Source organism: Arvicanthis niloticus, chromosome 1 (genome assembly GCF_011762505.2).
Source record: "Arvicanthis niloticus isolate mArvNil1 chromosome 1, mArvNil1.pat.X, whole genome shotgun sequence".
NCBI lineage: Eukaryota > Metazoa > Chordata > Mammalia > Rodentia > Muridae > Arvicanthis > Arvicanthis niloticus.
Genome location: NC_047658.1, coordinates 14,588,781 through 14,649,728, shown reverse-complemented (window position 1 = coordinate 14,649,728; position 60,948 = coordinate 14,588,781). Strand labels below are relative to the sequence as shown.

At 44.7% G+C, this 60,948-nt stretch overlaps 2 protein-coding genes and 1 long non-coding RNA gene across 3 annotated transcripts; 2 read left to right on the top strand and 1 right to left on the bottom strand.

Moving 5' to 3' along the window:
• Positions 1-2,996: 2,996 nt before the first annotated feature.
• On the top strand, positions 2,997-8,954 carry LOC117698219 (uncharacterized protein C2orf78 homolog). Its single transcript, XM_034489687.1, has 3 exons — positions 2,997-3,144; positions 4,784-5,524; positions 6,734-8,954. The coding sequence occupies exons 1-3, from the start codon at positions 3,138-3,140 to the stop codon at positions 8,530-8,532; spliced, it is 2,547 nt and encodes an 848-aa protein (XP_034345578.1). The 5' UTR covers positions 2,997-3,137; the 3' UTR covers positions 8,533-8,954.
• Positions 8,955-19,064: 10,110 nt separating this feature from the next.
• On the bottom strand, positions 19,065-23,836 carry LOC143441999 (uncharacterized). The gene is made up of 2 exons (XR_013109850.1): positions 23,748-23,836; positions 19,065-19,524 (listed from the first exon to the last, which is right to left on the bottom strand). It is a non-coding gene; the product is annotated as an uncharacterized LOC143441999 (long non-coding RNA).
• A 5-nt stretch (positions 23,837-23,841) lies between these two features.
• Pop4 (POP4 ribonuclease P/MRP subunit) lies at positions 23,842-32,534 on the top strand. The gene is made up of 7 exons (XM_034491076.2): positions 23,842-24,082; positions 26,407-26,459; positions 27,745-27,971; positions 29,102-29,179; positions 29,329-29,390; positions 30,869-30,970; positions 32,044-32,534. Exons 1-7 carry the CDS (start codon positions 24,076-24,078, stop codon positions 32,178-32,180), a joined length of 666 nt encoding a protein of 221 aa, XP_034346967.1. The 5' UTR covers positions 23,842-24,075; the 3' UTR covers positions 32,181-32,534.
• Positions 32,535-60,948: the final 28,414 nt, after the last annotated feature.

Below are 60,948 nucleotides of genomic sequence, written 5' to 3'. Positions count from 1 at the left end.
GAAGATAAACCAGAAGGAAGGCCTAAGTGAGGATGCTGGAAACACACTTAGACAAGAGGTGTCGAACTGGGTAGGAGAGGTAAGGAGGATGGAACCGGTGTGGGCTTCGGGGTCCAAAACTGACCATATACTTGGTCACAAAGCAAGCCTCACCAGATATAAGATATTTGAAACAACTCCTTGCATCTTATAAGATCACCCACTGATTAAAACAGCTTCAACAATAGAGGAGACAGAGAACCTACGAACTCTTGAAAACCAAATAATTGGCTACTCAATGACCACTGGGCCAGGAAGAAATAAAGAAAAAACTTTAAAGACTTTCTAATATTCAATGAAAATGAAAGCACAACATACCCAAATGTAGTGGAAACAATGAAAGTGCTGATAAGAGGAAAGAACATACTGTGAGTGCATTCATAAAGCTAGAGACACCGGTAGCCAGAAAGGACTCAAAAAAGAAAGAGAACTTCAGACCAATTTCCCTTATAAACATTGATGCAAAAATACTCAATAAACTCTTGTAAACCAAATCAAATAACACATCAAAAGCATAATTCCACCATGGTCAAGTAGACTTCATCTCAGGGATGCAGGATGGTTCAACATACAAAAATCTATCAACATAATCCACCATATGAACAAAGTGGTGGTACAAAACAGATTCAATCATCTCAGTAGATGCTTTAAAAAAAAAGCCTTTGACTTACGGATCTTTTCCTTATCAGTAACCATGTTCAACTTAGGAATGAGAGAGTTGCTTCATCTTAGCCTATTTTCTTTGGAATTGTTTGGTTGTTGTTTCTTAGAGGCGGATACTAATGACAGGGGGACTTGGGGCAAGACAGAGTAGAGGGAGGGGAAACTAACATCAGGATATATTCTATGAGAACATAATCTATTTTCAATGATAGAAAAAGTAAATAAATGAATTGAAAAATACTAATACACAGAAATTATGGGATTACAAAATAAATACAAATAACAGTTTATTTCTTCTTCTTCTTCTTCTTCTTCTTCTTCTTCTTCTTCTTCTTCTTCTTCTTCTTCTTCCTTCTCTCTCTCTCTCTCTCTCTCTCTCTCTCTCTCTCTCTTCCTCTCCTTCTCCCTCTCTCATTGCAGACTGACCCACCTCTTAGTCCTGGTGATGGTCTACTTATCTTGGGTCTACAGTGCTGCACTAAGACAATGTTGGTTTCTGAAACATCCACAACTAGGAGCCTTGGTAAATGTGTCTCATTATCTGACAAGTGACGTGTCAAGAAGGAATCTCATTTTGGGTGCTATGTAAAAAAAAAAAAATTCTTCCAGCAGAGATTTGTCCAGAACTACACAACATTGCACTGCCTGCATGGAGGGACATTTCTGTGAAGCAGACATGCAACTACAAGCTACAGCACTAGCTCAGTGTGAAAGCTCCACAGTGATTGTTGTAATACCTCGTTTGATTACCAGAGGACAGCTTAAGTGGCTCTAGTGTCATTTTTAATAAAGACTTCTAGATACAGTCACATGAGTTAGTGCTTTAAGGTATGCTTAGAATACAGTTGGCATATGAATGAGTACTAGACCCATGCCATGATCCATGCCATGATCTGTGAACCTACCGGGAAGTCACAGAAATTGGAGGTATAACACACACACAGAAAAGACACAAGATTTACATGTATGTCTACAAACTGCCAAAAAACATTCAGGTTTGTGAAGATACACTGAGAAGGTGAAAAGATTGGTTTTTTATTCACCAATAAACAAAAGTACCTACATTGCTTTTTACGTGTAACCCAACACCCTGTACCAATTAAGGACTTCTTTCTTTTTCTACTTCTTTCTTTCTCCTCTCTTTCTCTACTTAGGCGGGTCTCAGACACAAGCGTGGCAGAGAATGGGAGAATCTCAGAATTCTACAGAGGCTGTTGCAAGAAGGAAGAAGCTATAGGAACTGCCACACTCCTTTCAGTTGGGGACAAAGAGAGAAGGTAGCCAGACTGGGTAGCTCACAACCATGACACTAAAAACAGGGAGGAAAAGACAACAAGAATGTCCATGAGTCTGAGGACAGACGTGATGCCCAGTGAGATCCAGAGCTACATGAGAACATGAGCTACAGAGGAAAGCCTATCTCAGGTAAATGAAAGAAGAAGAGAGAAAAATACCCAGAAATAGCAGAATATGGGCAAAAGAAGAGTAAGAAAGTCTGAATAAGGAAACATATGCAACCAGCCTGGTTCCTCTGCTCATTGCTTATAAGAGCAGAACCCACTCTATAGGCATCTGCCTGATGAAATAAAGACCACTGCTTCTGGAAGTTCAATGGTATCACCCATACTTTCATACTAATGGAAGAATTCAGGGTCAAGTTGGTCCAAGAATCAAAGTCTACCGAAGAGAGAAGGGAGATGTGAGGTCAATCTGGGTCAGAATAGCTGAGAAAGGGACTCCTGGAGAAGAAACTGAAAGAAGAGTCTTAGCATTCATAATCTCCACAACCCTTCCCTCCAACACCGTCAAAATGGAGCTTCTTCCTTTGGTCATAGACAGATACTGACAGCTTACAACTCAGATCAACTGAAATGGTTTCTCAACTAAGTTGCCCCCAACCTATATGTCCCTCTCCTTCCTGCTGAAGGGTGCTGTTTGAGTATACAATGGGCACTGAAGGGATACAATCTTTTAGAATGCTATATATCATATGCACATTATAAACACCTTCATCAATGAACCTTATCAAAAGCACAGCCATGATCTCAGGGGCTAAAAGTCATGGCATGAGCTACTGCCATGCTAAGATTAACTCTTTGATCAGCACACAACTCAGGCTTCATGGATGAAGCTGGTCTTCTGGCATCTTCTCTACCCAATCCTGTCTTGGAGCTCAGAATCTGACCTTCCAATTGGCTACTGCTTGACTTATGACATCATTCTCCTTCCCAGCCTACCAGCACCTGGTAGAATCCTGGGGTTTCCGTGGAGCTGCCTGTAAACAAATTTAGATCATCACAGGTGACCTGTGACCAGTGACCAGTGGGCTCTGTCTGATACTGGACACACTCGCTGGTTTGGTCAGCAGATTAGACAAAGACAAGCATTTTCCCTGATTGGTTCTTGTGTGGATTACTGTTACTCTCCTCTCTACCATGTCAAGTAAGTCATTTCCTGAGCCTTATTTAAGCAACTTCACTGTTGAAATTTGTCTGGACACAGGTTCCCTGTCATAAATAGAGGGCACTACCCCACTCTGAACCCTGACTCTTACAAAACTTTAAAACATTGGTTCTGATCACAACTTTCCTGATTTTTAATGTACATTTAAAATCCATACAGGACTAGGGATACCATGGGTACAGATATCTCAAATTGAATGTCACATTTAGCTTTGGTTCTTACTAAGAATATGACTCTGGACAGACAGTTTACTCTCGAGAGCTTCTTCATCCATCTCAGGAGGATTAGAGTGTCACTATGCTCTGGGCTATGAACTGTTGCATCTTAAGAGGCAGGTGGATGTAGGAGAGACTGAGAGAGGACTTGACTCTGAGGAGGTGATTACTGTTGAAATATTGAGGCTGTTAGATGAAAGACAGACCCACAGGAACTGGGAAGAGGAAAAAAAATCCGAAGTATAAAGACGAGGGGATAGAAAACAGAGATGAAAGAAGCCAGAGTATACAGATGATCCTAAAGGAGCAGAAGGAGAGTTTGGGATGGAATGCTGCAAAGGCACGAATTTAAATCAAAGGGCTCAAGGAACTGTCATTTCCTGAGCCTTATTTAGGCAACTTCACTGTTGAAATTTGTCTGGATACAGGTTCCCTGTCATTAATAGAGGGCACTACCCCACTCTGAACCCCAACTCTTACATTATGTCACACCCCTCTTGTGCAGAGTTCCTCCATCCTTGTATACACTGGCTATGTTGGATATTATCAAGGCTCCCACTCTGTCAGCATCACAGTGAACGGAACAAAGGAAGAAACAATCTTATTCATGGAGAAACCTTCTAATAAGTCAAATCCTAATAAATCAGGCCTAAATGTGTGCAAGCTCCATGAAAATTTATCACTAGGTAGTATTTATAAAGTGATATACACATAGTATTTAAAACTTATACTTAAATCCTAAGAAGTCATCAGTTATAAAAGGAGTGGGAGGGGCACAGGAGGAGTTAGAAGGGGGAAAGAAGTAATTAGCTAAATACAGTATTCATATATGAAATCCTGTATGCATCATTATTTAAAAGAAAAAAATTATAGAATTTAGACAATCCTGGTGGGGCTGGGACTCACTTTAAGACAGCAGTACTCCAGAGGCAGCCCGTCTCTGTGATTCCAAGGCCAGCCTGATATAGTAGAGAGAACCTGTCTCTCTACATAGAGTGAGATCTGCACAGGACAGGGCAAAACAAGAGGCTTAAGCTGTTTATGGCTCTCTTACCTCTAAATATGTCTGCTCTAGGACAGAGTAATGAGGTAGTATCAGAGAAGGTATGGGAGCAAGACAAACCAAGGCAAAGAAGGGCTGCCTAGATGCCTAGATTGGAGCAAAAGTTGAATGAGATCAATTAGGAATTCCATGCCCACAGAGGTCAAACAGGTAGCTCATCAAATTAGTGTCATCCTGAATAGTACCAAGAATCAATTTGAACACATGTAATTGGGATGTGAGAGAGAACTTCAGTCTTAGACAATCCCAGCCAGTACAAACTGGAGATAACACTGTTTCCCACAGGATCCTAGAAGCCAACAACCTCACCATTTTCCCACTGTCTTCTTCCTCCCTACAGAAAATTTCCAAAGTTCACCTTTTTGGGGGACAGAAAGTACTCTTCAGCCCTCTCTGCCTGTGCGTAGCAACTCCACACACTCAGGAAGGGTGTGCAACATCTCCAGGGTTTCCACCCCAGCTGTGAGTTTAGCATGGCTCCTGCCACCAACCACCAGCACTTCTCTCCAGCTGATCACAGGCAGAGCCTACCTTAACCCCCATGCTGGCACAACCATGCTGGTGGAGCTGACTGGCCAGAGCCAGAACTCCACCTCTGCACTCTTCTATCCAGGTGTTCTCAAGTGGGGTCTCACAGAAAGCAAAGACAGGGGAGATGCACTCCAGGGATTCAACATGACCACTATTGACCAGGACGCTGCACTCTCCTCCCTGGCTGTGACAGCTCAATGTGATAAAATTTTAGATCCCAATACCATAACCCCTATATATCCAACACTTTTAACCAGCTTTGTCCAGGTCACACCACCGCAGGTGACAAATCAAGGATACAGCCTGGCACCTTCCTACCAGGATAGCAGCCAGGTGTACTACTACAACCACAACAGCCTGGACCATCTGATCCCCAGAGAACTGCAGCCCTACATCTCTGTGTCCTACCCTGTGAGTGAGAAGTCTGTCCCTCAACCAGAGGTGGTGATGGTGGAAAAGGAGATTCAGCCAAGGAATCTCCAAATACCAATCTCCACCTCTGACTTCTGTTCTGCATCTGCTCAAAATATGCCAGACACCAGTCTTCCAGGTGAGTACAGACTCAGGAGGGAAAGGCACAAAATCAACTGTCCAAGGACACTCAGCTCTACCTTTCAGTACTGGACACTCCACACAGCCAGAGGTTATGAGTCTTTACAGGTTAGAGCTCTGGTTTTTATCCCCATCTTCAGACTGAATAACGAGAGAGAACGCAAGGCCACAGTGAGTGGTATCCATCCTGCATTCTGTGGTGTCCAGGAGCACACCACACTCACACATGTAACAACACAGTTACTCAGTTCCATGCACCAATACACTGTAACTGGCTCTTCCTGAACTACTGCTCTGGGGCATAGAGGACAATGAGGACTTTTTGTTTTGGTAAATGGGATTTTCTGTCAGTTGGAATCTCTCTCCAGAGCAATGCAGCTCAGAAGCTGTCCTGGAGGAAGAATTCCTCCCAGATCCCAGCACCTGTCCTGGCATTTTCTTACACTTCAAATTATGGAGAGAATAGGATGCAGACCATGGACCACTGCTAAGGTAGCCAAAGCTACTTTTCTTTTTCTTTTTTTCTTTTGATGTAGTACTTCAGAGGTGACCCACTGCCAACAATATAAGGTCGTGTAATCTTTTTTTCTAATTCAGAGTCATATCCAAGCCCAAATATTTCATTTTTTTATATCATTTTGCATATTGCTTATAGGAAGTCTGTGAAACATAAAGCTGGAGGAAGGCCTCAGTTGTTCAAATACTTGTCTCGAAGGAGGGCCCAACTGGGTTTGGATATTTAAACCCACATAAATAAAAACCTAGGCTTTTGGGGACTTGAGTAATGCTTTAAACTGAAAGAAGTTGGCAGAGTCAGGTGATTTCTTGAAAAGTATGGCCCAGACAACCTGCCTAATAGCAAAGCCCCAAGGATGAGAATCACTGTATCATGGGAAAGGGGAAGACAAGTGAAAAACATATATCAAAAAAAAAAAAAATTGTAACCTAACCATAGATTCTAAGCCTCCAAGTACCATACAAACCCAAAGGAACACAAAAGTATTTGAGAAAACATGATATGGCATGGTCAGCAAAAACAGAACAGTCACCACCTGTTTGCCAAAAGAGTTGCTGTCTTTTATGTTCAAGTGCAGCTCATAGGGACAGCCTACCATCCTGTCCTGCAGGGCCTGAGTGCTGTGAAAGGGGGGTGGGGGTGGGAGGAGCCTCTCTCACCAGCACTGACTTCTTCCTTGACTCTTTCCAGTGGTGGACACGGAGACATCCCTAGGATTGCTACCTTCAAACCAGACATTCTGTCTGCTACAGAGTCCAGAACTCTGCAATATTTCCACCAAGGTTTTCCAGAAGAGGACACCACCTGTCAATGGGGACAGGTTATTAACAGCCCCCGTGCACAGTTCTTCGGAATCTCTGGCCTTGCCTCCAGCTCCAAGCTTGGCACAAAGAGCGAATGAAAACATGAATAGGGTCAGAGCTGAGCTGTCGATGCCTCGGGATGCCTATGAGGGCACTAAAGAAAACCCATCTCTCCTTCCTTCAGTGCACCCTGACTGCACTGATACAAGACTAAGACCGAAGTCTGCTTCTGGCAATGCCAGCTTGGGAGGCATCAGCAAGGGTCTGGAAGAGCGAGAGGAGCTGGAGAATGATATTGAATCCAGCATCAACTTTGAAGACATCAGTACACTGGAGGCAGATAAACGCTTCCCTCAACTCTTCAAAACCCTCAAGGACATAGACCAGGACCCTCCCCTTCAGAACTGGAGAGTCACGAGCAGCCCCTCTGAAAAGGTGAAGAAGAATGACCTAAAAGCCTCTGACTTGCTCGATGGAGCTCCTCAGGCCAAAATCCAGCACCAGGACCGGGTGGAGGGAGAGGGGGCTGTGGGCAGTACAGAGGACAATGACAGGGCTACTAACAACATCTCAAAGCATCTGGAGGGCAAAGCTCCCAAACAGGCACCCAGCAGGCACAGCAGGGTTAGAAAACAGAGGCAGGAAAGACCAGAGAACAACTCTAAGAAAACAAAGGAGCTTAAGCAGTCAAGGAACAGAGTCAGAGGAGAAGAGAAGCCCACCATCCCCAAGACCAAGAGGAAGAGGAATCCACCTGAGCTCAGTCAAAACAACTTCAAGAAGCCTCGAACCAAACTTCGCTTGCAAATGCTGGAGTCTGTGCAGGTCTTTCACCCACTAGGGAGGAAGAGTGAGAAGAAAACTGGTATCTCTTCCTTCAGGGGTCTGCGAACCTTTACCAGCAACAAAGATGTAGGCCCAGGCCCAGCCACCCCAACACTGCTGGATATGCCACGTGAGGGACAGGGCCCTGACAGAAGCCCGAAGAGAGCAGAGACCAGTGCTCACCAGGAGTGTACATCTCCATACAAATACGAACTGCCCCCAGCTGGGAAGGTCAGGTTAGCACCTCTGCCTTTCCCAATCCTGGACCAGCCTCTAGAAGGCTCCAGATCTGCTTCTAGAAAGCCTCTTCCCCTGGCTTCACAGAGGCCTACTGCAGCTCACCCTGTGCAGCCTCACTCCCACTCAGCTCAACCTACCACACTCAGGCCAACTCAACCAGCTCCTGTCAGCACATCTTTGGTGGCTTCTGCCAAGCCAGCTCCTCCAGGTACCTCCAGAGCCACACAACATAATGTAGATAACACCATCCAGTCTAGTGCTGCACTCCAGTTGGCCACCTCGAGGCCCACACCGTACAGAGCATCATCTCATACTTCATTCCAGAGAGAGAATGTTTCTGCTGCCAGGAACAAGGTGCCATCACCGCCCAAACCTCAAACTCAACATCATCTGCAAGACTTCAGCCACCAACCAATTCCATGGAGGAAAGTCGACCTTCTGGGACCAGTTATCTCACAGCCCATCACAAAAGAGCAGAGGCCAGAGAGGGAAGCCATGAAGAGGCAGGCTCAACAGGGGCGTGAGAATGCTGCCAAGAACACCTCTTCTGGGAAACTGCAGCTTTTCCTTCAGAGGGAGAAGGATATGGAAATTTCTCAACATTGTGGCTATGCAATGTAAGAGCTGGCCAGATCTTTGTAACATAGTGCTTTTTATGTACACAATGAGAGGTACAGACACAGATACAGATATATACATAGGACTTCAAAGGTCATATAAGTGTGTAGATATATAAGTAAATATGTGACTATGTAGTTGAATATGTAGATGTTTGTGTTTATATAAATGAACAGACAATTTCTATAATACTTGTAAATATTTGAAGCCAGTAAAATTAACTGGAGTAATTTGTCAGTTCTTTAATCCATAGTACATACCGAGGCCTTTGTTGTTATTCTCATAACTTTGATATTGTTAATTTTGATTGACAAAATAATATATGTTATATTACTACACCATATGATATAAAATTCTGGTAATATATATTTATTATTAAAGCAATTCGTCATAGCTCTGGTGGTAATAAAGTTATTCTCCTTGGCTTTTATTGTCACTGTACTAGTCACTGAATATGGGATGTTTCCTATAGATTTTCCTGCCAACTTAACACACTCCAGCTCTTCCCAGAGTTCTTTCCATTTCAAACCTCTCACTCCAGCCCTTAGTTATAATTTGTATAGGACAGAGCTCTTCCTGCTGCATGAAATGAAAAACAGGCCTTCATGTACACATGTATACACAATGTAGAGCTCACATATGAGAGAAACGTCTCAGGATGACGAACTTTGAGATGGGCTTAGTTAAGTTAGTATGTCTGTCTCAGGTTGGATCCATTTCAGAAAACATCCATTTAATATTTCTTCTGCATGTATGTCTCCTCTGTAAACATTCTGGAACAACACGTGTACAGTGCCCACATAAGCCACATAGGCATGTGGGTCTAGAATTGAGGAAGGTTGAAAGGCACCATGAGACTGGTAGGAACTCAGCCTGGGGACTGCAAGAACGGCAAGTGTTCTCTGTAGAGCCATCTCACCTGGCCCAGGATGAATGCAGGTCCTATAAAAACATAGCTTCATTTTCTTTATGGCTTAAAAACGCTTTCCTCTCTATGTCCATCACATTTTCCTCACTCATGACAATGCTGTTGGATACCAAGCTTGGTGACACTGCTGTAATCAACACTGATGGCAAGGGTCTTTCTAACATGTCCAGTTTTGGGAATGGTTTGCTCCATGTGGTAGGCCAGTTTTTGGCTTTAGGATGTCCCATTATTGGGACATCCAAACAGGCAGAAACATGTCCCACCCCACCAGCAGTGCACAGAATTCCTTCCTGTGCACTCCCACAGAGGTGTTTGCCAATCCTTCTCTGACCGTGGATGGCATCTCCTGAAGTTTCACTGCTCATTGCTCTGACTCTGCCTGAATCCACACGCTTTTATGCAGTCATGCTCTGTATTAAAACTTTGAGGATTGTCTTTTTATTTGCCCTTTACAAACTGGGTTGCCGGTTTTTCAAATGACTTTTTTTTTGTTTAATTGCAAATAATCTACATATTAATCTTCTGTCTGCAGTAATAATAGCAAAGACTTGCTCTTGTTCTCTAAGCCATACCCTCAAGCGATTGTTCCCTTTGCTGGGAAGGACCCCACTCTGGCTTGCCTGAAAAATCCCTGAGTCTTGCAAGGACTGATTTATTCATGGTCCATTTCTGGGTAATAGGCTGCCCTCTCACCAAAACAACAGCCGCTGAATTTTAGCAGCCTGAGCAATTGCAACTCTCTCCATCAGCAAAGAACACCATGTGGAAGGAGGTGTCCACCAAATAGGCAGGCTGTAGCAGTTACAGCAGCACTAATATCTACACTAATATGGGCACAACAATAAGTGTTTAGAAGAGAACTGGAGACGCCCATTCCTTTCATTCCATGCAGTTTGCTCTATGACATCCAAGTTTGTGATATCCATTCCCCAACAGGACTGCCTTGTCTGGCCTAATTTGGCAGAGACTTGATGCACCAGGATGGGGGGAACCCAGGAGGACCACACCCTCTCAGAGGAGACATGGATTATTAATTTAAATTTAAAAATTACATGATCAGAACAAATCAATAGAATTGGTACAGACATGAAAGCCCCATATCATTCCCAGGGTTCTTGTTGAATTAACTTCTTTCATAAGACTATCATGAACATAGGCCTATGTATCTCTGGAAAGTAGGCACTGTAGACCATCTACAATGCACTCTTCTATCAGTATCTCTATCTTCTGTTATTTTTCCAGTCTACGGGACTAATGGAAACTCCAAACATGAAGAATGGAAAACAAGAAAATACCTTGCAAACCATGTTACTTTGAATACTACTGAGATAACAACAAATGGACCACTTACTAGTGCAGGAAAAAGAACAATGCACATGTGCTCTTATCAATATAGCAAAGACTAGAGTCGTGAGCAAGGAGGGAACCTCAATCGTTGCCTCCCTGAGATTAGCCTTTGCCACTATGTAGGAAACAATCCTTACTAATAATTGCTAGAGAAGGGCCCAGTCTACTCTAAGCAGTAATAGTCATAGGCTGGTGGACATGGACTACATAAGAATGTTAGTTGAGCAGGGTATGGTAAGTATGCTCCTCAACAATATTCCTCTGTGGTCTCTGTTTCAGTTCTTGCTTTAAAGTTCTGCCATGGTGGTTTTCTTGGGCTTCCCTAAACAATGAGATATAAAGTATAAGATGAGAGATGGCATGCTGTACTCTCAGCTCCATCATCCAGCTCACCAATCTGCCTGCCTTCCTGAGATGTGCTAGGCCCCAGGAATATCCTCGTTAGACCACTCAATGCCAATCCCCTGCCTTCCAGGCACCCCTGGGGCACAGCCAGCAACAGTGAACTTCAATCTCTTCCCTTGAGTTCCCTCATCAGGTTCAAGGCTCTGCCCAACAGAACAGGCCTGCAGGGCCCCAGGAACATTCAGGTCTACCTGGGGCACAGCCAGCAGAGGAGAGCAATGTGCCACTCCCTGAGCTATATTATCAAGTCCATGGCTCTGCCTACATCCCCAAGGAGTCTTGCCAGCAACATCTTGCCAACACAAGGAATAACCATATGGCTAATGTAAAAACACAATCAAATAGAGCCGGTATAGAATGGTACCACCAGAGCCTACCTATCTTACTACAGAAAGCCCTGGATATTTCAACACAGAAGAAGCACAAGAAAATGATCTTAAATCTAATATTAGAGAGGTGTTCTGAACATCTATGACCTAAATGCAAGGGCAACCACATACATATACAAAACATTAGTAAAACTTAAAAAGCCCATCATACTCTACATATTAATGTTCAGAGACTTCAATACTCCACTCTCACCAATCAACAGGTCATCATTAAAAACTGAAATTGAACAGAAAAATAATGAAACTAACACAAGTTATGAATCAAATGGACCTAGCATATTTACATAACATTTTACAAGAACACAAAAGAATATTCCTTCTCATCACCTCATGGAACATTCTCCAAAACTGACCATATATTCAGTCACAAAGCAAAACTCAACAGATATAAGAAAATTCAAATACTCAGTTGTATCCTTATTTATCCATATTTATCATACTCCACAAAACACAAGTCCAAATGGATTAAATGACTCAATGTACAACCAGATACACTCAGTCTAATGAATCAGAGAGTGGAGAATGCCCTGGAACTCATTAGTGTGAGAGACAGTTTCCTAAACGGGGCACTAATGGCTCAGGCACTAAGATCAACAATTAATAAATGGGACTTCATGAAACAGAAGCTTCTGTAAGTAAAGGGACACCCTCATAGGACAAAATGAAGGCTTAGAGATTAGGGAAATATCTTCACCAACCCTATAGCTGACAGAGGGCTAATATCCAAAATATATAAAGAATTCAAGAAGTTAGACACCAATAATCCAAATAACCCAATTAAAAAGTGGGGTGCAGAGTTAAATAGAATTCTCACCAGAAGAGTCTTTAATGACTGAGAAACTCTTAAAGAAATGTTTGGCATCCTTACTTATCAGGTAAATATAAATCAAAGCAACTCTGACGTTCTACCTTACACCCATCAGAATGGCTAAAACCAAACACTCAAGTGACAGCACATGCTGGTGAGGATGTAGAGCAAGAGGAACACTCCTATTTTGCTGATGAATGTGAAAATCTGTACAACCACTCTGGAAATTAATTTGGTGGTTTCTCAGAAAAATGGAAATAGTTCTACCTCAAGACCCAGCTATACCACTTGTGGGCATATACCCAAAAGATGCTCCACCATGCCACAAGGATACTTTCTCATCTATGTTCATAGCAGTTTTATTCATAGTGACCAGTAACTGGAAACAACCTAGCTGTCCCTCAAACAAAGATTAGATAAAGAAAACGTGGTTCATTTACACAATGGAATACTACTCAACAATTAAAACAACAGCATCACAGACCTTGCTAGCAAATGGATGGAAGTAGAAGATATCATCCTGAGTGAGATAACTCAGTCCCCAAAGGACATGTATGGTAAATACTCACTTATAAGTAGATATTACCCATAAAGTACAAGATAACCATGCTACAACTCACAGAACCAAAGAAGCCAAACAACAAGGGTGGTCCAAGGGAGGATAATTGAATCTTTCTTAGAAGTGGAAATAAAATAGATATCAGAGGTGAGTGGAAGGAGGGAACTGGGTGGGAGAGGGGATGGAGAGGATGATGGGGCTTGGGGCATCATGTGTAGGGAGAACAAGTAAGAGATAACAGAATTTGAAAGTATGCTGGGGTGGGGGTGGCCATCTCTATGATGTGCCAGAGACATGGGAAGGGGATAGGCCACAGGGTGCCCATGGGGTTGACTCTGGCCAGACAGGACTCCAAGTGGAGAGATAAAGACAGCAATCCACCCATAAAAACTTTGACCCAAAATGTGTCCTGCATACAAGGTGTTCAGGGACAAAGATAGAGCAAAAAAGAAAAGAATGACCAACCAATGACTGTCCCAACTTGAGACCCATCCCAAGGGCAAGAACCCATCCCTGACACAATGATACTCTGTTATGCAGAGTATCCTAGCATAACTGTCCTCTGAGAGGCTCTATCCAGGAGCCAATGGAAACAGATGCAGAGACCACAGCCAAACATTAGATAGAGCCCAGGGAATCTTGTGGAAGAGTTGGGTGAAAGATTGAAGGACCAGAAGAGGATAGGAACTCCACAGGAAGACCAACAGAATCAACTAACCTGGACCCTTGTGGGTTCCCAGAGACTGAACCACCAACCAAAAAGTGAGCATGGACTGGACCTAGCCCCACCCCACACATAAGTAGCAGATAAGCAACGTGTTCTTTATGCCTCTCCCACAACAATTGGAGCAGAGGCTCTCTCTGAATCTGTTGACTGCCTGTGGATCCCATTTCTCTAACTGGACCACCTTGTCTGGCCTTAGTGAGCAAAGACTTGCTTAGTCCTGCAGTGACTTGACATGCCAGGGGTAGGGTGTGATACCCAGGGCAGTCCTCCTCTGAGGAGAAGTGGAGCTTAAAGAAAAGAAGACCCCATTCCTGCCTCACCATCACCTCTTTCTAGTTTTTTTCTCTCTCTTTTTAAGTTAAACCAAAGTGGAGGAATGTTAGCATTTCCACTAGGCACTGCCCAACAATTACCAAGCAACAGCCTGTACAAGCCTGGCCCACACATAAAAGGTCTCCTCTTCCTCTTCCTCTTCCTCTTCCTCTTCTCTTCTCTCTTCTCTCTTCTCTCTTCTCTCTTTTCTCTTCTCTCCCTCTCTCTGTCTTTGGCTTTGGCTTTGATTTTTAAAAATCTACTTTTAATAAGGGCTCTCAAACTTTTCAACCCCTTTGCTAGCCCGCTGTCGGAAGGGAGAGGAGAGAAGATGGTAAACAGGATGAGGGAAGTGGAACTGTTTAGAAGTAGTTGTTTGGGGCGATTCCAAACTCTCCTTGTCAGGATACCATCAGTCCAGTCCAGCAGTGTCAGGATAACAAAAAAAAAAAAAATATCAGCAGTGGTGGCACAATCCAGCAGAAACAGCCAGGCCTCCCCTAAGTTGACATGAGTGAGCAGAAGCGACCAGGACCAGCTGAGACATCAGGAGAAGTTCTCTGCCATTCTTCTCTCAATGAAGTGAAGATCAGTGAAGAGGAAGACTTGAGACAAAGCGTTGCAAAGCTAGCTATGCAAACATCCATCACTGTCTTTTGAGTCCTATTTATACTCTGTCCAAACATCACATGTCCTCCCATAGGTCTTGCCTCAGGGTCCAAAATAAGCTTTATTTCATAATAATCTTGTCCTATGGCTGATACCACAGAGAGGATGCCTCAGCATGAGCTCAGTAAGGCAACCCTCCCCCTGCATCACTCTGCCACTTTATAAAACATATCACTATGTGACTCCAGAAGAGAGTGCATGCATCTCCAGGGAAGGGAGGGAAACACTCCAAAAAGTACCGTGCTTGGAAGAGAGAGAACTCAGGTAAGAACAGACTGGACTCAGGAGGCCTGCCTCAACCTGGCAAATGAGAGGCCATTTCAGTGAAGTGGTAAGCAGGGTTGAGTTCCCTATACTGTGTCCCCTCACATACTGCCTTCCTGCAGCCCTTTATGGACAGCCTTGGGCAGAGTCCAGTCCACTTGCCTTAATCCCCTCACAAGAACTTGTCTCCCATGGTGATGAGGAGGGAAAAGTGCAATCCCAGCCTAGATGGCACCATGAAATGCCACTATACAGACATTAAGTGTCAAAATAGATAAATCATCTCAATTGGGAACAATTTCCCTAAGTGACTTCAGCTCCCTCTGTCTGATCTCTCTGCCTGTTACAGGAAAATGACACATGCACCTTAAATTCATAAGCTTATGACCATATATAGTGCCCAATGGTAAACATATATACTGTTCAATGCAGAGACACTCTGCAGATATGAGTGTCTCTCCATGGTAATAGCAAAGTCACTAGGCAGAAAATTCTATTATAGAAAAGTGGGGAAGGTAGAAATTTTTCTATAGAAAAATCAGAAAACATAAGATAAAGCCAGAATGACAAGTCAACCCCCTTGCATTCATAGGAGCAGCCCTGTGTAGGACTCAATACAGTCTACCTGCCAGTCTGTCCTCTAGGAGAGATAACTCCTGCCTTTCCACCCTCTTGAGCAGCCACCAACTCATGAATGTCATCTGCAACCATGCCTCCTCTTTCTCTTCTCTTAACCTCTGTCTCCTTGAAGCTACCTGTCTCTGTTGAGGCCTTAAATCACAATGCAGCTACATTGTTTCCAGAGAAATAACTCTGATCCTGACTGTCTCAGGTTCCTATTCATGAGGACCAGCTGGGATCCTCGCAAGTACTGGGTTTTACTAGGCGGAGGGGGGGCGGGGGGGGGAATCACTCCCTGACTCTGGGAGAAAGCCCCAGCCCTATTTCATTCCAGATGCTCTGTGATGTCCAGTGGACACCTAAAGTATCATTCTGAAGACTCCTGCTAGTATTTTTCCAAGCTGACCACTTCCATGTCCAAGATCTCCAGGGACAGATCTCAGAGCAGGCAGAAGAATTGTTGCTAGGCCTGTTGGTGCAAACCTGTTATCCCGCTAGAGAAGCTAAGCCAAGGAGACCACACCCTCAAGGCTAGCCTGGGCAACCTACCCTGGGTCCAAAATAAAATACAAAAAGAAGGGTAGGGATTGAGTTCAGTGGCAGAACACCTGCCCAGCACGTGTAAGCTGCTAGTGTGCCTGTGATCCTAGGGTGGATTTATGCTCCGTAATTATTACTGTGTTAACTTTACACACGCAACCACCATCATCGAGAACAATGAGCAGTCTTTAGTGCTTTTTGTGTATCATTTGTTCATGTATTCAGTCCATCTTTTCCTCTAAGCTATGTTATATATTTGTCATAGTATCTTACAGCTTTTTCTCCCAGTTCAGGCATCTGGGACATCCACAGCTCTGTCCTCTCCTGGCCTCACATGCAGTTTCCTGTGTCTGATGGGTCTATTCTCTCCTGGTCTCACTTGCAGTTTCTTGCATCTCATAATTTCCCTCTACATTGCTTTTGCATATATTCCTGTAAAGTGCTTTTTAAAATTTTAAGCTGCATGCTGAACATTAAAGGACAGACAAAGCAAGAGCCTGTTTTGGGCACGCCGTGTAAGAATCGCACAGCTGCCTATGAGGCAGTTTTCGAGCAGACATAGTGAAAGCCTGAGAAAGCCTATCTATGTTCGCTTCCCTGTATCCCCCGCCTGCCCCCCCACCCCCCACCACCCCACCCCCACCCCCAGCATCTACACAGGAAGCAAACAGTCAGACTGGATCTCCCGACTCCGACTCCGTGCTTGCGCTGCAGGCTGCCTGAGATCAGCACACAAGCACACGCTGCCAGCTGCAACTCAAACACAGCACAGAAGCCACTTTTCTTCAATCAGCCCCTCCCTGTGAATAAAAGAATCGGAGATGACGGCAGTGTTCCAGATTGAACAGCAGAGGGAGACAAAAGTACAAAGGGCTCTGGATCAGGTAATTCATTGATAATAAAGAGAGATATATAACTTTTTTGATACTTAAAGATGAAAAACACAATAAATATATTTTGGGCTTTATGGGATGATATTTTGAATGATTTGACAGGGATGAATTTAAAGGAAATAGACACCTTTTCATTTACTGGTATTGCAGTATTTATTCTCTTGATTTACTATGTCTTCTCAAAAGACAGAGCCCTAAATAAGAAATCCCTTGACTTGGAAAAGAGATTTCAGGTAACACTAGAACTAAAGGTTCAGGATTTTATAGGTCAAATAAGCAAAGTCTAGAGGATAATTTACTACAACTAGCAAATCAAAATAAGGCAGATGCTGCAATACCAGAATTAAAATACAAAGAGAAGCTAAGATTATGGAAGCAGGGCCTAGAACTGAAGATCCAGGAAATTATAGAGCAGCTTGAACAACAGCAAGATGAAAATGAAGGCTGGAAACAGAGCAGGAAAAGATGCTAGAACAAAAGATACAGCAGCTCACAGAGCACACTGAGCAGCGGAGAGAAAATAATGAGGATCAGAAGCAAGGCTTGGAGAATAACCTTTTAAAATTAACCAACCAGAATAAAATGGACAGAAGACTATCAGAGCTACAATGTAAAGAAAAAAATCAAAATGTGGAGGCAGAACCTTGAACAGAGAATACAGGAACTCAAGAGAGAGATTTGAAGCATGGACACAGACCTTAAGGGAGGAATTTAAATTTTCAATTAAGCAGAAGGAGCAGGGGGGGGGGGTATGGGGTAAGGGGATAACATCTGAAATGTAAATAAAATATCCAATAAAAATTGTGATAAAGAAAAAAATTTTCAATTAAGGAAAATACTCAGGTAGAGAAAGAAGATAAAATTAGAGGAAGCCAACCAAAGGTTACTAGAAAACAAACTTTAAGTCTATCCAGTTAATATACAAGAAAGACCTCCAGACTCAGTGAGGTCAGCCCACAGCAAGACACTTCAGTTAACCTTAAGAATCTAATGAAAACCTGGAATAGTGGTTCACACCTTCAATCCCAGCACTCAGGAGGTAGAAGCAGGTGTATCACTTGGAGATCCAGGCCAGCCTGGTCTACATATTGGGTTCCAGGACAGCCAGAGGTACACAGTGAGACCCTGTCCTGGAAAGGAAAATCTACTAAAGCGCTATTAGATAGAACATGGGGTCAAGATAGCCTTCGAGAGTGATTTTCACAGGCTGAAAGACTAGGGAATTGCATTTGGAAAACAGGTTGAACTTGGCTGGAGAGATGGCTCACCAGTTAAGAGAACTGGCTGCTCTTTCAGAGATCCTGAAGTAAGATCTCAGCAACCATATGGTGGCTCACAACAACCTGTAATGGGATCTGATGCCCTCTTCTGATGTGTCTGAAGAGAGTGACAGTGTACTCATATACATAAAATAAACAGATAAATCTTTTTTTAAAGAAAAGAGCATTCAAATATATAAAATATATAAATAAATCTTTACTAAGAATAGAAAACAAGGGACTAGAGAGATGGCTCAGTGGTTAAAAACACTGGCTGCTCTTCCAGAGGTCCTGAGTTCAATCCCCAGCAACCACATGGTGGCTCATAACTATCTATAATGTGATCTGATGCCCTCTTCTGGCATGCAGGTGTACATGCAGATAGAGCAATTCATATATTAAATAAATAAATCTTTTAAAAAGGAAAAGAAAAGAAGAGGAGAGGAGAGAAAGAAAAGAAAAGAAAAGAAAAGAAAAGAGGCTCAGAAAGCAGTGGCCTCTGCATCAGCTCCTGCCTCCAGATTCCTTCCATGAATGAACAGTGACTTGGGATATTTAATCCCTTTTCTCCCTGGGTTTCTCCATGGTGTTTCATCACAGCATAGAAACCTTAATTAAAACAGTGGGTAAATGTGCTTGCTGCCAGGCCCGAAGACAACGGTTCAATGTCAGGGACACACTTAGTACAGGAAGAGAATCAACTCCTACAGCTGTCCTTAGACCTTCACACACATGCTGTGACACACACATGCCAACAGACACACATAATAATTATAAACGCAGTAAAAGAAAGTAACTGATCCAAGTCGTGTCCTGATTTTCAGATACTCATACTTTTAATAACTGAAGCTTATTCTTGAGTTTCTATGTAAAAATGTTCTTCAGTCTTTGATATGATAGCCTCAAGGTCTGAAGGCAGCAAAAGGAACCTGCACAAACGTAGCAACATATTAGCTCTAGAAGCATGCTGGTACTGGAGTGTGTATGAGTGTTGGCACACACATGGCACAGCACCAGTGGGGAGGTCAGAGGTCAACTCTCTGAAGTCAGTCCTTCTTTGTCACAGTGGAATTTGGTGATGGAATTCAGGTCAGATTTGGGAGGCAAACACCTTTACCTGCTGAGCCATCTCACCAATCCGACTTCAAATTTTCCATAGTTAAATTGCTGGAGACACTACTACATCAATGAACTTCAAATTCTCACAGAACTTTCACAGATTCACTCACGAAAAAATACATGCATTTCCATGATGCACAGTTTACTGTTGATTGCTATAAAGAGAAAAAATTAAGGTGTCATTGTCATCAAAGAGTTTTTTTTAAAAAATAAGCAAAACAAAATTACTTCCTCATCCATTTGTAAAAGCTTTCAATATAATTTGTATACATTTCGATAACCATTCTATAATTATGACTACCTAACCTATAAGGGGACCCACTCTGTTATATAAGAATATCTCCCCTGAGAATATTCTTTAAAAACACAAATTCTGATTCCTTCTCTGCCTGATTTTATAATTGGATTATTTAGTTTGTTAGTGTCTAATTTCTTGAATTCTTTACATTATTTGGATATATATATATATATATATATATATATATATATATATATGATATATAGATATATTCCTCTCTCAGATATTGGATTGGTGAAGATCTTTTTCCATTCTGTAGGCTTCTCAATAAAGAAATCTTTAATGGCCAAGAAGCACTTAAAGAAATGTTCAATGTCCTTAGTCATCAGGGAAATGCAAATCAAAACGATTCTGACTCAAGTGACAACACATACTGGCCAGGATGTAGAGTAAGAATACTCCTTCATTGCCAGTGAGACTGAAAACTAGTACAAACATTTGGAAATTCAATTTGGTAGTTTCTCAGAAAATTGGGTCTTGAGGTAGAACTATTCTACCTCAAGACCCAGCTATACTGCTCTTGGGAATATAGCCAAAAGATGCCCCACTATCAAAGATACTTGCTCACCTATGTTCATTGCAGCTTTACTCATAATACCCAGACACTGGAATGATCTAGATGTCCCTCAAATGAAGATTAAATAAAGAAAATGTGGTACATTTACACAATGGAATACTACTCAGCTATTAAAGACAAAGACATCATGAAAGTTGCAGGTAAACGGATAGAACTAGAAACTATCATCCTAAGTGAGGTAACCCAGAGCCAGAAAGACACACATGGTATGTACTCACTTCTAAGTGAATATTAGCCATAAAGTACAGGATAATCATGCTAAAACCCACAACCAGAGAAACTTAGTAATAAGGAGGGCCCAAAGGAGGATGTGGAGTCTCACTCAAAACTGGAAATAAAATAGAATTTAGATGGGGGGGGGGAATTGTCTGGGAGGGGAGTAAGGAGGAGAATAGGTATGGAGATAAGGTGTGGGGATGGGGCAGGAGAGGGCCAGGAGAGAGAACAGATGTAGATGGGGGACATCTCTGGGACTGGCTGGAGATGTGGAATGGGGAGACTCTGGGGAGTCCATGAGGTTGATTCTAGCTGAGACTCCTACCAGTGAGGTATATGGAGACTAAGTGGCCACATCCTGTAGCCAGAAAGGACTTCCAGTGAAGGGAGGAGGACTCCAATCCAATCACAAAACCTTGAAGCCAAAATTTGTACTATCTACAAGATGTGCAGGGATAAAGATGGATCAGAGAATGGGAGAATGGCCAACCATTGACTGGCTCAACTTGAAACCCATTCCATGGGAGAAAGCTAACCCCTGACACTATTAATGATACTCTGCTATGCTTGCAGACAGGAACCTAGCATAACTACCTCCTAAGAAGCTTCATCTAGCAATGGATAAAAACGGATGTAGAAACCCACAGCCAAACATCAGGCAGAGTTCAGATAGTCTTGTGGAAAAGTGAATGGGCTTAAACAAGCTGGAGGCATCAAGGATACAAGAATGCCAACAGAATTAACTAACCTAGGCCCAGGGGGGCTGACAGAGACTAAACCACCAACAAAAGAAAAGTCAGGGGCTAGACATAGGCCCCCTACACATTCATAGCAGATGTACAGCTTGGTCTTCATGTGGGTCCCCTAACAATTGGAGCAGAGGCTATCTCTGATTCTGTTGTCTGCCATTGGACCCCCTTCCCCTAGCAGGACTGCCTGGTTGGGCCTTAGTGGGAGAGAATACACTTAGTCCTGCTGTGGCTTGATGTCCTGGGGCAGGCTTATACTGAGAGGGTGTGAGGCACTGCCTTTGCTGAGAGAAAAAGGAGAGGGTAATGGGGGGCATATAAGAGGGTGGGACTGGGAAGGAAGAGGGGGGCAGCAGCCGGGATGTAAAGTGAATAACTAAATAAATGAATGAAAAAATGAAGTGATGAGAGAGAGAGAGAGAGAGAGATTCTGGGGGCTGGAGAGATGGTTCAGGGATCAAGAGCGCTTGTTGCATTTCCAGAGGTTCCAGCTCCCACACTAGGTGGGTGCAAACCATAACTTCAGATCCAATGAAGTTCTCTTCTGACCTCTATGGATACTTACACACACACACACACACACACACACACACACACACACGAGAAGACATCCTTTTAGAAAAAACTTAAAAAAAAAAAAACATATAGACTCTTGGGGCTGAAAGGACTCAGCGTGGAAGAGCACCTGCTACTCTTGCAGAGGACCTGTGTTCTACCTCCCACCACCCACATGGCAGTTCACACCTGTCTGTAACTCCCCTTCCAGGGCTTCCTGACACCTCACATTGATATAACTGCAGGCAAGAGACCAGTGAACATAAACTAAAAGTAAGTTAAAAAAAAAAAAACATAGAGATTCTGGGCATCCTTCTGCTAGGTAACTCTCCAAAAAGATGCCTAGAAATCAGAATTTTTGAAACCTTTTGTTTGTCTGCCTATTCAGACCAGGTCTCCATGTGTATGCTTTGAGGGCCTCAACCTCTCTATCCTCCAGCCCCAGCCTGCTGGGTATGCACTCATTTACCCTTGTGATAAACTTAATTTACCAAATAAATCAGCACACACTTCATTTGCTCAGTCCATCATTGTCAACTACTGTGTGCAGTACTTTACTATCACAAATCAAGAATCACAAAAATCCTAGTAGGTATCTTTCTTCATACAGCTTTCTGAGGGTTTCAAAGTGAGTGTCTCCTTAAAAAGCAAAGACTTTAGTAAGCATGCAACTGTGGTGTCACTGTTGCTCAGAAAAACCCACACCCTACTGTGATCTGATAATCACAGGGAACGCTGGTGTATACCCAAAGCTATGCTAGATATTTGAAAAAGTCCATTAAGGGACCCCTAATAACTGGGCTAGAGACAAGGCTGGGCTGCACCTTTGTATCCAGATCTATGAGAATCACTTTTGGCTTTTTTTTTTATCATAATGACAGACACTAATGTTCCGAGTCTGGAGAATGCTTTCTGAGTTGGATGTAATAAAAGAGACTAAATTCTAAGGCTTCAGAAGCTCAGACAGGAATTACACTTTCGAGCTCAACCTAGACCATACAGCAAGTGTCTGGGAAACTTTGTCTTCAGAGTGGAAAAAAATCAATTTAAAAAAGCAAACATTTTAAGACCATCAGAGTGAGATGTAATGAGCATAGGAAGAGAGAGGGAGGGGGAGCAGGAAGGGGAAGGGAGAGGAAGACAGAGATAGAGAGACCTTTTATACATGTAAAAAGTTTAGTCAATGAACCCCACTACACCCAAGGCAGCACCTGATCACCAGAACCCAGTGACGCCACTCACTCAAACAACCAGACACAGACCTAGAACCCCATGACACCCAGTGGACAGTATATAAGCAGACACCAAGAGCAATGCTCTCTGCTCTGCACTTCTGGAGAGAAGCCACCTTGATCTGCGCTGGGGCTAAAGAGTCTCCCCCAGGATACGACACTCCAGTCAAAAACTTCTGTCAGAGAGTGCACCTGACCTAAGATAAGTCACACAGGAGGGGAGCCTTGTGGAGCTAGGCTTAGGTCTGTGGTTAGGATTTTTAGGGGGTGAGCCTATGTGATGACCCTCAGCATAATAAAATGTAACTTTTGTTATACTAGCTACACTAACTACGCGTATCTACCTTCTTGCTCCCGATACCCAAGTAAACCTACTCCTTTTTTTTTTTTTTCTAATAGGAAAAAGACCTTTAAACGAGGTCATAAAAGTATTTAGTAGCAGAAACAGAACTAAATCCCAGGCCACCAGTACAAAATATGATTAGTAATCTCGGGAGTAAATTCTAGTTCACCCAGGGCCACACTATGAGCCCCTTGCAAAAAAAAAAAAAAAAAAAAAAAAAAAAAGACAAATGGAATACTAAGGCTTTACTACAGACGTTACCGCCGATATCCCCGGCCCACTTGTGCCCTCCCTAGTCCCCAATCTCCCTCGCGTCCTCTCTATGCCAGCTTGCCTCGCTATACTTCATTAATCCTGCCCGCCCAACCCGACTACTCCAGTCACACGACACTTGCGTACTGAACGTACGCGTAGTCCGGCAAACCTCGCCCGTCTCTCAACCACGGAGATAACCCCAAGGCGCATGTGCGGCCAGAGACAGACGCACAGAGATGCCGTCCGGCCAATGACGTCAGAGAGGCGCCTGATCCGAAATCTGGTCGCAGTCCATTGACGCCGGCTGGAGCCCTTCCGTGCACTTTGTAAATTGTTTCTAGGGCTTATCGGATTTTTCCGGTGGAATTTTAAACAAAAAAGCGTCCCGGTGGGAGAAAGCCGCTGAACAAAGCGAAGGAAGGAAAAGAATGAGTGAGGCCTGGAGGAGACATCGTCAGAGTGCTCCGGAAGCTGGCCGACAATGAAGGGTAAGTGGGATGAGAGACACGGAATGTGGCCAGGGCGAGAATATAGAACACCGGAACTGGAAGTTGATTTGTGAAATGAATCAGGGACACCTGTCTCAAAAGAGTCCTAAGACAATTTCCAGGGAATTGACTCAGTGCACAAGAAATTGAGACCCAGAGTCTGAATCTGCCGACTCAGTCTCTTATCCAGGACTAGATGTCAGGATCGAGTGTGTGTGTGTTCTTCTCAGGGGCCTTTCAAGGGAAGTAGAAGAGGTGGGTCCAAGTCCTTGACTGAACCTAGCCACTACCTTCCCATATAACTTATGTCAAAGGCCTGCTCCCCTCTACTACCTGGCTTTTCACCTTCGCCCCATGTAAGAAGCTACTGAGGTGCAGTATCACAAACCTAAAACATGGTGTTTGAGAAGAAAAGACCTGTGCCTGGAAGGGCAAACAAGCACTGGAGCAGTATCAGCGGTGAGAAGGGATATGGGAAAGATTAAGCCTCTGATCTAGTGATTCACACCCTGCCGTGCCCTTTTATCAGAGAACAAGTTTCTTAGCATGTCTCAACTACGACTTTATTATGTGCATAACAAGGAATAACTGCTGTTTAAAATTGCTTAGAAAGATTAGCAACATTAAAATAAATATATATGCACACACACTCACTCAACCAACTGCTTGAGAAGCTGAGTGTTCTATACCTATTGTATGTTGGAGAAAGACTTTGAACTTTGATGCTAGGCATCTGGGGTCAATAAAACAAAAGTTCTTCCTAGGGTTGCAGTCTCAATAAACAAAGTAGGATCTCCATCCATTGTTCAAGGGGGAACTATGATTCTGCATATAAAACTTGTAAGTACCTTGGTTTGTTTGCTTGGTCAAGCATGTACTCAGGGAAGCAGAGATGGATTTTTTGTTTGTTTGTTTGTTTTTTGTTTTTCAAGACAGGGTTTCTCTGTGTAGCCCTGGCTATCCTGGAACTCACTTTGTAGACCAGGCTGCCCTTGAACTCAGAAATCCGCCTGCCTCTGCCTCCCAAGTGCTGGGATTAAAGGCGTGCGCCACCACCGCCCGGCTGAGATGGATTTTTTTGTTACTTATTGTTGCTGTTGGGATAAGGTCAGCTATGTACTCCGGACTGGCCTGGAGCTCACTGTGTAAACCAGCTTGGATTCTACCTCTTAAGTGATGGGATCAACCATATGTGCCACCACACCAAGCTCAGAAGTGAAATGTATACAGTGTAGTGTGAACTGCATTTTCTAGTCCCTTTCCCATTTACTCCTGTAGTCTGTGCCCCAGTGCCACCATGATGATTTCCTCCAAACAAATAAAAAACGGCAGCATGGAGGTTTAAAGAGGTTTCAGCATCATGAAGATAGTATTAAAAGTTTGGAAAAAGCTCGTGTTTTATCTGGTCAGGATACATTATAGATTTCAAAGTGTGAAAAATCTGTTTTAAGCCTCTCATAGTCAGCAAAATGTAGTGTTTCAACCATGTGCACCCTGCCAGTTAATGTCACCTAACTTTTAATGTCTAGATTTACTAGACTTACTAAGCCACTGCCCAAGTGTAATTATAACTCCTGGGTGTTTAAAATCAGGTCAATTCTAAATGTGACTCAGCGAGGAATTTTTTGGACCTGCAGAGTCTGGAGTAGGAACCAAAACCCTAAGTTTTAGTAAGATCCCGGTGATTCTTTTTTTTTTTTTTTAGAATTATTTATTTTACATACATAAGTACACTGTAGCTGTCTTCAGACACACCAGAAGAGGGCATTAGATCCCATCACAGATGGTTGTGAGACCTCAGTGCTTTTACCTACTGAGCCATCTCTCTAGCCTGATCCCAGTGATCCTTAAACACATTAAGCTTTGAGAGGTGCTTTTTAAAAAAAAAAAAAAAAAAAAAAACTGCACCCTGGGAATTTCTAGGACAAAGTCGGCAAGAGGAAAGAGTAAGAAGAAGTATCTACAATAAATGTGGTGGTACACGTGTATAATCCCAGCACTTGGGAGCTTAAGACAGGACTGATGTGGGTTGGAGGCCAGCCTAGGATACAAAGCAAGGCCTTATCTTTAATGGATGAGTAACAGGTAAGAGGGCGGGGCCTGTATCCACGGTGAAGCATTTGCCATGCGTACAGTAGTCCTAAAGCACTGCAGAGTAAAATAAAGGGATCATCCAAGAAAGTTTTTCTCTTTTTATAGTAACCCAGTCTTCCTTCTCTGAATAAGCGTAGTTCTTATCATAGTTAGAAAAGCCTTGCCTCATTCCTGACAGGAGTAATCATTTCTCCTTGTTTTTATCTTTATCTTTATCTTTCATCCCCCAGCTGTGATCTACCACGCCTTCTCTCATAAAGAAGCCAAGGACCACGATGTGCAGGTACAGTCTTTCAGAGGTGGGCAACCAGCAGTAGAGGTGATGGCAAGGGTGGCTCAGTATCTTCTAAGGCTGGTATAGCTGTCCTTTCCCATGGATTACTCCTCATCTTTACAGTCTGTATATTAGGCCCAGTAAAAACTTTTTGTGCTAATGTTTTCATGAGCCAGACTCCTTTCTTAGAGTACCAGAGTCAGCTCTGAGGGACTTGGATCTCTCGATTTCCTGTCATCTTCCACTCTGTAGGGAATGATAGCTTGTGCCCACCTGTAACCAGCATCCTGGTCAATGCTCAGCCCATTTTATAAGTGGATGTTACAAATTCTGTCTGAATGTTTCAGAATGCTTTGTCATTTGGGCAAAAGCTTCACTTGTGGCTCCTAAAGAGAGCGTATCCTTGAAATCAGGATTTTAAAAGGCCAGTTAACCTTTAATTTTTAATTCCCAGTGAAAGAAAGACCACATATATATTTAAAAGAACCAAATTGTCCTCATATCAGTGATGGATTGTTTAGCCATACCTGTCTTCCAGTACCTTGAAGGTTGTGTGTTCTGTATTTTCATCTCTTGCTTTAGCATAGAGAGGGTAGAAGTCATTGTTCATACATTAACCCAAAGCTGGCAGATAGCCCAGACTCATCCTTACTGTGTAGTTAGGGCAAAAAGAGCCCAGCAAATAGCCCAGGGAAGAGGTTGGTCCTCAGGTTTCAGCTGGTGAAGGCCAAGTGAGGTACCTGTTGCCCAGTGAGAAATAGACTGTTGCTGCCCCAACTCCAGAGGAAAAGAAATTAAAAAGAACTGTGAAGCTCATTGTCAGAATTCCTCCTCAAAGGACATGACTTTCCTGGCATCCCCAGGCAGTTTCCTCTAGTGCTGGAGTGGTTCCTTTCCCTAAGAACCCCAGCTCCCTTCCTCTTTAAGCTGGCCTTGTGGTCATGGCTGATTAAATAACCTGTATCATCCATGTCTCAAGCTTCCGTCCCACAAGGATTAGAGAAGTACTGAGTTACAAAGGGTTTTGAATCCTCAGTAGAGGAACCTCAAAAAAGCAAGACAGGAAGTCAGTGTTTGACTTGGCTGTAGTGTGGGACACTGTCACAATTAGCATACGAGTGTTTCTTTTACATCTTGGCAGTTTTGGGTAGCAAACACTTGGCAAAAGAGATCTGTGAGCTTCAGTGGATAGAAAGACGGATCAGCAAAGATGAGGCTGTCTAGAGCAGGGTATGAGGGCCCTGATGTCTGTGGGCAGAAGAACCGTGAATAACACCACTATGTCTCTGAGCAGGAGCTGGGAACCCAGCGGGCTGAGGCCTTTGTGCGGGCCTTCCTGAAGCAGAGCATACCTCACATGAGCCAACAAGACTGTGAGAGCCATCTGCAGCGCAAGGCTGTGGTCTTAGAATATTTTACTCGCCTAAAGCCGAAGCCAAGGCCAAAGAAGAAATCCAAAGGCCTCTCTGCCAAACAGAGGAGAGACATGCGGCTCTTTGACATTAAACCAGAGCAGCAAAGGTATGTTCATCTTTCCTAATGGTCTTGCAATCCAACCTTGCCAAGTCTTCTTTGTCAGGGTGTAGACTGGGGAGCCTGGGGCTCACTGGACATCCCTGCCCACTTATGTTCAGGTACTTCTCTGCCTTCTGCCACAAGGGGGCAGCCTCCCCTACCAATTTCCTTGTGCCTGTGCTTGGTCTCTAAAAGGCAGGCATTGGTGAGACTGAGGGTTCTCATCATTTAGCTTCTGACCTAGCCTCACTAATAAGTGAGTCTGTTCCCCATGGCAACAGGCTGTTTGTCTTCCGGCTTTCTAGAAAAGAGGAACTGATATGCCTTAATGTGTACTTTCCTGTAGCTTTAAACATAACTAGACAGTATCACCCACTCAGAGGTTACTGCCAAGGAATGGTTCCGCCTACTCATTTCAGACCTTTCCAAAAGAAGTACATCAGTGTCTTGTGGGGGGAGGGGAGGATGTCTTTCTTGAGGTAGTTCTGAATTTGTGTGTGCAGCCACTGTTGCTGGCTCTTTAGCGGCATAGCTTTCCAGATGGCATGAGATAGTCACTTTGCCAAGGAGCTGCCTCCCTGGGTTCCTTGAAAGAAGTGCTTGTTTCAGATTTGAGTCATTGTTCTTGACTGTCTAACCCTGTGCGCCAAGACATGATAATCACCCCCAGAGAAAAGCTTCCGGGCTCTACCCTCACCTTCTACACAGTCCTGTCACCTTACTGAAGGGATTGCACTAATGTCCATTTGTTCATTTGTCTTGGGAAAAGGAGTGTGGGTGAACAGCACCTGGGTCATTATAGCTGATGGTACATTGCCACCTTCAGATGATCTTTGGGATCTGAGCCAGGGGCTCCACCATCATACCTACATCTAGCCAGGAGGATGGGTGAAGGACCACCACTTGCCTTTTTGAGAGCAGATTTTTAGCCTTGAAAAGGTTCTACTAGGGAAGAAATTAAGGTTCAAGTGCAGGGTTGGGGAGATGTGTAGATCTTGGGGAACTTAGGCCTTCCACACAGTCTCCAGGGTTCCCTCATGTTCATTCTCGGCCTGGAGCCCAGCTCTGTTCTGCTGAACACTGGAAATGCTGAGCTCATGCTTCTGCTTTTCTACCTGTTTCTGACTTCATGACAGATACAGTCTCTTCCTCCCTCTACATGAACTCTGGAAACAGTACATCCGTGACCTGTGCAATGGGCTCAAGCCAGACACGTGAGTTTTATTGCTGAAGCCTGCCATGGGAGTAGGTGCCAAGTCTGGAGAGCACTAGAGATGCTGTCTGCGAAACCACCGGGCTATGGGGTTGGTGGTCCTGATGTTTTGCTACCGACTCTTCTTTATGGGCTCTCTTCACCTCCTAGGCAGCCACAGATGATTCAGGCCAAGCTCCTAAAGGCAGATCTTCATGGTGCTATTATCTCAGGTAATTTCTATGACAGCACATGGTCATCCGGAGATTGTTACTCAGTGTAAGTGAAGTGTGTGTTGCACTATTCAGCCTATCGTTTGTCACTTTGCATTCCTGAGCTGTCTCCAAGTCATAAGCAGTGAGGATCTGAGATGATGGTGACCTGACCCATCCTAGGCCCTTGTTAAACTAAGTGGCCTCTTCGTGCCATTTGCTTACACTGTTGGATCCCAACCTCTAGCTGATTCTCCTGGACACAGATTCCCTCTCATCATGGTTTCCAAGGAGCCACCGCCAGTGCAGACCTTTCCCATGATTGCCAGACACCTTCACCCCATGACACCCAACAGCTACCTAGACAGACATCCAGGAGCTACCTCAAACTAGCTATCCAACACAAAGCCCTTGGTCCCCGAGGTCAGCTGTCTCTGACCTGCTTGCCTCATCTCCTATATAATAGCACAGCTTGTTCAGGCTAGAAACCCAGGAAGTACATACAAATTACCTCTTTTCCTAATCCTCTACCTCAAGTCCATTAACACACCTAGTTCCCAAATCTAGCCTAACTCCCACCCCCTCAAGCTGCTGTGAATACTCTGACCACCCCACGTCCTGCCCAGGTCACGTACTGCTTTATTCCCATGTCACCACAAACTGAAATACCCAGAATGAAGGCTGTAGGCAGACTTCAGACTGCTGTTTGCCTGTTCTAAGCCTCTAGCAGCTTCTCATCCAGTCAGAGTAAATAACCTTCAGTGTCCTTTGGCTGGCCACTTTGTAGCTGACACACGAGGTGTATTTGCTTGGGTCCTTCATTCAACCAAGGGGTTTTGCAAGTTCATGTAACTTGGTTCCCTTTCCTGATGTCACTTCCTGAGCACTAAACTTTCCTCCTCCACCCTCATTATTTTGTTCTTATTTTTCTCGTAGCCATCATCAGTATCAAGAAATAGAACTGCTCATGTCCCCCATGACAGCTTCAGCTCCACCGGAGCAGAATACAGGCCATCTCATTGAGTGCCCTGCCCCAGCCCCCATGTAGCTCACTAGGCACATAGTTTCTTCCATGAGTGCTGACTACATGGAAGCGGGGAGAGCCTGCCTATGAGGTGGCTCGCCCCATTGCTGGGCAGCACTAGAGAAGAACTACATTCCAGGTAAAGTTCAGGAGGCCCGAAAGTGGATGCTAGATGCCCTGCCCATGGCATTTGCTCCAGCAGAGCAACTACACTGGACTTGTTGGTTCTGTGTATTACCTCTTGGCTCCAGAACCCTGCCCAAAGGTAAAGGATACGAAAGAGTAGCTAAGAGACCATGAGGCACAGGACAAGGGGTTAGGAAGCCTGGGCTCTTGCTAGTTTGGTCACTGCTCAAGAACCATATCTTCTGAGTTCTTCCTCAGCTTAGAAGAGCCAGTCTTCCTGTCCCTGAGGCTTGGCAGTGACTGCCAGCACCACCCGGGCCTAACCATTGATTGCCTTTATCCTTTGCAGTCACAAAATCCAAGTGCCCCTCCTATGTGGGAGTTACAGGAATCCTTCTGCAAGAGACCAAGCATGTCTTCAAGATCATCACCAAAGAAGACCACCTGAAAGGTATGTGCTGTGTCCCAGGGTGTCAGGTGCCACTGTGTCTCCCTTCCTTGAGGTTCCCAGCTTCCTCTTGGCTATGAAGTCAAACAGATTGCAAGTGCTTACTATGATATGGTCTACAGAGTAAGGCCCCTGCCTGTGTGGCTCTCCCAGGAGATATCTGTGAACACAGTCAGCAGCCTGTACATGAACAGGACTAAACTGCTTGGTTGTTTCTTGAACCAGGTTTGTTTGAGATCTCTACCTGCCAAGGTCATTGCCTCTCAAGTGAGTAACAAAAAGAAAGGCTGGAGTAACCAAAGCAGCCTGTACCTGGTGTTCTGAGAACTGCACCCTAGTGTGCTCCAACAGGTACTCTGGATCTTCTGAGGTCTCTGATGAGCCTGACCTTACTCACATATCCAGAGATTCAAACAACAGATGGAGGGTTTTGTACTCATCCATTCTTCTGTTGGTGCTGGAGATTAAACCCAGGACTTTTGTCTGCTAATCCTGTGCTCTGCCCCTGGGTTACCCCCAAAGCCCTGCTTCGTTCTTTTTCCATTTCCTTGTATGTTCTGCTCACACTGTTAAGTGTAAGGAAGTGGTATAGTGGTCCACACATCTAAGAAGCAGTGCACAACTGTATGGAAAACCAGCTTTGGTGGTGGGTCTGGGAGCCTTCAGTCATGGGAATTGAGTCAATCACCTCAGAACCAGAAAATTATATTTAGTTATATTTAGTGAGTTATATTTAGGCTGAATCCAATGGCCCATGTCTTCCTTGGTACTTGTGGCTTGGATTGCCTCATTCCTATACACTTTTTTTTTTTTTTTTTTTTTTTTTTAATATAGTCTCACTGTGTAGCCTTGGCTAGCTTGGAGCTGTGCTGTGTAGACCAGGCTGTCCTTGAACTCAGAGATCTGCCTGCCACCTGGCTTTGTCTCCTAAGTGCTGACATTCTTTAATGTCCCACCACACCTGTCTCACTCACTTTAATACAGATACCTATGAATAATGCTCTACATAAAAATGAATGCATTCCCTGTGTTGCTGCTCATCCTTTTTCCTCTCTCTCTCTCTTTTTTTCCTTCAGTTATCCCCAAGCTAAATTGTGTGTTCACCGTAGAAATTGATGACTTCATTTCCTACATTTATGGAAGTAAATTCCAGCTTCGGGCAAGTGAGCGGTCTGCCAAGAAGTTCAAAGCAAAGGGAACAATTGACCTGTGAAGTCTTTGACTCTGGAGACAGACATCCCTGACACCCAAGAACTGGAAACACCCTAAATATTCACTTTTTCTTGAAGAGCTTCTGGCTGTAGCCTGCCTCTAGTCCAGGGGGGAAAGTGGCTGAAGAGCATTGAACAGAGGAGAAAGCTGAGGAAGATATTTGTATTTTTAGATGACCTTAAGTTAGGTTTAGTTCCACAGGGAGGAAAGACTCACAGAAATGCACCAGGATTAACCTTGGTTCATCTGAAGAAGGGGGCGTTTAGGTTCTGTCTTTCCTACTTGTTTGTGTATCCTGAACGTTCCAGTTACATCAGTTGTTCAAAAAATAATAAAACCAGACTACAGGCATAAAGGTCTTCAAATTCCTGTATTTCTGCTGGGTTGAAAAGGAAGAGGGGTTTGTGGCTCCCTCACCTCATGGCCACCTCTCATCTCTGATTGCTTTCACAGTATGAAACATCATAGATCTGACTGGAAGTCATCTCAGCTCCAAACTCTGAGCTGCCTACACTTTGCTGATCTCATGCACAGAGGCATGGTTAGCTTGCTAGATGGCTTGGGTTTGACTGCAGTAGTCAGAATGGAGCAGAGGGACAGATTGCTAGTACCTGCTGACCACTATTTGGGTACAGGTAAGCAAACCTATCAGCCAGCTTCTTGGTGTATCCCTATGTCTCTGAGAGTATGCCAACCATATCTCTGGTCTAACCTAAGAAGGCCAAATTCTCCAGCAACGAGACCTTTGGACATCTTAGTTCCATGTTGCTGCTGAAAGTGTTACTTTTCTACTGTTTATAATAATACCAGATGAGATCTTTCTTCATAGGATCATCGGAACTGTGGGTCAGGGCCAGCATGAAAAATGAGTGGGGCCAGCAGCACTCCATGCTGGTGTTGGGAAAGCCTTGTAGTTGAAACCTGATTCAGAAGGACCACTTGCTTGTAAGAAATGTCTACCAGCCAACACAGAAATTCTCCTGGCAACACATGTAACCACTCATCAGGGAGGCGGTGGCATTGGTGGGGTCGCTTCCTGGATGGCTCCAACTCAGAATACACTGGAAGAGAAATGAGTGAGACTAACATTCTTCATATGACAGCAAAACAGAATGCCCACTCCCAGAACTCAAACGTGCCTCTATGGCGGTTTGAATAGATTTTTTTTTATAGATTTTTTTAATAGGTTTTATAAATTCATGTGTGTGGATGCTTGGCCCATAGGGAGTGACACTGTTAGGAGGTCTGGACTTGTTGGAGAAAATGTTAACACTGGAGAGATGGGCTTTGATGTCTCATGTATGTTCTCAAACTCTACAGTCTGGAATACAATCTCCTCCAGCCTGCCTCCAGATCAAAATGTACAACTCTCAGCTTCTCCAGCGCCATGGCTGCCTAGATGCCGCCATTCTTCCTATCATGATAACAGGCTAAACCTCTGAAACTCTAAGCCAGCCCCCAATTAAATATTTTCCTTTATTAAAATGGTATATCTTCACAGCAATGGAAATCCTAACTAACACAGCACTCACAAGTACCACAGAAGCTGTCCAGACCCTGGTTCCATCTACATCATCAAGACATTCCTTATGGCATTCCCCAGGCCCACCTGACAGCTGTTAGCAAATAGTCCTCCTGGTGGAGGGCACACGTGGGCTCTCACCCTGAAGGTAAGCATTGACGAAGGTCTGATTGACAGGGTAAGAAAGGCTGAGCTCTGAATCAGCCGGCCTGGCTCCAGGGTCATGCACTTCCCAGCAGGATACCCACAGGAAAGTGAAAGAGACTATTAAAGTATGTGTATGTTCCTTATTTACCTGACTTTCTACCAAGGAACACTGTCATCTGTGTACAGTGACTGATGTTCTACCTGGATGAAACTGCATGCGTACTATAACGTCCAGCAGAACTGTTCGTCCACACCCCTCTGGGATGTAAAGGGCAAACTATGTTCCATAAACAGTTATGTCCCAGAAAACTTGCTGGTGCCAGCCCCAACTCAAGTTTCCATTGACTAGCTAAGGATGTGCTCAGGGGACACAATGTGATGTTCACCTGCCACACGGTCTCTGCACTTTGCCTTGTCTAGGATGTGCTGCAGTTGTATCACTAACCTCAGCCCTCGCCCCCTGGGACCAAGGTCCATAACATCTTCCCGAGCACCATACTGATAAAGTTGCACTTGGGACTACATAGAGCATATAGGGCTAGCCAAATCCCTACAGCTCAGGGCTTCATGGAGGCTGGTATGGTACTTGTCATTTCTGACCGTCTCCAAGGAACAGGACTATAGTAAAAATGATAACCAGCTCTGTTGAACATAAACCATGTACTATATAAACTTGGTTGCCAGGGAGGGTGCTGATAGAAGCCAATGGGAAGAGCTACTGGTATCTTAAAAGGGGCTCACTGCTGTCAAAGTTTCTGCTAATACCTTCTGACTGGTCAACAGCCGCCTCTCACTCTTCATATGATCTATCCTCAAGAAAAGAAAGCTCTAGTGTATCCAAATGATACTGGTCCATCGAATTAACATCTTGCCCTATGAGCCATTTGTCTCTTCCTTAAAGATCCTCTCTCCAAACATAGTCATATTGGAGGTTAAGGTTTCACTTCAACATAGGGATTTGAGGGGCCTTAGTGCACACCACAAAAACAGCTCTGAAATACTCCTAATTAGAAAAAAGATGACCAGGAAGGTGTCAGATCCAGCCTGGACTCCCATCAACAGACAACAGCCTGGAGTTCTCTGGAATTCCTCTGGTGTATCATATGCTTGGGCCACCAGCCAGCACAACCTAACTGCTACACTCCAAGCCCCTGTTTTCCTAAATTTTAGGGACTTTAACTTAGGGCAGCAGCCACAGTATCTAGAGTCCTGCAGTTGTTAGCAGCCAAAGTCCTCACTATTGGTTCCACTGGCGTCAGATAGTCTGGTTGGAGATGTGTAGAGTAATGGGGTGGCTAATGTCAACCTGACTGGATTGAGAAGTGCTTTAAAAAGTGCACTTCTCGGGCTAGGCAGTGGTGCCACATGTCTTTAATTTCAGCACTTGGGAGGCAGAAGCAGGCAGATTTCTGAGTTCGAGGCCAGCCTGATCTACAGAGTAAGTTCTAGGACAGCCAGAGCTATACAGAGAAACCCTGTCTCAAAAAAACAAAACAAAACAAAAAAAAAAGTGCACTTCTCTGTGTGTCTCTGAGGGCTTTCCAGAGAGGATTGAGATAGAAGACCCACCCTACACATGGGACGTTTCATTCCCTAGGGTCAGAGGCTAGACAGAATAAAAGAGAGCTTGCTGTATCTACCACACAGGCATCCTTGCTCTCTCTGACTCTTGTCTCTCATGTGTCCTGTCCCATGATGCCCTCCCTGCCAAAATGGCTGAGGCAATGAGCAAAATAATTCCATCCTCTTTTCATTTATGTGAGGTATTTTATCATAGGGCAAAAGTTTAACATGTAACATGGGCAGAGTTGGCCCCTGAGGGGAGTTACAGGATATGATGAATCTAGCCACACCCAGGTTCAGAACCATCATGAAGAACCTAGGAAATCAAAGCAAGGCCTGAGAAGGTCTGCTTACTCTTCTCCCAGCCAAGCAGGAGAAGTGGGAAGGAGATCTGTGGCCACCAGTCTCAAACCCATAAGAGATGCCTGGGGTTGTACCCAACTCACTAGTGGTGGGGAAGAGATAGCAGGAACTTCTATACACTTTCTAAACTGTGGAGCAGGATTCAACATTCCGATCAGTTCACCAATTCCTGATATCTTTCAGGGTCTCCAAGTTACTATCTGTCAAATGGGGCCATTTGACTACATGAAGGCCTCCCAGACTAGACTTCTGGGATCCCTGCACCAGGTGAGAAGGCACATGTCTACAGCAGTAGCACATGATCTTGTGCTGCACCTCAGCCCTTCTGAGTCAGACTGTAGAAGTGGGACCCAGATATCTGGGTGTTTATGTAACACCCCACCTGCTTCCTCCACTCACCAATTTTTGAGGATGGTATAATCTAGAGGGCATTAAATCTCTCCCAACCCTGATGGCTGATTTGACCATAGATTCTTGGGCTAGGTTCTTCTGGATGCTGAAAAGGATCATCAAATGACCAGTCTCTTGGGTTTTGAAGAATAAACATGAAGATTCTTCCCAAAATTTATCAATTATGATAAAAGGCTCACATTCTGGACAATTGCTTTAGAATTAATTTAGTTTGCATTTCTTAGCTATAATGCCTCATTAAGACATCTGCTAAGGAGCTGGAGAGATGATTCAATGGTTAAGAGCACTGGCTACTTTTCCAAAGGACCCAAGTTCAATTCCCAGCACCCACATGGCAGCTCACAAGTGTTCATAATACCTGTTCCAGGGAGTTAGACACCCTTATACAGACATGCATACAAGCAAAACACTAATGTACATATAATAAAAATAAAGAATTAAAAAAAAAAAACAAGTTACTTTGATAAAAAAAAAGACATCTGCTAAATATCTGTAATATTAATTTAATAGAAGGGGTTCTAACAGAACCATATTGGAATTGTCCATTTAATTAACCTTATAGGCCTTTAATGGATGACTTGAATAGACCACATTCACAACAGGGCTAGACAAATTAAAATTAGAGTCAATAACATTCATGGTGATTTCTCATGAGCTATGACGGATAAACATTGTTAAGTACATAAGTAGTGGGAGATATTTAAATCTTCAACCCAAATACGACCGGTCAAAGAAAACACAACTCAGTAATTATGAATATGTTCTGTAAGCCTAGATTGGGCAGCTTACCCCTACACTACTCTGTTCCCCAGCTATGAGACCCTTATAACTTGAGGATTTTCCAGACCCTGCATCTGCCCTTCTACTTACAGCTTCCCAGTCGTTCTCTCCTTCATCGTCTTCCTCCTCCATCCATTGTCTTCCTCCAACCCTCCTCCAGTCTTAGATCCCCCTACTCTCCTCCCACCAACCTTTATTTCTCCACCTCCCCTTCCTCTGCCCAATCACTGGATTCACCCTTTATTTTACAAATTAAGATGGGCAGAAGGAGCGAATGGGCGGTGGCACAGCCCGTAAGGCGTCCGCTTCTTCTGGGTCTCAGGAGATTTCCACAAAGATGTTTTGCAGCCGCCAAGGTGGAACACAGGAGCAAAGGCCTCAGTCTTCATATGCATTTATAGAAAATATTTTTTTCTCTTTTTGCTCCACCAGGCTGAGCCCCAGGTGGGGAAGAATGTGGAAGAGATGGAATTGGGAAGAAGAGGATGGAACAACAACAACAACAACAACAACAGGTTGTGACATTGAACTATGGACCAGGCACGGTGGGATGGACTAGGATAACGCAGGTTGGTTGAGACGGTGGGTGGGATGGAGTGAGATGTGGAATACTACATTCTTCTGCCTCCAGGACAGCACTCAGCAGCTCAGTCAAGTGATGTGCCTTCTCAAATCCATATTTATCTCATTCATCTCCCTTCAGTCAGCATTTAACATGGATAACTATTCCCCACCCAGGAACTCCTCTTTATCCCCACTCTCCTAACCTTCACCACCTTCCTGGCCATTCCTTAAATCCCTTCAGTGGATCTTTATAGCCTAGACATGTATATGTTGGGTTGCCTTCAGCCCCATCTTTGGACTTCTCTCCCAACTTCCCTCCATGTGTGGTCACAGCCATAACTTCAGGTTAAATCTGAGACTTACAAAATCACATATTGTCAACCAGAGAGAAGGGATAATTTCATTATCTTCCTCCTCCCAACTGAATTAAAAGCTCAGTAAGGGCTGGAGAGATGGCTCAGTGGTTAAGAGCACTTAGGTTCCAGAGGACCTGAGTTCAATTCCCAGCAACCACATGGTGGCTCACAACCATCTGTAATGGGATCTGATGCCCTCTTCTGGTGTGTATTCATATAAATAAAATAAATAATAAAATAATAAAAGCCCAGTAAGAACAAAGGTTATGTTTTGATCCTTCTTGATCCCCAGTTATCTCCAACAAACCTGACCATGGCAGAGGCTCACTGAAAGTTGGTGTGAAAACATTGCCCTTTGACATCTCCAGGTAAGAACACCCACACCCATCTCAGAAAATTGTCTTATTGTCTCTGCAACTCAGATGCAAGGCTCAATTATACCCCTCTTTTGTTCACACCCCCACCCAACCTCTCTTGAAATCCTACTAGATGTCAACTTACATAGGAACCCAAGTCTCCACTGCCCCCAGCTCTTATCCTCCCACACAGCAACTGTCCAGTCATGCCTCAGCTCACCCAATGGCTTCCCTGACTCCATACTTGGCCACATAGAGACAAGGTGACCATTGGAATGAGACCCAGACTGCCATCCTTATAACCACTTAAAACCCACGAGTAACTTCCCCATAACTTGATGTTAAGTCATGCTTTTCAGCAAAATTCCCATGGCCCTCCCTGATGGCCCCAAGCTTTCCCTCTCCAGTGCCTACCTGTTCACTCTAGACCCCGCAAAAGCGCCTCTGCTCCACTCTCAGTGTGCGCACTTGAGTTATTTCTTTGTGAGATATTCTTTCAATAGCCCCACAACCCATGTCAGCCTCATCCTCTACACTTGTCTCTGTTCTACCAGAAGTTTCCCTCATGGCCCAGCCCCACCCTCCTAGCTCAGCAGCCCCTCCCCCACCAATCTCTTTGTTATTTCTTGTCTTCTATAGCCCTTCTACGCTGGGACTTTGCCTAATTTATTTGCCATTAGAACCATCAAATATCTTCCTATGGTGTAGAACACCCTTTGCACAGAATAGACCGGGCACGGTGGCACACACCTGAAATCTCAGCACTCAGGAAGCCTCTGGGGCAGAAGGACTGTGAGTTCCAGGCCAGCCTGAGGTACACATTAAAACCTTGTATCAAAAACACAAGAGACTTCACAGTGTTGTTTCGTGGTAGAGAACCTTGCATAGCATGGTCGAAGTCTTAGGAGTAAGTCTCAGCACCAGAAAAAAAAAATGTTCATAAGTATTTGTTGCTTATCCATCACGGTGGCTCATACCAGTAATCCAGTTACTTGGGAGGCTGAGGCAGAAGGATTGCATGAGTTCAAAGTCAACAGTGAGTACTAGGCCAGGGGTACATAGTATAATACCCTGTCACTACACACACACACACACACACAGACAGAGAGAGAGACAGACAGAGAGAGAGAGAGATAGACAGAGAGAGAGACAGAGAGACAGAGAGAGACAGAGGCAGAGAGAAACACAGAGAGAGAGACACACAGAGAGAGACAGAGAGAGACAGAGACAGAGAGAGGGGTGGGGTGTCAGTATTGTTGCCTGGTTTTTTTAAAAAAAAAAAAAAAAAAAGCCAGGGTGTGACTGTGATGATGGATGGGCGTTGGTTCACTCACACACTGCCATGATGACAGCAGTGACCTTGTGATTTGTCCACAGCTGAACCATGCGCTACTCACCCTCCCATGCTAGCAGGCACTGTATTCAGAACGAGTCCCCAAGTACCAAAAGTGCCCCATGTCATTGCCTGGTCCCGACATACACAGAACCACAAGTCTACACTCCATCAACATCTAGAACATGCAGACAACGTGACCGTGGAACATGTGGCCAGTGTCACTATGCCCCTTTAGTTCCACCCATTAAAGCACAGAGTGTGAACCTCTGTGCTGTGACCTGTGAGAGCCTGCAAATCAGATGTCATCAGATGTCAAGGCCCAACTCACGCTCAAGCCTCAGTTTCAGCAACAGAAGATGAGGAGTAGGGAGTGGATGAGGAGTAGGGAGTGGTGTCTACCATTGAAGCATTTACTTCACACACATATAACTGTACCGTCAGCCAAAGGTGAGGGAGAGTGCAGTGATGTCACATGTAATGCTTCCAGCGGCCCTCTGTCCACAGAGAACTTGTCTTGGAGGGATCGTAAGGTGGAGAGCCTTGGCTGCCTCAGGCTCCCCCACCAGTGTGTGATTATACTGTTTTCCATGGCCACACAGGCCACACAAACACATGCTACAGGTATGTGCATCTCTACCTGAAACCTTTTTTATAGTGGCAGCATGAAATTGCCTTAGCAGGACTTTCAACACTGAAATTCACACAGGATCCCGGGTGGAAGTGGGTCATGAAGGATGGTCTTTGAAGGTTACAACTGGTTCTAACCTGCTTCCAATGACTCCTGCCTGTCTCCATTTGAACAAAGAACAAGCTATCCATGTCATAAGAGACAGAGCCCTCTGAATCTCGGAGATGAACAAATACTTCCCTACTCGAGTTGCTTCTGCCAAGTATTGTGTAACTACAAGGAAAATGTAACCATAGTGGAATCAAAAATGTTAACCAGACCAGGTAGTTCTGGCCTAGAGGAGGCTTAGGCAGGAGAATCACAAGAGAAAGTCCAGCCCATCATACCAAGAGAGCTCAAAGCCAGTCTGGACAGCACAGATGCAGTTCTGTAGAAATAAAGAGCAAAAAGAAAGCTGGGTTTTGTTTCTGTGGTTCCTTTTCTTCAAGAGATGTAAATTATGTCTATTCCCTCCCCCTATGGAGCCAATAACAAACCAAACTGTGATTCCACCACTTTACTCTGGGGGAACCGGTGAGTTTTTAGACTTGCTTACAGAGCACTGGGTAGGGGTTACAGGCAGGAGCATGGGTGACTTTAAAGCAGCCACACTGGAAGGTTTGCATCCAGCACTCCTCCACAGCTGTGTCCATGGAGTCCCCTTGTCTGACTTTGGTTTCTATTGTGTGATAAATCATCACGACCCTAACCAACTTGGGATAGAAAAGGTTTAATTTCACCTTTGTGATGGATAAGTCATATGTCAACTTGACACAAGATAGAGTTATGGTAAAGGAGAAAACTTAAACTGACCAAAATTGCCTCCATAAAATCCAGTTATAAGCCATTTTTAATTAGTTATTACTGGGGGAGGACCCAGCCTATTATGGGTGGAGCTATCCCTGGGCTGTCAATCCTGGGTTTTATAAGAAAGCAGACTGAGCAAGCCAAGGGAAGCAAGCCAGTAAGCAGCACCCCTCCGTTTTCTCTGCATCAGCTCCACCTCCAGGTTCCTGTTTGAGATCATTTCCTGACTTCCTTCCATGATGAACAGCAATGTGGAAGTGGAAGTCAAATAAACCCTTTCTTCCCCAGCTTGCTTTTTGGTCATGGTATTTTGTTGCAGAAACAGAAACTCTAGCTAAGACAACAGAAATTAGGTTATGGTCCATCATCAGGGGAAGTCAGGGCTGGAATGCAAGGCAGGAACAGAAGCAGAGACCAGGGAAGAACATTGTTTACTGGTTTATTCCTCCTGGGTTGCTCAGTCTGCTTTCTTTTACCATCCATGACCACCTTCCCAGGAATACCATCCTCAGTAACCTGGGCCTTCCCATATCAATCAATAAGCAGGAAACTTCCCTACAGACTTGCCCATAGATAATCTGATGGAAGCATTTTTCAACTGTGTTTCCTCTTCCCAGACAATTATACTTTATGTTGAGTTGACAAAAACAAAAAACAAAACAAAAAAAAAAACAAACCAACAACAACAACAACCCAGAAGAGTCTTTCCCCTGATTCTTTCCCCACATATAAGACATCCTAGAGGATGTAGGTCCTCTAGCCCTATCCAGAGATCCAGTGGCCACATGAAGTAGGGCAGAATTGCAGACAACTGGTTGAGAGGATGTGGATAGTCAGATGAGGGTGCCATGACCCTCCTTAGGCCCTCCTTCCATGAGGAAATTCTGTAGTCAGCAAGCCTAGCCATGATAGTCTTTGGAGAGCAAACCCAGCTAAACTCCTGAAGATGGCTGCACTTTTGCTCAGAGGCTCGTCCTGTACAACAGGATTATAACTTCATAGTCTACAGGTAGAGAATGTGCCTAGTGTGTGCAAAGCCCAAAGTTCAATCCTAGATACTGGGTGCCGGGAGAGTCATCTATAGAATAACCATAAATACTGAGCCTATTGAGTGCTGGCTTAGCTGGTATCTGAAATAATTTAAACATTTCCCTGGCAATCTTATCCCACATGGTAGGGCCCAGTCTACTAAGGCCATTTGCCTAAGAACTACAAATATAAATAAAAAGAAAAGCCCCACCGAGTCCTAATGAATGCAGTATGTCACCAAATATATAATTGTATTATCTCTTGCCACCTCTCAAATTATTGGCTTTTTCTATACCTCTGGAGATCAGGAGTTCAGCAATGTTTCAGTCTCTAGGGTGTGGTCACTTTGAATCTGCTGCTCCCCACCCCATAGGTCATCCCTAATTTAGTGGGTGAGGCAGTAAATAGTGGAGAAGGAGGTCATGTGACTATGGGGTGGGAAAGGGAAAATACATGCCTACGTCCTTTGGGAACTGACCTTAGGATGAAGCCAGATGTCTGCACTGAAGTAATGCAAGCAGACAAACAGGCATGGGGTAGGACCTAGGGTGTCCCCAGATGAGGTCTAACTGGAATCTTCAGTCTATGAGTGGACTGGGAAGAAGCCAAGGGAAATCAGACAGGAGTAGAGGGATGGACAGAGGGACCAGGACAACGAACATATGACCAGTGAGGAGGTAGCTATGGCCTGTGAGGTGTATCTGCAGCCTAGACCAGGATTAGCATTGGAGTTGCACAGAAATACGGTTTTCTTTGTTGTTTGTTTGAATGCTGGAAGGAAACGCACATCACTGAGCCTGCACAGCCTGCCCTATGCCTATGACCTATGACCTATGCCTATGACCTATGCCTATGACCTATGACCTATGCCTATGACCCACACTTCCAGCTTTTTCGATCTTCCATTAGTTGATTGGCTTTGATTTTTTTTTTTCTTTAAATAGGATCTCAACCTTTATAGCTCAGGCTAGTCTGAAACTTACCCTATATACCAGACTAGGATTATAGGCATATTGTAAGCTTATTTCATCAAAGGCATCTCAGATACTGTTATGAGGCATAGGAACGGTACCCATGAGCAAGGTTTCAGAAACAAGGTCTCTGTCCCTTTAAACCTTCATGTACCCACAACCAGGGCCTAAAGGAGGAAAGGCTTACTAGGCGAGACATGCATTCTAGACCAGTAGATAGAGAAGCTGAGGCCTACTGGCAGCAGACAGTACAGCCCCCAGGGTCTCAGAGAAAAGGAAAGTGGGAAAGGAAACAGGAGAAGCTGGCTAAGTCCCAAAGAACAGGGTCAAGGGGGCACAGCTAAGTGGTCCCACAAAAGTATCCTTACCTCTCCTGTTTTTGCGGCCTTAGGCAAAGCACCATAGTCCTCCTGGTACCCCTGTGTCCTTTAAAAATCACGTGTGTGACAGATAAAGTTCCTGTGTGTGGCTTCACCCCACAGTTATGGATCTACAGCACTGTCCTCCAAATCAGCACCAGGCCCTTTCCAAAGCTGCCCCTGCCTCAGCAAACTCTAGCTAGAAACACAAACTAGCCCTATGATGTCTGCACTAGGGATCCTAGTGAGCTCAGGACATAGATGCATCTGCCTAGAATCATGCAGCAGCAGGCGGGTCACATGACCAAACCTCTCCCCCAAATCATCTGTGTCTCCAGAACTTAAAACTCACCCAGAGTAAAATCCCCATTGACAGGATGGAACCAAGACTATTTTCTGCATGGTGGGAGGAGCCCCCACCAGGTCTGCACTTCAACCCGTGTTTGCTACAGGTTTTACAGACTGCAATAATCATTGAACACCTTATTATCCGGCAGCCTAATTAACATAACAGATAGTTACGGTCTGCTTGTTGAGGCTGATTTTCCTCTGGGTTGGCCCTGACAGCCGCCTGGGCCCCATTCCAGAAGCCTTTTATGGTGATAACCCCTCCTTGGCTGTGAGTATGAGGTAAGCATAGCCTTAAATAATGAAGAAAGAGAGGTTCAGGGCTCCCGCAGTAGTGCAGCTCAAACTGAGTCTTGGAATCTCACGGCAGCCCAGGCCTGTGGTGGCTCTCTTTTCTGATACAGAGTCTCAGCTGCCCCTCAAAATGCAGGTGGACACATTACTAGGCTTCCTTTTCAGGAAAACAAAGAAATTGCTTATCCCCCAAATCTCACTGGGTCTGCACCTCTGCCTCTGTGCACTGTCTCCCTTCCTCATGCCAGGCGTTGCTCTGTCCTTTGCCTCAGATGGAGGTTTACCAGAGTCCTGAAGCAACCAGCCTGACTGATCTCCTTACTTCAGCTACACTAGCTTAAGCTTGGTTCCAGGCGTGAGACTGGGATGTCTTTTTGCTGTGGGCCTAAGTTTTCACCTGCTCAGGCTGCTGTCACAAAAAGAACCACAAACCAGGTACCTTATAAAAGTCTTTTGCAATGCTCTGAATGCTGAGATGTCCAAGGTCAACGTTTCACATGATTTGATATTAACTAAACCCCCAATCTATAAAATAACTAGGGCCAGTGAGGTCTCTGGGAACTCTTCAAAAAGGCACAGTGCTCACCAACCATGCCCCAGTTTCTCCTAAAGGCATCATCCACAATTTTGTGGTTGGTTGAGTGCTTGTTTGTGACACATAGTTTTACAAGGAACTCTGCACTCGTAACTTTCTATGCAATCCAAGCTGGCCCCAAACTCCCTGCCTCATACACACACACACACACACACACACACACACACACACACACACATAAATACACATATACACATGTACATATATACAGACCCTGCCTCAGCTGAGAATCTAGGCAGGAACTAACACACACAACCATCTGTTAGTTTAGATCCACAAAGTCCCCCATGGGTTCATGAGTTTGATTACACACCTCCCAGGTAGAGATGCTGTTTTGGGAAGTCTCAACAGTATAGCCTGGCTTTGCTTCCATCTTGTGCCATCTGCCTTGCAGTCCACACCATGTGAAATAATACCCACAAGCTCCTCCCACACAGACCAAGCAGCCCCTTCTCTCCCACTACACTGCTGTAAAATAACATCAAACCATGAGGTAAAACAAACCATTCCTCCCCTAAAGGGTTTCTGTCAGATATTCTGGTCACAAGCACATAAAGGCAACTAATAAATTATTATATATGAGGATTGGCTTCAATGTGAGGGAACACAAATATTCAGTGTTCAGCAGTCTACCTGTCTTCCGTCAGTGCTTTAAAGGGATAGATGCCGGGTGTCAACTTTCAGAGAGCCCTACCCATTCCTTCTAACTCAGCCTGTTCTTTTTTCTTGGAAACTGACATTCTGTGGGCAATTTATTCTCATCTATGTGTGAAAGGTGGGCATCTTAGTTAGGGTTTTACTGCTGTGAAGAGACACCATGACCAAGGCAACTCTAATAAAGTCAAATGTCAGAGGTTTAATCCATTATCATCATGGAGGAAGCATGGCAGAGTGTGTGCAAATACGGTGCTGGAGGAGCTAAGACTTCCACATCTTGATCCGAAGGCAGCAAGGAGAAACTATTCCACAATGGGCAGATCTTGAACACTAGGAGAACTTGAAGCCCGCCCCTACAGTGACACACTTACTCCAATAAAGCCATACCACCTAGTAGTGCCACTTCCCATGAGTCAAGCATTCAAACACAGAGCCTATGGGGGCCAAACCTATTCAAGCCATCAGAGTGGGCCTCACAGAAACTGCCCCACTCTGCTTCCTCTATTCTCAGATGGTGCTCCAGGAAAGTGTGAGGCTGGCAGCTCTGGAAAATCCCATGTCCCTCTCATGCTCATACCTCTATGTTAGAATCACTCAAGAGTGTCTAAAATAATGCTAAATTCCAGGCATCACTGCACTTCCAAAATTAAACCACAACTCCGGGGACACGAACCCCAACATCTATCTTCTTTGAATTAATACAGCCTTCATAAACCATTCACCTCTGTGAACCTGTAGTTTCCTGTATGCTTGTAATCCCAAAGACTGAGGCAGGAAGAGGATGCATTCAAGGCCAGTTTGGGTAAGATAGTGAAATGCTGTCTCTGAAAATCAAGGGCTGGAATGTGACAAGACTCTGGGTTCCAGCCCAGAAGAAGAAAGAGAGGAAGACTGAGGAAGAGGAAGAAAACAGGGTCAAGCCCAAGTAGATAGTCATTAAATTTTCTGTCTGGGTTCTTGCTGTTGAATGGATGGCTCATGACTCCAAGACTTGTGTTTGGAGAACAGTCATGCCTTACCATGCAAAGTATGTCCCCTAGGTCACCAAGATAACCACAGCCACACACTGGGTCATTCACAGGACCAGAGACCCCCTCCAACTAAAGCCCTAGCAGGGACCTAGATGTGTCATGACCTTTGACCTCTGAAAAATCTAACAGAGTCTTGGGGCTGAGCACAAAGACTAGGTCCTTACAGGTGCTTGGTGAAGGTCCACAAAGCTGGTGTGATCAGGCACTTGTGGGTCACTTCAAGGATCCTCATTTGGCCAAAGTGTTAAGTTTTAAGACCAGCACAAGTAGCTAAGGTTGCTATTTAACATATCGATGCAGACCTAACTCCCAGATTCTCCCAGCATCCCTCAGTCCCTACTTGTAACCCAGTACGACTTGCATATACCATTTTCAACCCACAACTCTCCAGCCCCAAGGCCTGGGCTGCCCCTCCCCCCAGAGGTCTTCCTGATATAATCCAGACATTGTGTTTACAGAGCACTCTTTTGTGTCCTTTTGTACCTTTGGCCCCTGGCTGCTTGACTCCCATCTCTCTCTTCTCCTTCTCCATTCACAACCCCTCCACCACCCCATGATTCAGGGTCATGACCACTCTGCACTCTCCCAGATGAGTCTGCCTCCGGTTCGAATAGCCAGAAAGAAAAGACTTGTTTCTATCTGGTATCCCTCCTCCAGTCCCGAGATCACTAGGGTCATGTCCTATGGCTATCCCTTGACTAGGATATTCTGAATGCTGATTGGCCAGAGCTGGATCACATATGTCTACTTTGGATTGATCATTAGGAAATAGAATACTTCTTTAAGGGAATATCACAGGGCTGTTTTAAAAGAAAGTATGAGAGGCAGGGGAGATGGCTCAGTGGGTAAAGTGCTCCTTGTGCAGGGATAAGGATCTGATCTCATGTGGCAGGGGAAGAACTTAGTAGAGTAAGCACTAGCTTCGACCTGGGCAGGTTCTCAGAACCATTTAACAGCATAGCACAGTGATGCTATGGACCAGCACTGGGAGAGGGCGCAGGCAGGTAGATCCTGGGTTTCGTGGCCAGCTGTTATAACCAACACGCTAAGATCCACATTCAGTCTCAAAAAAATTAAGATGGAATGTGATAGAGGAAGAGCCGCAATGTTGACTCCTGGCCTCTGCCTACACATTCACAGATAAGTACACACACACACACACACACACACAGATATACACACAGACACACACAGACATACACACACAGACACACAGACATATACACATACAGACACACACACACAGACACACACATATGCACCAGTATAAATGTTAATATACTTTTAAATAGATAGTTATTAATAATAATAATATTAATAATATTAATAATATTAATAATAATTATTAATAATAATAACTACTCCACTGATCTTTTTATGCTTATTTTAATCATATGTGTATGAATATGTATGTATGAACACACACACTATGCTTATTTTAATCATATATGTATGAATATGTATGTATGAATACACACACAACACACACACACACACACACACACACACACGAGACAGTATCTCCCTTTAAAATCCAGGCTGCCCTCGAATGGAAAAATCCTCTGCCTTGGCTTCCTAAACTTGCAGTTATGCATCTCCACACCCCCCTCCCCTGAACTCCTAGAGGAACAGGAGAGACCACAGGCCCTGCAGGGGGTCACAGCTGAGTGATACCACCTCACCTGAAATACTTTATCACATTTCTCCCATCTCAGATCCCAGTTAACACTGGTTGTTTGTCAGGAGGCATTTTGCCTGAGGGAAAGGGGGCAGCATCCTTCTCAGTGCCCAGCGGCTCCAGGCAGGGAGACTGTGCCATGTAGCTCATGCTCCGAGACTGCTGTGTTTGCACATTGACAGCAGCCGAACCCCAGCATCTTCAGCCCCTGCTGAGTCTCCTGCCACATCTCTGGTTACTGGACCATGAAGCAGGTGCCAGCCTTTCCTGCAGAACACCCTTCAGAGACAAATTAGATGCCAGGAGACAGTGGGGTGACACATGTCAGTCTTGTGCTCCAGTCTACCCTGCAATCAATTCTTTCTGTCTGATTTTGTGGCCCAGCTTCTCCCCAGCTGGGAATAACTAATGGAACGGTTCTGAGCTGCCTGCTGTGATTTCATTCCAGTGAACGCAGGGACAAGACCAGAGGAAATGCCATCACTGCAACCAACAGTAGCATTTCACCCTTCATTCCCTGAGGGTTTCCCAAGTATCCCAAAGAACTCAGTGATTTCTTTCAGCCAGTACACAGACCATTTTGAAAGTGTCGGGACATCATACTCTAGCTGGAACAAAGTACCTAACAGAAGGAACTCAAGCAAGGAGAGGCTCCAGAGGGCAGAATGCACTATGGCAGGGAAGGCAGGATATCAGAATGGGCTCAGTCCATAGCAATAGGAGAGTGTCCCAGAGCTCCTGGCATGGGAGGTGAACAGAGAGCAGAGATCTCAAGTCAGCACAGTAGATAGCCTTCAAGCCTCACTCCTCATCCTGAAGTGATCCACTTACTTGATTAGGCCACAACCTCCCTGTCTTAGGATTTCATTGCTGTGAAGAGACACCATAACCATGGCAACTCTTATAAAAAGAAAACATCTAGGACTGAAGAGATGGCTCAGTGGTTAAGAGCACGGACTGTTCTGGCAGAGGTACTGAGTTCAATTCCCAATAACCAATAACCACATGGTGGCTCATGACCATCTGTAATGGGATCCGATGCGCTTTTCTAGTGTGTGTCTGAAGACAGCTGCAGTGTACTCATATAAATAAAGAAATAAATAACTGTTTAAATAAAAAAGAAAACATCTAGTTGGGGGTGGCTTAGTTTCAGAAATTTAGTCCACTATCATTGTGGTGGAAAACATGGCAGTATCCACAGGGTCATGGCGCAGCCAAATTATCTACCTCCTCATACACAGGCAGCAAGGAGACCCATTCCACACTGGGCATGTACCCCACATTCTCAACTACATTCACACATTGTGGCAGTCTCTGGGCTAGTTCAGTCACCATCCAAATATTTGCTGTAAGCTGCACGTGGGTATCCCAGACTGCCTGCCAGGGACTGGCTTTAAAATGAGCCTGTGACCCTATCTTGAACATTGAGAGCAGCCGTAGCAATTGTTAAAAATTTTTTGCCCAATTTTTCCTGGTTCCTTTATGTGTAGGTGGGGCCATAACTCCTTAGCTGATGCCGTGAGCCAAAGTCATGTGTACCCTTGCAGGCCAGTATGAGACTCTCCAGAGCTATGTGATCCCTGTTCAGAGATTATCTGATGTCTGTATGGATGTGGCATCTTTCAATAATAAATCTGATGGCCTATGGCTTAGGTAGGAAAGAAAAGGTGAGACATCCAGAAGGCAGAAGGATTCTGGGGGAGTGCAGGCAGGGCATTTAGGGCATTTCCTCTCCCCTACCCCCCCCCCCCCGAAGATGTGAGGAGACAGACGCTTGGTACCTGAACACAGGTAACCAGTCACATGACTGAATGTAGATTAAAATAAATGGATTATTTTACATTATGATCTAGTCAGTAAAGCCTAGCTATATGGCCAAGGTATTTCTGAATCTGGGAGCATGGGGCTGGGAGGAAGAACAAGAACAGAACGTCTACAGTTCCCTCTGCTCATTCACTGGCAATGTTCTGCATGGCACTGTTCCTTCAGCAGGGTCTTTATGAGAGAGAACCAGCCTTGTGATAGTGTCCTTTGTCAACTTGACAAGGTCTGGACTCACCTGGGAGACAAGCCTGCAGATGTGCCTGGGAGAGATTACGTAACCTCTGGGAAGGTTTGTGAAGAAGTCTATGGATTATGTTCATTGAAAGTGGAGGGCTCAGCCGGGCAGGGGTGGCACACTCCTTTAATCCCAGCACTTGGGAGGCAGAGGCAGGCGGATTTCTGAGTTCGAGGCCAGCCTGGTCTACAGAGTGAGTTCCAGGACAGCCAGGGCTACACAGAGAAACCCTGTCTTGAAAAACGAAGAAGAAGAAGAGGAAGAGGAGGAGGAAGAAGAGGAAGAAGAAGAAGAGGAAGAGGAGGAAGAAGAGGAAGAAGAGGAAGAGGAAGAGGAAAAAGAAGAAAAGAAAGAAATGGGAGGGCTCACCCTTCACAATCTGCTGGCCTTTGTATAAGAGTGAGAAAGTTCTTCACTCAGCACCAGCATCCATTGGTCTGTTTCTCACTTGTAGATGCCGTCTGACTCAATATCTCAAGCTCCTGTTCCTGTGACTTCACACCATGGTGGACTGGACCCTTAAACTATGAGCCAAAATATGTCTTTTTTGCCTTTTTTCTTTCAGGGAATTTTGTCATAAAAGCAGGAAAGGTGACTAAGGCACCCCCTTTACTGACCTATCATAGACAGCAACAGAGAAAAAGAGGCTTTTTAAATTTTAATTCAGTGGGGCTTTGGGACATTTAGGTATTGTCATGTAACTGATAAATAATAAGATACACTTTTCCTGACTATTACATACCGGTAGGGAAATAGGGTGATGCCTTGTTACTAAGGAGAAAGTTCCTTGACTTCCTCTAAGGGATGCCATACCAGAATGAGAAACCTTGGCATGATATTTTTAAATGGGAATACTTCATTGCTAGGTCCTCAGTTAGGAGAACTGTTTTGGAAGGATTAGGAGGTGTGTGGTCTTGTTGGAGCAGGTGTGTCACTGGAAGGAGGTTTGAGGATTCAAAAGCCTATACCATTCCCAGTTAGGTATCTTTCCCTCCCCCCCCCCACCCCCCACCCCCGTCTCTCCTTTTCCTTCTCCCTCCCTCATACTTGTGAGTGAGAATAGAAATTCTCAGCTACCCCATGATATCCCAGTGTCATGCCTGCCTAGCTGCCACCATTCTCCTTGCTCTGGTGACTATGGACTTCTGAAACCATAAATAAGCCTCCAATTAAATGCTTTCTTTTATAGCATGTCTTGGTCATGATGCCTCTTCACAGCACAGGAAAGTAGGTAGAACACAGGGACTCAGCCCCTACACAAAATCAGAAACCAGTCTGAAAGAAAAAGAGCACACACAGGCAAGAGAAATGGCACAGAGACAAAAAGATGTGGAATCTTGTGGGGAGGGAAGGATGTCTCAACACTTAAGACCACTTGTTCCTGTAGAAGACCTGGGTTCATCCCCCAACATCCACATGGACACTCTCAAGCATCTGACACCCTCTTCTGACCTTTGTGGGCACATGACACACTCAAGGTTCACATACATACAGGCAGACAAATACTCATACACATAAAAAATAAATAAACAAATAAATCTAAAGAGAAAATAAAAATGCCAAAATGTCCCCTGAGAAATCACACAATTCAGCAGATCTGGTATAAAGGGGTTTGTTTGGGGGAAGGCACAGGAATGTTGACCTGGGGAAAGGTACAGATGAGGGCAGAGCCACGTGGGGTAGAGGACAGAAAAGGGAGAGAGAGACCAGCAGGGAATATGTTGTGGGGGGTGGGGCAGGAAGAGAATTGAGGGCAGTCCTTTTATATGCTGCCTGTGCCTGCCTGATAATGGCATCAGGTGATGATATAAGCTGTCCCTGTCAGGAGCCTAGTGAAAAAGCTTGTAAGCTAACAGGGGGTGGGCTACTTCCTTAGCCCCAGATGGCCCCTAAGAACCTGGGTTGCCAGCAAAACAGCAAGCACTGCTGTCTCTACCCATCCTTTTACCATTTTTCCAGCCTTCCTGGGTCCTGTCAACAAACAACAACAACAACGTCCCAATCTCAGCAGGAAGTAGTTATAAAGAGATTACATCACCCTTATTGTCAGCAAAAGGCAGGAATGTTAGGTCTCAAACGCAAGACAAGTTTCACTCAGTACCTGTGGCTCCTTCAGCTCTTCTTACCCTGCTTCCTACCCTAAAGAAACTGAGCTTTCACTTCCCTTCCCCCTCCTCCCCCAGCCCATTCACAATATAACTCAGCTATTTTGGCTAGGTCAGTTTCTTGGTTTCTTGGCCCAGGCAAATCTCTTGATCTTCCTTCCTCTCACTCTCTTCTCTCAGGGTCCAGTTTAGTCTGCTGACAATGTTCAGCTTTCATATGTATATGTATATGTATATGTATATGTATATGTATATGTATATGTATATGTATATGTATATGTATATGTATATGTATATGTGTGTGTGTAAAATAAAAATCTCCATACTTTAAGAGTAATCATGTCCTACTCCTTGTATTTCATTTTTAAATTCAGTGTGCATGCCTGTTCTTACATGACACGCCTGTCTGAAGCCTACAGAGGCCCTAAAAGAGCATCAGGTTCCCTGGAACTGGAGTTGATGATGGTTGTAAGCCACTGTGATATGGATGCTTTGAACTGAACCTGGATCCTCTGCAACAGCAGCCAGTGTTCTTAAACCCTGATCCATCTCTCTGGCTCCTTGTGTGTCGTTTTTAAGGCGTCTTCAGGAAATGAGACAACAGGGAAATAAAAAGCACACATTGCAGCCAACAGTCTTTGTGTGCATTGTTAGTTTGACTTAAAAAAAAAAAAAAGCACAACCCTGTTGGGGGTCAGTCTGGTGTTGCTATGTGTTCAAATGCTAATAGTGGCCCCCAAGATCTAGTTGCAGTCCCGACAAGCACAGTGTCATGTACCAAATGATGTTACGTAAACTTTGCTCCCCAACCTTCTCTGACTGGTTAAGTAAAAGTGGCAGACAGCCAGTCCTGGGGAGACTAGAGGTATGTGGGGTTTGGGTTACTGTGCTGAGGGTGGGGCCACAGGTAGGGACCAAGAGGAAAAAGAAAGGGAGGGAGGAGGAGAAAGAAGACAGAGAGAGAGCAGGGTTTCCATTAGACCAGATGGACCAAGAGAAGTGCCCCCTGAGGGCAGACTAGTGGAGCCCAGGCAACATTCAAACAGCAAGTGACTTGGGGAGCACAGCTGGGAAACAGGCTGTCTAGGGTAGAAAAACAGTTTATCGGTAATCTCCTAGTAATTGTGCTAACACTGATTAAATAAGTCCATTAGGATTCTGTCTCAATTATTGGGGGGCTGGCCTAGTCATGTTAAGAATGATTAGAGTTATTAAGTCCCATATAACAACACATCCTAACATTAAAACTAAAAATTTTTCTCATCCAATACTGCCTTGTTGTCCAAGTATGGTAATTAACACATCTACAATCCCAGCACTCTGGAGACTGAAGCAGGAAGCTTATGAGTTCAAAGCCAGCCTGGGCTAAGTGGTGAGCCAAATAATGAATAAGAGATAAGAGGATGCTGTGAGATGAGAGGGTGTTATCATCTAGAATAAACCAACAATAGGCTCGGAGGTCTCATCACGGTAATCTCCCAACACTGGGCGTCTCTTGCCGGTCCATGGGAAAGAAATGCTATTTTTGTAATTCTGCCTTTGCAAGGGAGTTTATGAGTGAGGCAGGAGCTTTGGATAAAGCCCAAAACTTACATATGACATCATGACCTTAGAGTCTGCGCTCTTCAGTGGTGCCATCCACTCACAGACACTCTTTGTGACCAACCCACGCCATGACACCCTTCTTGCATACTCCAAGTGACAGACACCTCAGACTAGATAGCTCTATTGTCCACTCTGATCTCTTCATACCTGGTGAGTAGAAGCAGGCCTAGGGTCTCAGGCTGTAGCCTCCCACATATCAGACTATCCCTGTGACAAGCAGGTGCTGGCACAGCTTGAGAGGTATCCCAGCTGCCCTCTGCACCTGCAGGAGGACACTAAGTAGCTCCCCATTGGCCTTAGGGTATCGACATTCTAACGATTGTCACAGCCGCAGAGCAGTGACAATGACCCTGGGATTGGGACTGAAGGATGATATCTTTTCATAAGTACCAAGTGTCCAGTTTCACTCTTCATAGCTCCTGCTGTATCACAGAGTCATGGGAGGATAACATAACCTAAAATGACCAAGACTCAAATGGTGCCAGCACAGCTACCAGAGTGGCCAACTGAGGCTTCCTCCCCATCACTGCCCTTTGTGCTGTTGAGCAGTTAGTTGTCTTGTGCTTGTCTGCTCCTAACCTCGGCTTGCTTCATTTATTTTATTTTTTTCACTTTTTATTGGCATTTAATAATTGTGTAATGGGGGGGGGGGGAAAGGGGGTGGCACACGCCTTTAATCCCAGCACTTGGGAGGCAGAGGCAGGCAGATTTCTGAGTTCAAGGCCAGCCTGGTCTACAGAGTGAGTTCCAGGACAGCCAGGACTACACAGAGAAACCCTGTCTCAAAAAAACCAATAATAATAATAATAATAATAATAATAATAATAATAATAATAATGTAAAAGAATGTTATAATATTTTCATAAATGCATATCATATCTGTACTGTCTGGTTTTGTGTGTCAACTTGACACAAGCAAGAGTCATCACAGAAAAAGGATTCTCAGTTGAGGAAATGTCTCGATGAGATCCAACTGTAAGGCATTTTCTCAATTAGTGATCAATGGGGAGGGTCCAGCCCATGGTGGGTGGTGCCATCCCTGGGCTGGTGGTCCTGGGTTCTATAAGAAAGCAAGCTGAGCACGCCAGGGGGAGCAAGCCAGTAAGCAGCACTTCTCCATGGCCTCTGCATCAGGTCCTGCCTCCAGGTTTCAACCCTGCTTGAGTTCCTGTTCTGACTTCCTCCAATAATGAACGATGATCAGGAAGTGTAAGCTAAATAAACCATTATCTCAGCAACTTGGTTTGGGGTCCTGGTGTTTTGTGCCAGCAATAGAAACCCTAACTAAGACACTGCCTTTGATTATATCCAGGCCATTAGATTTACTTGCTCCCCCGCCCCACATCCAGGCCCCCTTCCTCTTTATAAATAGTCCCTCTTCTGCATGCATTTCTTATTGTCACTATCTTTCAAACCTAGGCCCTGCATATGAGAGTGGCTGAAAGTTCTATGCCAAAGTAACAGTAAATAAATAAATAACAATAAAAAATTAATTACTTGGGAATTTGTTTTTAATTAAACAATAAGACTTGATGGACCCTGGCTGCTGCCTCATAAAGCCATTCCTGGGCTGAGGGGATGCATTCGGTCCACATGAGTGACTCCAATCGGCCCTGGATGTGATTAGACCATTTCTCCCCAGAGTTAATACAAAGTGAGTGTCCCCAGCATCATCTCCCTGGGGCGGTGAAAGTCCTCAGGCCCCAGAGGCTGCTGTTCATTGCCTAGAGAAGCAGCAAGTGCCAATGGAGGTTGCCAAGCCCGATCTACCCTCTGTCCACCTGTCTACACATGCATGCTCTATGGAAGCCCATGCAAAGACCTCTAGCAGAACAGAGATTAACATTATTAAATGAAGGGGGAGGGGGATGTTAGTATTCTGTCTAAACTCTGCCTCCACAGTTACCTGGCAACAGCCAGGTATGCTCCTCCCCACAGTTACCCGGCAACAGCTAGGTAGGCCTGGCCCACTATAAAAGGGGTTGTTTGCCCCCTTCTCTCTCTCATAACTCTCTTAATCTCTTGCTCTCTTGCCTCTAGCCTCTCTGTCCACTCCTCCCTCCCCTCTTCCCTTCTCCCTCTCTCCACATGGTCATGGCCGGCCTCTACTTCTCCCTCTCTCTTCTTCCTCTCTTCTTCCATCTTCTTCCACCCCCACCTTTGCCCTCTCTCCTGAATAAACCCCCGCCCTTGGAAATGTTTGGTCTGGAGTGGTCTGTTCTAAGCTGGTTCGGATGTTAAACACCATCTAACAGTCCCCTGTTACAGAAATGAGATGCTACAGCAGAGAGCTAGAGAGGCAGCTGTAGTAATCTCACTTCACAAGCTTTCTCCTCTCCTGCCCCAAAGCCATCCCCATTCCCTGTGTAGCTTCAACTCATTAGTGCCACTGGGACTGGGGGCTGCCCTCTCAGAGGTTGGTTTGCAGTGTTGGGAATGGAATTCAAAGTTTCATGGATGTTTCATTTTGCAACAAGATCTTATCAAGTTGCTCCTACTGCCCTTAAACCACCCTGTTGCTCGAGTCTTGAACCTTTGATCCTCCTGCCTCAACCTCCTAGTTAGCTGGGATTACAGGCCTATGGCATTTTCTCTCAGAAGAACCCTCCCCTCCTAGTTTACTGTCTGGGGCTGGGGCTTGGGCTGGGGCTGGGGCTGGGGCTGGGGCTGGGGCTGGGGCTGGGGCTGGGGCTGGGGCTGGGGCTGGGGCTGGGGCTGGGGCTGGGGCTTGGGCTGTCTTATCCATGACCATCCTAGATCCTGTATAAAAGTAAGAAGAGATTGTAGCTGCCTCACAAAACAGCTGAGATGGATCTGGGTGTGGTGGCAAGCCAGTCAATCCCAGCACGTGGGAGGCTGAGGCAAGGAAGATCCTCAGTTCGAGACCAGCCTGGGCTGTAAGACACTGACTACAAACAAACAAACAAACAAGGGGTCAAAAGGAAAACATCTGAGTTGGAGAAAGACCGGAAGTAAATTAAAGCAGCCCAAACTGAGCAAGGGGTGGGGGTGGGGTGGGAAGAAACAGGAATAGATACCAGAAAAGAACGGAATCGGGCCTGGCCAAATGGCTCACATTTTTTTACTCCCGGTAGTCAGGGTACTCAGGAGGCCGAGACTGGCAGGTCTCTTGAGTTCAAGGTCAGGATATACTCTACATAGGGAGTCCCAGGCTAGACAGGGCTATACAATGAGACCCTGTCTCAGAAGAAAACAAAACAACAGATGTGGAGAAGAGGCAGGTAGAGCATTTGCTGCGCCTTAACCATGTGTTTATCTGGTGACGTTTGGAAAGACTAAGCACACGCTTATAAATACAGTATAGTTTTAAAGCCTTCGTGATCCAGTACTCTTTTTCTTTGGCACCTGCACACCAGACAGCTTCTTGGGCTCCACCTTGTATTTGGATTAACTAGTAAGGATGGCATGAGTTTAGGAAGAGAGCAGGTCCAGAGGAAGGTCACTTTTATAGCAAGCCAGGCCTACCTACTGTTGGGCGGAGCCTGGAAGGAATGCTAACAGGTGTTGCTATCCTTATCCTTCCACTGGGAGTCCTGCCTGGCTACAGGAAGTGACCAGTTCAGGATCCATATCCCCAACTGCTTTGAACCCAGCTCTGACACAAGCCATGAGGATAATGAACTTGAGTCTAGTCTACATAGTGAAACCTTGTGTCAAGAAAACCAAACCAATCAATGAATTAAATAAACCAAAAATCCCTTTGCATCTGCTGGGCTGTGGGGGTTTGGGAGGGCATCACTTTAGTCTCAGCATTTGCAAGGCAGAGGTAGGCAGGGCTACAGAGAAACCCTGTCTTGGAAAACAAACGAACAAACACACAAACAAACCAAAACCAAAACAAGCCAACCCTTCCCCCCAAAAAAGGGTGTCTAGGAAAGTAAGATTCCATGTGAGGCTGGAGAAATGGCTCAGTGATTAAGAGTACTGGCCACTCTTCCAGAGGACATTGGATGGAATCCCAGCACCCACAGGGTGACTAACAACCATTGGTAACCTCAGTTGTGGAGGGGGGGAGGGGGGCAGGGGGTGGGGGAGAGGGGAATCCAACACCTGTTTTTAGCCTTCTCAGGCACCACACATGCATATGGTATGTGTGTGTGTGTATGTGCCTCTGTGTGTGTGTGTGTGTGTGTGTGTGTGTGTGTGTGTTTACAAAACACACAAAGTAAAAATAAATACGTCTCAGAGGGCCCAAGTTCAGTCTCCAGAACCCACAAGGCAGCTCACAGCTGTCTGTAACTCCAGTTCTAGAGGACATGACACCCTTACACAGACATACATGCAGGTAAAACACCAATGAATGTGAAATTAAAACAAAACAAAACAAAAGACTGCAGAGATAAGCATTATCTTCAACCCCCAAAGCTATAAGCTTCCAGATCTAACTGTTTTGGCATTACAAAGCATAGATCCAGGAAAGAAAGCTTTCCCTGTATACACCCATCTTCAGAAAGATGAGAGGTGATCCATGCCTTTCTGGGCAATTACACCTGACGTGATGCACAGATCAGTGTTTGGGGGCCTTTAAAAATGGTGTTTGGGGAAGATATTTCCCAATCTATAGGCTGTCATTTTGTCCTAATGTCCTTTGCCTTACAAGCTTTTCAGTCTCATGAGGTCCCATTCATTAATTTCGACCTTAGCGCTTGAGCCATTCGTGTTCTGTTCAGAAGGCTGTCGCCTGTTCATGGCTATTCTCCGCTTTCTGTTCTATTAGACTTCGTGTATCTGGTTTTAAGTTGAGGTCTTTGACCAATTTGGACTTGAATTTTGTGCAGGGTAATAAACCTGAGACTATTTACATTCTTCTGCGTGTAGACAGAGTTAGACATGCACTATTTGTTGAAGATGCTTTCCCTTTTCCATTGTATGGTTTTGGTTTCTTTGTCAAAAATCAACTGCCTGTAGGTGTGTAGGTTTATGTCTAGGTCTTTGATTCGATTCCACTGATCCACCTGTCTGTCTCTGTACCAATATCCTGCAGTTACTATCACTATTGCTCTGTAGTACTGTTTGAAGTCAGGGATAGTGATATCTCCAGAAGTTCTTTTATTGTTCAGGATCTTCTTAACTATCCTGGTTGGTTTGTTTGTTTGTTTGTTTGTTTGTTGTCTTTCCATATGAAGTTGCGGATTATTCTTTCAAGATCTGTAAAGAATTTTGAGGGGGTATTACATTGAATCTATAGATGTCTTTGGGTAATCAATCAATTTGATGTTTTTTTAGAACATTGGGAATAGTTCTACCTCAAGACCCAACTGTTAGTATTCTGTCTAAACTCCACCTCCACAGTTACCCGGCAACAGCCAGGTAGGCCCGGCCCACTATAAAAGGGGCTGCTTGCCCCCTCCTCTCTCTCTCTCTTGATCTCTTGATCTCTTGCCTCTAGCTTCTCTCTGGCCCCTTACCCCTTGCTCCTTCCTTCCCTTCCCCTTCTCTCCACGTGGTCATGGCCGGCCTCTACTTCTCTTTTTCCTCTCTTCTACCTTCTTCCTCTACTTCTCTTCTTCATTTCTTCTTCTATCTTCTTCCTCTACTTCTCTCTCCCCTAACCTTTGCCTTATCTCCTAAATAACCCCCCCACCCCCGAAACTGTTTGGTCTGGTGTGGTCTGTTCTAAGCTGTGCGTGGATGTCTGACTAAACCACTCCTGGGCATATATCTAAAAGATGTTCCACTTTTCACATGGACACTCACTCCATTATAGCAGCTTTATTTGTAATAACCAGAAACTGGAAGAAACCTAGATGTCCCTCAACTGAAAAATGGATAAAGAAAAATGTGGTTCATTTATGAAATGGAATACTACTTGACCATTAAAAAAAGGATATTATGAACTTCACTGGCAAATGGATGGGACTAGAAAATATCATACTGAGTGAGGTAACACAGATCCAAAAGGACATGCATGATGTATACTCATTATAAGTGGATATTAGCCACAATGTACAGGATAACCATGCTATTATCAACAGACTCAAAGACGCCAAATAACAAGGAGGGCCCAAAGGAGGATGGTTGAATCTCAGAAGGAGACACAAAATAGATATCAGAGGTTCATGGAAGAAGGGAACTGGATGGAAGAGGGGACAGGGAGGACGGAGGGAGATCATGTATAGGAACAGCAGGAAAGAGAAAAGGAAGATGGGCATTGGAAACGGGACAATCTCTAGGCCATGCCAGAGACCAGGGTTGGGGGGAGGCCCCATAAGATCTGTAGAGATGACTCTAGCTGAGACTCCTAGCAGTGGGAGATATGGATCTTCAGTTGACTACTTTCTGTAGCCTGGCAGGACTCCCAGTGAAGGGATACAGACAGCAACTCACCCACAAAACCTTAGACTCCAAATGTATCCTGCCTACAAGATGTGCAGGGACAAAGATAGAGCAGAGACTGAGGAATGGCCAACCAATGACTGCCCCAAATTGAGACCCATCCCACAGGCAAGAAGCAACCCCTGATGCTATTAATGATACTCTGTTATGTTTAACATAGCATAACTGTTCTTTGAGAGGCTCCACCCAGCAGGAAAGAGATGCAGAGACTCACAGCCAAACATTAGATGGAGCTCAGGGAGTCTTGCGGAAGAGTTGGGAGAAGGATTGAGGGACTCAAACAGGACAGGGACTCCATAGAAAGATCAACAGACCCAACTAACTTAAACCCTTGGAAGGTCCCAGCGGCTAAATCACCAACCACTGAGAAAGCATGGGCTGAACCTAGGCCCACTGCACATGTATAGCAGATGAGTATCTTGGTCTTCTTACAGGTTCCCCCAAACAACTAGAGCAGGGCTGTCCCTGAGTCTGTTGCCTGCCTCTCTGCCTGTGGATCCTGTGCCCCTAAAGGGATAGCTTGTCTGGCCTCAGTGGGAGAGGATGTGTCTATTCTGGAGTGTCTTGATATGTGGGGAGAAGACACCCAGACTAAGGAAGGGAGGAGGACTTGCAAGAGGGGGTACTGGGAAGAGAGGAAGGGCTGATACTGGGTTATAGAGGGAATAAATAATAATAAATTTAATTTTAAAATAAATGAACCCCACACCTAACTTTGACAGATTTTTTGACAGCTATTTTGTCCTTAATTTTGTGTGACAGTTTCTTTGCCCATTTAGTGTTTAGTTAATTTTCTTCTGGTTTGTTTG

What these genes read in the sequence shown, in the direction of transcription:
- LOC117698219 (XM_034489687.1), top strand. An exon ending in GCCAGACACCAGTCTTCCAG is followed by an intron (nt 5,525 to 6,733) that starts GTGAGTACAGAC and finishes GACTCTTTCCAG; the next exon opens with TGGTGGACACGGAGACATCC.
- Pop4 (XM_034491076.2), top strand. An exon ending in TCATGGTGCTATTATCTCAG is followed by an intron (nt 29,391 to 30,868) that starts GTAATTTCTATG and finishes TATCCTTTGCAG; the next exon opens with TCACAAAATCCAAGTGCCCC. An exon ending in CAAAGAAGACCACCTGAAAG is followed by an intron (nt 30,971 to 32,043) that starts GTATGTGCTGTG and finishes TTTTTCCTTCAG; the next exon opens with TTATCCCCAAGCTAAATTGT.